General features: G+C 34.3%; 3 protein-coding genes across 9 annotated transcripts; 2 read left to right on the top strand and 1 right to left on the bottom strand.

Moving 5' to 3' along the window:
• Positions 1-11,665: 11,665 nt before the first annotated feature.
• Positions 11,666-27,067, top strand: LOC111986610 (choline/ethanolaminephosphotransferase 1). Its single transcript, XM_065763628.1, has 15 exons — positions 11,666-12,646; positions 14,391-14,468; positions 17,839-17,914; positions 18,018-18,040; positions 18,119-18,219; positions 18,714-18,808; positions 19,081-19,149; positions 21,515-21,606; positions 21,690-21,730; positions 21,821-21,905; positions 23,679-23,741; positions 25,217-25,275; positions 25,383-25,435; positions 25,710-25,782; positions 26,559-27,067. Exons 1-15 carry the CDS (start codon positions 12,551-12,553, stop codon positions 26,578-26,580), a joined length of 1,026 nt encoding a protein of 341 aa, XP_065619700.1. The 5' UTR covers positions 11,666-12,550; the 3' UTR covers positions 26,581-27,067.
• Positions 27,068-29,135: 2,068 nt separating this feature from the next.
• LOC111986619 (uncharacterized) lies at positions 29,136-53,276 on the top strand. 6 transcript variants are annotated; one of them, XM_065763659.1, is made up of 16 exons: positions 29,136-29,214; positions 29,295-29,534; positions 30,545-31,066; positions 31,418-31,516; positions 31,671-31,723; positions 32,891-32,948; positions 33,875-33,957; positions 34,241-34,339; positions 36,499-36,578; positions 37,026-37,222; positions 37,348-37,422; positions 39,027-39,067; positions 39,322-39,427; positions 50,670-50,752; positions 51,857-51,930; positions 52,740-53,276. In XM_065763659.1, the coding sequence occupies exons 2-16, from the start codon at positions 29,364-29,366 to the stop codon at positions 52,850-52,852; spliced, it is 1,854 nt and encodes a 617-aa protein (XP_065619731.1). In that variant the 5' UTR covers positions 29,136-29,214; positions 29,295-29,363; the 3' UTR covers positions 52,853-53,276. The 6 variants fall into 6 exon arrangements, with proteins under 6 accessions (XP_065619731.1, XP_023874063.2, XP_023874061.2 ...); XM_024018297.2 differs by lacking the exons at positions 29,136-29,214; positions 29,295-29,534; positions 30,545-31,066; ... (8 more) ...; positions 39,027-39,067; positions 39,322-39,427 and adding exons at positions 39,869-39,947; positions 40,028-40,267; positions 41,288-41,809; ... (8 more) ...; positions 49,932-49,972; positions 50,220-50,325; XM_024018295.2 differs by lacking the exon at positions 29,136-29,214 and having other exon boundaries at positions 29,221-29,534; positions 34,262-34,339.
• Positions 53,277-57,201: 3,925 nt separating this feature from the next.
• LOC111986645 (YTH domain-containing protein ECT1) lies at positions 57,202-66,677 on the bottom strand. Of its 2 annotated transcripts, XM_024018331.2 has the most exons (8): positions 66,455-66,677; positions 64,567-64,604; positions 64,260-64,437; positions 62,482-62,558; positions 61,977-62,387; positions 60,396-60,932; positions 59,074-59,286; positions 57,202-58,176 (listed from the first exon to the last, which is right to left on the bottom strand). In XM_024018331.2, exons 1-8 carry the CDS (start codon positions 66,495-66,497, stop codon positions 57,760-57,762), a joined length of 1,914 nt encoding a protein of 637 aa, XP_023874099.1. In that variant the 5' UTR covers positions 66,498-66,677; the 3' UTR covers positions 57,202-57,759. The 2 variants fall into 2 exon arrangements, with proteins under 2 accessions (XP_023874099.1, XP_065619701.1); XM_065763629.1 differs by lacking the exons at positions 64,260-64,437; positions 64,567-64,604; positions 66,455-66,677 and adding an exon at positions 63,370-63,474.
• Between the last annotated feature and the right edge of the window lie 5,412 nt (positions 66,678-72,089).

Here is a 72,089-nt window from a genome sequence, read left to right as displayed (position 1 = left end):
TAGTGAGTCTTTCTCGTATGATGAGAACTACCATCATGATCACAAAAACAGAAATTCATCTTCGAGGGGCCTAGGAAATGATGCTATGAGTAAAGCACTCAACCAAATTTTCAGATCACCTTTCACGCGCAAGATTGAGGGAAGAAGACTTTCTCGGCGGTTCACTTAGCCCACGTTCACCATGTACAATGGTTAAATAGACCCTGTGGAGCATGTTAGCCATTTCAATCAAAGAATGGTTGTGCACTCCAAGAATGAAGCCTTGATGTGCAAGGTATTCCCACCCAGCTTAGGGCCTGTGGTGATAAGGTGGTTCGATGGTCTGGGTGCAGGTTCCATTGATTCCTTTAAGAAATTCACTTAGGCATTTGGATCCTGCTTTATCACGTGCAGCAGGGTTCCTCGGCCTTTAGATTCCTTGTTGTCCATATCCATGAGAGAGGGGGAGACCTTGAAAACATACTTGGATAGATACTGTGAGATGTTCAATGAGATAGATGGTGACTTTGATGACGTAGCCATCAGGACTTTTAAGGTCAGCCTACCTACCGAGCATGGCTTAAGGAAGTCTTTGATTGGGAAGCCCGTTACCAGTATATGCCAGCTCATGGATCGGATTGACAAGTATAAAAAGGTTAAGGAGGACCAACAACAAGGTAAGCGAAAGGGTAAGATTATCCTTCAGGAGATGAGGGATTTCAGGTCGGACTGCTACAACAATAGTAGACCCCGGAGGGATTTTGCCTAGCAATTTGGGCCTACAGCTCCTCAAATGGTGAACACTGTGTTCCGAGAACCGGTGCATCAAGTTTTGGAGAAGATCAAGAATGAGTCATACTTCAAATGGCTAAACAAGATGAGTGGAGACCCCTTGAGGCGCAATTAAAGCCTTCATTGCCAATACCACCAGGAGCGAGGGTATACTACTAAGGACTGTAGGACTCTGTGAAACCATCTGGAGCAACTAGTTAGGGAAGGAAGGTTACAACAGTTTTTGTGTCGTCCAAATGGGTAAGGAGACCAATCAAGGTCAATAGCTTAGGGGAATGCTTCTTCAAGGCCCCCGATAGGCACAATCAATGTCATTTTCACTGCACCGGGAAGAATTGGTTCTCAACCTTCCAGGGTGATGTCTATAGCTCAGCTACTAGTCGAGGACTCTAATTCTGAGCTGAGTAGGGCTAAAGTGGAGATCCAACCGGCACTGAGTTTTTCGGATGAAGACAAGATCGGAACCATTCAACCACATGATGATGCTTTGGTGGTAACCCTCAGAATAGGAGAGTATGATGTAAAGAGGGTAATGGTAGACCAGGGAAGTGATGCAAAGATCATGTACCCTGACTTGTACAGAAGGCTGAACTTAAAGCATGAGGATTTGACAGCCCATGATTCACATTTAGTGAGTTTTTATGGGAAAGTTATCATCCCAGAAGACCAGATTAAGGTGCCCTTGTAGATAGGTTTAGAAGTGGTTAAAGTGGACTTTATTGTAGTGGATGCATACTCTCCCGACACGGCCATTGTGGCAAGACCCTAGCTTCATGCCCAAGGTGCCATTTCTTCGACTCTGCATTTGAAAGTAAAGTATCCATCGGGGGACCGGGTTGAGGAGCTGGTAGGAAGTCAGTCCATGGCTAAGTAGTGCCTCATAGCTACAATCATGCATCAACCTGTAGCTGAGTCCTTGGCCTCTGTTGAGAGGATCTTATAGCAATCAAAGTCTCTGGGGTTACTTATAGATGGGTCAGTTGAGAATGCAAAATGTGAGGATTTGGAGAAATTTGCTGTAGGTGATGACCCTGTGAAGTTTTTTCAGGTTGGGGCTTAGCTACCACCTCAGGAGAAGGAAAAGCTAGTGAAGTTTCTCAAGAAGAAGTTCTCAAAAGGAACATTGATGTGTTCGTTTGGAATGCCTACGAAGCTCCGGGGGTGGATCCAAACTTCATCTGCCATAATTTAAACGTCAATCCATTTATCACCCCTAAGAAACAACCACCTTGGCGCTCACCTAAGGATCATTCTGATGCTGTCAAAGACGAGGTGATGAAGTTTAAGCAGGTCGGGGCTATTAAAAAAGTGTTCTACCCTGAATGGTTGGCCAACACTATGGTTGTAAAGAAGAAAACTAGAAAGTGGAGGGTATGTGTGGACTTCACAGATCTGAACAAAGCCTGCCCAAAAGACTCTTTCCCCATGCCTCGGATAGATCAACTAATGATTGTCATTATAGGTCATCCTTGGATGAGCTTTTTGGACGCTTTTCAAGGCTACCACCAGATACCTTTAGCTTTGGATGATCAGGAGATGAGAGCTTTTGTCACTCCCATTGGAAATTACCATTATAAAGTGATGCCCTTTGGTTTAAAGAATGCAGGGGCTATCTACCAGAGGATGATGACTAGGATGTTTGAACCACAGTTAGGGAATAACATTGAGGTTTATTTAGACGACATGATGGTCAAGAGCACGTTAATGACCTCGGGAGTATCTTTGAGATCTTGAGGAGGCACAAGCTGCGTCTTAATGCTTCCAAATGTTCTTTTAGTGTCGGATCATGGAAATTCTTGGGGTATATGGTTACACATCGCGGGATTGAAGTCAATCCTGACCAGATTAAGGCAATTAACAATTTACAGCCACCTCGGAATCCCAAAGAGATCCAGAAGCTAACAAGGATGACTGCTGCTCTAAACCGATTCATCTCTCAGTCAGCAGACAGGTGTAGGCCCTTCTTTCAGTTATTGAACAAGTGGAAGGGATTTGAATAGACCGAGGAGTGATAGGTGTAGGCCCTTCTTTCAGTTATTGAACAAGTGGAAGAGATTTGAATGGATCGAAGAGTGTGTCTTGGCTTTCCAACAGTTGAAAGAATCTGTCTCGACCACCTATTATGTCCATACCCGAGCTATATAAGGTTTTGTTTGCCTACATTGCAGTGGCCCTCCACGTGGTAAGTTTGGTGCTGATACGGGTTGATAGCGGTGTGCAGAAGCCAATTTATTATGTGAGCAAGTCACTACATGAAGTCGAGGTCCGTTACTTACCACTAGAGAAGGTCATTCTAGCAGTGGTGCATGCTACAAGTAAACTCCCCCACTATTTTCAATCACACACAGTTGCTGTCCTAACCCAACTCCCACTCAGATCCTTACTTCGTAGCGCTGACTACACAGGGAGAATTGCAAAGTGGGGTACAATCCTAGGGGCTTTTGATATCAAACACACGCCTCGCACCTCTGTCAAGGGTCAGGTCCTCGCCGACCTAGTATCTGAGTTTGCTGAAACCCCGTTAGAAGAGAAAATAGAGGAGCAAAACATGGATGAAAACTCGGTTGGTGCAATCTCCCTATAAAAACCTTTGTCCTGGAAGGTCTACGTTAATGGTGCAGCGAATCATATAAGATCTGGAGTGAGGCTAGTGATGGTATCCCCGGAGAGGATTATAATTGAGAAATCCTTGAGATTGGGCTTCTCAGCCACAAACAATGAAGCTGAGTATGAAACTCTGCTTGTAGGGATGACCATTGTTCAGAAAATGAGTGGAAAAGTGGTGGAGGTATTCTCTAATTTGAGGTTGGTTGTGGGCCAAGTTCAAGGAGAGTTGGAAGCCAGAAATCCCAGAATGTAAGAATATTTGAGCCAAGTTAGACATTTACAGTCTGGATTTGAGTCTTTTAATTTATCATAAGTTCCTAGAAGTAGAAATGCACATGTGGATTCTCTTGCCACACTGGCAACCTTTTCGGCACAAAGTTTACCTCGGGTGATTCTTGTGGAGGACTTATGTAGACCTATTGAGGTAAGAGAAAATGTGGTTCATGTTCACCAAGTAAGGGTGGGTCCTAGCTGGATGGATTCTATTGTATTATTCCTTAAAGAAAATGTCTTGCCCGAGAATAAGTCCAAGGTCGAATAGGTATGAAGGAAGGCTCCTCGGTTTTGGTTGTTCGAGAACCAAAAGCTGTATAAGAGATCATTTTTTGGCCTATATCTGCCATGCATACACCCTGAAGCAGTTGAGCTACTCCTGAAAGAATTACATGAATGAATTTGTGGGAGCCACATGGGAGGCAGGTCTTTGTCTCACAAGGTCCTCTATCGGTGGTCAAATATACAGAAGGACACACAAGAATATGTGAAGAAGTGTGACCAGTGCCAAAGATTTGCACCAAACATTCATCAATCAGGAGGAGTCCTTAATCTACTACCTAACCCATGGCCTTTTGCTCAATGGAGATTAGACATTATAGGTCTTTTACCTAAAGCGGTAGGGAATAAAAGATATTTGTTGGTCGGCACGAATTACTTCACCAAATGGGTTGAAGGTGAACCATTGGCAAATATCAGAGATGCGAATGCTAAGAAATTTGTTTGGAAGAATATTGTCACTCAGTTTGGAACCCCTCATACACTTATTTCGGACAACGGACTGCAGTTTGATAGCAAGGCTTTTAAGAGGTATTGTTGTGATTTAGGCATAACAAATAGATTTTCCACCCTGGCATATCTACAAGGGAACGGATAGGCTAAAGCTGTTAACAAGGTCATAGTGAGTGGGCTTAAAAAGAGGCTGGATGACGTAAAAGAAAAATGGGTAAAAGAACTGCAACACGTCCTTTGGACATATCGAACTATGCCCCGTAGGTCCACTGGGGAGACGTCATTTTCAATAACTTACGGGGCTGAGGTTGTTATTCCTCTAGAGACTGGATTCCCCACTCTGATAACAAGTTCTTTCATTCCGAGCAGCAATGATGGGCTGTTGGAAAAGAGCTTAGATTTAATTGAAGAACGAAGAGAAAATGTCATGGTCCAATTGGCCCATTATCAACACAAACTCAAGTAAGGGTATGATGCCAATGTAAAGCTCAGGCCACCGGCACTTGGAGACTTGGTCTTAAGAAAGATTTTAAGAACTGCAAAAAGCCCAACATGGGGAAAATTGGGACCCAACTGGAAAGGGCCATATCGTATCACATCAGTAGCTGGAATAGGTGCGTATTATCTTGAAGATCTAGAAGAAAAAGCTGTACCACGCCCCTAGAATGTAAATAACCTAAGAATGTATTACTATTAATGAAAGATTTCTTCACCATATTTGGGTTTGTTATATTGCGTGTCATACGTTCTATCTAAGTATCAAACAGAACCTTGGTCATGCCTGGCTCCTCGGACCACATACCTTGGGTATATTGATATCTTTTAATTATTATTCTAAGTATTAAACAGAACCTTAGTTATGCCTGGCTCCTTAGACCACATGTTTTGGGTAAATTAATACTTCCTGACATCTATCTAAGTATCAAACAGAACTTTGGTCATGCATGGCTCCTCGAACCACATACCTTGAGTAAATTGATATTTTTTAATCATTGTTCTAATAATTAAACAAAACTTTAGCTTTTCTTGGCTCCTCGGACTATATGCTTTGGGTGAATTAGTACTCCTTGACATCTGTCTAAGTATCAAACAAAACTTTGGTCATGCCTAGCTCCTCGGACCATATACCTTGGGTATATTGATATTTTTTAATTATTGTTCTAAATATTAAACAGAACCTTAGCTATGCCTGGCTCCTTAGTCCACATGTTTTGGGTAAATTAATACTTCCTGACATCTATCTAAGTATCAAACAGAACTTTGGTCATGCATGGCTCCTTGGACCACGTGTTTTGGGTAAATTAATACTTTCTAACATCTATCTAAGTATCAAACAAAACCTTAGTCATGTTTGACTCCTCGGACCACGAACCTTAGGTAAATTGATATCTTTTAATTGTTGTTCTAAGTATTAAACAGAACATTGGCTATGCCTGGCTCCTCGAATCACATGTTTTGAGTAAATTAATACTTCCTGACATCTATCTAAGTATCAAACAGAACCTTGGTCATGCATGACTTCTTGGACCACATACCTAAAGTAAATTGATATCTTGTAAGCATTGTTCTAAGTATTAAACAAAACCTTAGCTATGCCTGGCTTCTCAGACCACATGTTTTGAGTAAATTAACTTCCTATTACTTCCAAGTATCCCAACGAACCTTGATCATGCCTGGATCCTCGGACACATACCTTGGGTAATTTGACGTTTCAAGCCATTCACAGAAGTGTCAAACAGAACTTGCATTATATCTAGATCCTATTTGAGTATGTTAACACTTCTATCTGGATCTTCATTAAAGTGAAATGATCAATTGCATGCTTGTAATCATCACTTAAAGCATTTGGAAGTATATTCATGATCTGTTTTAGGTCTGATTATTGTATCCAGGTCTTTTAACTTAGTAATGGTAAGAAATTTAGATGAAGTCTAGCATGAATTGGTGTCTACCATTTGTATAAATAAATGAAGTTGTATCCAATTTCCATATTAGCTAAGTATTAAACAAGATAGAAATTATATCAACACTTATATAAGAATCATAGAAATAAGGAAAACGTTCATAACTTTCATTAACAAAAGCCTTGAAGCAAGGCAAATTGGATACAAAATGGCAACTTGGTTACAAATTATGAAAACCAAAACAGAAGTTGCTAGACAAAACAAAAAAAAAAAAGGGGAAAAAGAGAACTGTATTAAATCCTACTTCTTTTTTATCACAATTTTTTGATGAGGTGGAGGCTTGGGACTATGGAACAGTAGCCTCCAAGGATCCTTGGCTGTGCCTTTAGGGTCACCTTTGGCAGGTAGCGAAGAGTTGCGAGAACAAGCTTCTCCTAAGTGCCTCATTGTCTTTATTTGGATCTTGGGAACAGCTAGGGGCTTGGTGGCATCAAAGGCCACCCTTTTGTCACCTCAGTCACTTTTCCATTTGCCCAGACTGTTCGGCTACTTTTGAAGGGCTGCTAGGAGGGGGGAACCTTACTGGGGCTGCTTTTCTCAAGATCTACCACCTCGAGAGGGGTGTCTGTCTTGGAGTTGCTTGAAGAGGAGGCACGAGTGCTAGGGGGTAGTAGACGTTTTCTGCTTTCCTAAACACAGAAGAAGCCTCAACCCAGCTTGGTTGAGGGCTTCATCCTATACCTGGGTACAGTAAGTCCTACATACCCTTGAGACCTCAGCCCTAAAAGCTTTTTCGGTCTTGGCCACTACAATATCATATCCTTACTGCTTTGCCTCCTCCCGAGCTTTCTCCGCATCCTCCCTAGCCTTCTCGGCTTGATTTTTGGCCTTTTTGACCTCCTTTAATCTTTTCTAGGGCGAGTATCTACTCCTTAGAGGCAGCTAGTTGATCCTCGGCATTGCGGAGAAGTACCCGTTGGACTTCGACCTGCCTCTCAACGTTATCTAAGGCGGCTGCGGCACTTTTTCTTTCCCTTTCTGCTCGATTAGCTTAGCCTTCAGATGCTAGTTGCTCTTCTCAGCCACATGGAAGCATCTACAGCGGCAATTCGCCTCTCATCTTCTTCTTCATCATACGATGAGAACTGTTCACCATCTCCTCGGCCCTAAAAACGGCTTGAATGGCCTGGAAAGGGGAAGAAGCATATTTAAAATAAAATAAAAAAAGGATAATAACAATAACAATAAAAAAAAATTTAAAAAAAAAAAAAAAGGAAGAGGCATGAGAAAACTTACCATGGCCAAGTCCTTCTTGAGGCCAAGGAAGACCTCATGTCTCCTTATGGATCTGAGGTCGGCCATATCCTTGGGTAGTAGTAGGGTTTGCTCCACGGCATTGTCTATGTACCCAATCGTGCCCCCTTGAAAGTCTTAGATGGAGGCATCACTTGGTAGAGGACCTCCATCCAGCTTCAAGGGTGGGGCCCAGGCTGGGGTTGCAATGTGTTGCTCGCCCCTCCTTTCTCCCTCACGGGCTGACCTTGTATGCATGCCCCTAGGTTGCTTGGCTCCCCTTTGGGGCTCAACTTCTTAGGAGGAGTGGGCCCTTCCAGTTTCCATTACTTCCTTGCCCTTGTCTTTCCTTTTCCTTTTATGGTAGGCAGGGTCAGCTCGAGCAAGTTGGGCAGGTGGAGGAGTAGAAAGTCGGGTCTAGGCTGCCTTCCCGGACGCTTTTCCCCCATGCTGGGACTTAAGTAGCTCCTGGAGGGTTGATCTTGGTTTACGCTGGATTCCCATTTCTTCAGGAGCAGTGATGTCTTCTTGAGGTTTGTCTACTTAAACCGAGGAACAGTGGCTAAGATCGCCGACCTGGGGCTTTGGAAATAGTGGCTTGTTAAAAACAACAAACTTGTCTTCAGAGTCAGTCTCCATCACTCCTTTATCTTCTTCCTCTTCCTCCTCCTTAACAATTGGCTGTGATGAAGTGGTCCGGTAACGAGGAAGCCTGGAGCGGCAACGCTACAGCCGAGGATCCTTCGCTTTAATAACGCATTTAGGTGCTTGGAAACTCTTGGATATTGGAGTGTAGCCTAATACTAAGTGGGCTGCCCTAAGTTGGTTGTCTAAGTGGACAAAGACCTCGGCCTTCAAGATCTTGTCCAAACTATCTTAGTTTACGAGGTTGAAGTTGGGCACAGTAGTGTGTGGGTCTACAAAACCATCAAAAAAGACATCATTAGCAAAATGCAAATCAAAGGAAATTTTGAGTACAAACAAAAGTTAAAGAAAAAGAAAAGGGGATAACTTTGAAATTGTAAATCTAAACCTAGAGCCCCACCTGGTTTTCCCTCCCTCGTCGGACAAGGGAGGCCATCGTGCCACCCCCTGATAAAATCAAAAAGTCCTTTTTTCAGGCCTTTATTGGAATCGGGAAGGCATTGGATGAGCCTAACCTTAGGGTACCTAGATTTTAGGTAGTACCCCTGTTTGGTTAGGTGGTGGAGGTTGTAAATCTAGTTTATATTGTGGTGGGTAAGGTTTAAGTCCATTCTCTCATTTAAGGCATCTACACAACCTAATATTTTAAACATATTGGGGGCACACTAGGTGAGTGCTAACCTATGGACTCTAAGATAATCTCTAGTGATTGTGCTCATAGGGATTCTCATCCCCCCTTCTATGAAGGCGATCATTGGGATTACTACCTCTCCCTCTCTCGCCTTTCTTCAAACCACTACCATTCCTTACAATATCTAACGCCTACTTCTGGAAGGATGCTGTATTGAGCTCTGAAGCTCTCTAAACCCTCCTCAGAGTCTACCAAACTTTTGAATCTACCCATTCTTAGGAGGGAGTTGGAGGTATTGAAAAGATAATAAGAAGGAAAAGGAGCTGAGGAGGAAAAAACCCCAAGAAAAGAAAATTATACAAAAAGATAAAGTAAAAATATTTATGAAGACTTACAAAAAGAAGAAGAGTATCATCGAACGGGCTTTTGGTACTTATAAGGGCACGAGTGAGTTGGGGAGGTTTGCAGATTCAATGTATGTGCGCTAGAATGAAATGAATGCTAAGATAAGGTGAGTGATTGATTTGAGGGGTATTTATACCAAGGAGAGAGCTAGGAGCGGGAAAATTCCCGCTTGGTTCCCAGTGAAATTCTCAACCGTTAGATTCACATCACGCCGTAAAACGTGGGGGACAGGGAGCCGTAAGAATTTAATGAAGGCACGTCTCGAATGCCGAAGTACCAGGAGCTTGCCTTGGATAGTTAAAAAGGCATCTTCATATGTAGAGGGGGGATGCGATGGGCTCAGAGCAACTATAGTGATATCAAAATCCTTATTTCTTCCCGAAGAGGTAGGAATAAGAATCTCGAGGGGCTATTGTAGGGGTATTGGGCCCAAGAGCTCATTATCCATGTATATATTGGGCCTAAAACCCAAGCCGAGGACTAGAGGTCATTCGAGGAAGAGTAAACATTATCAAGGGAGTCCATGTTAGTAGATGAAAAGGTTAATTTTGGTCATGATGGCATAAAAGAGTAGGTTGAGGACAAATGTCACCTCGGCTAACCAAAGCCGAGGTTCAAATAGGTGGTTTGCCATCCAGGGAAACGTTCCAGAGAGTTCTATTGGTACGGATTAGCATTGTAGAAACATAGGACAGAGGGGAATCCTAAAATATCTAAGGAGAAGTCTGCTACCACCGCATTAAATATTCTGCAGCTAACTCTTTGGCCGCATTAATGTGGAGGTGATACCTGAACAGTGGTTTTCAGCTTTATAGCTACTACATGAAGACTTTGGGAAAGTGTTGATGTGACAAGTATCAATATCAACCATCTAGCCAGCACGTGGAGGATAGAGATGAAAGGGGAAGAGAGTATAAAAGAAGAATGAGACAATGGGAGAAAGGGATCAAAAGGAAGAGAAAAACATTGTAGCAATAAGAACTGATTTTGTAATCAAACCTGAAAGAAAGATATAAGAACAAATCTCCTCGAACTTTACCGATGACGATTTTCTTCAGCATAAACCTGTCTATTTTCATTCTCTTGTCATTTGAATCTACTTTAGTGTTTGTCTGATTCATTAAGACCTAGTTTCTCCAACCCACTCTCTACAAATTCATTGTTTTGGTCTTTTTGGACTTAAGTCCATTCACCTTTTGGGCTAGAGACTCAAATCTGGTCTTTACAATAATAATAATAATATAAAACATGTATGAAGCATTTTCTTTATACTTATATAAAATTGTTTTAATGGATTAATAGTTTTCTATAATATTTTAACAAAAAAAAATAAAAATTTTTCTATAATATTAATGACATGAGATCTTAATCTCTCTTTCTCACACACAAAGATAGATTTATAAAACAAGCAAAACCAAATTAATTTAAATTACAATAACATGAGAAAGTAAATACTTTTGTTTGTTATTTTGTTTGAAACATAGTCAAAATTTGAAATTAAATTACTAAATATATAAAACTACTTGAATAATGCCTTAAATTATTATTATTATTTTTTTTTTGAGAAGAAGAATCCCTTAAATTAGTTGGTTTTTCGTTTTTGTATACCTTGGAAATGTTTTCATTTATTAAAGAAAAAAAAAAAAACGGAAATAATTTGACTAAATTTTTGACATTATAGATTTTGGCAAAAAATAACCATATCTGGCTCTTTCGTCATAAAGCACTACTTTATTCGATCCAAAAATAAAGCACTCATTCAAGCATTTTTAGGAAAAAAAAAAAGGAAGAAGCCAAATTCTGCAGAGAGAGAGAGAGAAAGTGAGTAAGGCAGAGAGCGAGAGCAAGAGTCCACCACCAGCCACCGCCACTTCCACCGAACCACCGCAGCTGGTAATTTTTTATTTTATTTTATTAAAATTTGAGCATTAAATATGATTTGATATTGATTTAAGGAAGAAACCAATACGTCAGAATCAAACGCATAGTCTGATTCCGTTGCATGCATATATATAACATAAAATTGGTATAAATAAATAAAATTATGATCCAAATAGAAATATTGGCGCTAATTGCATTTACGTGTTTAGGTTTAGCGGAATGGGATACATAGGGGCACACGGTGTTGCAGCGCTTCACAGGTACAAGTACAGCGGCGTGGATCACTCGTACGTCGCCAAATATGTGCTCCAACCCTTTTGGTCTCGCTTCGTTCATTTCTTCCCCCTTTGGATGCCGTATGTCTCTTCTTCTTCTTTTTTTCTACACACTATATATTTTGTTCATTTTTCTACACACTTGCCGTACACACATTGCCACATGGACTGAAATCGATTTTTTGAAAAACGCGATTTCAGTTAAAATTATGAAATCGTGTTTTCAAAACGCCATTTCAAGAGGAGTAATAATAGTTTACATACTCACCACCGTATACACATTGCCTCATGGACTGAAATCGTGTTTTTGAAATGAGTTCCTTATTACACACACACTCATTGTATACACATTGCCACGTGGACTGACTCTTACTGAATACACATTGCCACATGTACTGAGATCCTGTTTTTAAAACGAGTTTCTTTTTATTACACACTCTCACTGTATACACATTGCCACATTAACTGAAATCATGTTTTTAAAACTAATTCCTTGTTACACAAACTCAGTGTACATTGTCACATGGACTGAAATCGTGTTTTTAAAATGAGTTCCTTATTACACACACACTCACTGTATACACATTTCCACGGGGATGGAAATCATGTTTTTAAAACGAGTTCCTTATTACACACACACTCACTGTATACGCATTGCCACGTAGACAGGAATCGTGTTTTTAAAAACGAGTGCTGTTGATTACACACCTCTGTGCGTGCACCACCTTAGCTGAATACACGATTTTAGTTCAATTGTGAAATCGTGTTTTCAAGACATGATTTCACTTTTTCGAAATTATAACTGAAATTGTGTCTTGAACGCACAATTTTCAAGGCTGTGTATACGGATGTGTGCAACAAACATTAACCTTTTTAAACACGATTTTTTAGTTAAAATTGTGTAAGTTAAAATTGAGTTTTTAAAACACGATTTCAAAAGGGAGTGTGTAATAAGATTTTCCAGTATTTTTTATTGAGATTAGATATGCTGACTTCTTTTCTCTTTTTCTTTGATCTTTGGTGTTGCATTGCATTTCGGGATCATTGGCCAGTCCAAACATGGTATTGTAATCTTCTTTTTCTCTTTGTATCGTTGCATTCGTTTGTAACTTTTACTTTGATGTAATACACTCATGCCTGTTCAATTCACTGATGGAAAAATCTTTATGTTTTGTCAGATAACACTTATCGGATTCATGTTCTTAGTCGTTTCTGCACTGCTTGGCTATGTGAGCGGGCGTTTCTCTATTATCATGTTTTTAACTTTCATATTTGTTAGATTCTCCTGTTTATAGTTCTAATTTCTGAGAACAAAAGGCTAATATTGTTTTTCAAGAAGTTAAAAATTTGTGCAAATTAAAATTTACCTCCCTGTGGCTAGGTTTACTGCACTTTACTTGACTTTTAAAAAATTACAGTAAACCTCCATACAATTTGAAATCATTAAATCAATACATTTTGATGAACCCTCAAGTGATATCACATCATGACGTAGGTACAACCAAGTGTTGGTGTGCTTTGTGCCCTAAATGCATGGGTTCTGTATCATATTATGTAATAACTGAATCTCTATGTTACTTGGAATAAATTTTTTGTTGAAATACTGATGCAGGAAGCTCAAAGAGTTACTTGTTTAAATTTATTTTTATTTAACTTTGGAGCTAATTTTATTTAATTAGTAGTTAAGTAGGTTTGTAATTCAATAATTGGGATTTCCCAAGTCATTTATAAAAAAAAATTTAAAAAAAAAAAATTGGGATTTCTCCAGTCAGTTAGGATTAGGTTTTCGTATGTTAGTTAGAATTAGGGTTTGGTAGTCTATATAAGCACAAGAATCTATTCCTATGAAGGGGGGATTATTTTGATGAATAAAATTTCTATTGAATTGTCCCAATGATTTGGTGTCAACTTCAACGAAACCTAGACGATGTAGGATAATATATGGGGTTTTATTTTTATCATTTGTTAATTTTTATGCAATTTTCCTAATTTTAGGCGATAAAGCTTTGTTTCCTTGATTTCATGTGTTTTTAAGAGTTTCCCAGTCAAAGTAGAATCTTATTATGGCACTCTTTCAATTAGGATATGTTTAGGAATATTTTTCTTTTAAAATAAGTTTTTTAGAGCCTTAAATTGGTTTGGAGCCTGTAAAACGAAAATAGCAATCCGCTTCAAGTATAATTGAGTTTTTCTTTATTTCTGGTGGATTCTAGAGTTCTTCCTTGTGGATTCAAGGAGACCCTTATGGATTTAAGAGTTTGCGTCTAGCTAGAATGAGATCTAGTCCTTTCATGTTTTCTGTTCTGCGTCACCACATGTTGACTCCTATAAGTTTTCAAAGCAGGTCTAGGTGTTGACCTATAGGTCCTCAATCTTTATTGGATTTTGTTAACAAATGTCCTAAGGGTAGTGGTTAAGATGCATTTAATGCTTTATTAAAAAAAAAATTATACATTTTTCAAAAAAATAAAGTCAAACTTTACACATATATCCAAAAAAGCACATATAACCACAATGAATTTGTGCATGTAAGCCAATGAATCATTAGCACACTTATTTTTTAAAAAGAGTGCATTACAACTCATAATTGAGCATTTATTAGTCTTTACCCTGTGCCCATAGGACCCTCGTTAACAAGACCCATCTTTATTATTCATGTTCTTTAATTTTCCTGTTGCATTGTTTTGGTTTTTCACGCATCAGAGTTCTTTGTAAAGAATTTTCCAATGCCCAATTGTCTTGAATAGTCATGTGGCAGCCTCCATTTATGTGCTTTGTGCCCTAAATTGGCTCTCCGGTAATTTGACAGAAAATTTGGTATATAATTTGTTAGATGATGAGTTGCATGAAATATATTGTTTACAAACACACTGATTGTTCTTTCAGATGGTTCCAACTTTATAAAGAGAAGCGAGATTGTTTAGTGTTCCTTCTAACTTCTCTGACTCCTTTATATAAATATTTTTGTTTCAGATATACTCGCCTCGCTTAGATTCGGCTCCTCCAAGATGGGTTCATTTTGCCCATGGATTGCTTCTTTTTCTCTATCAGGTCTATATGGATTTTATTCAAGCTGTGTAGTCCAATCATGTCTTTGTGTTTTATTTATATAGGCACGCTTCTTTGTGACACCTTAAAAGATTAATAAAGTTAAATTACTTATCCAATATTTCATTAATCTTATGTCTTTTACTTTCATGTATAATTTTAGTTTTATGGTTGTGCAGTTGTTTTTCTTTCAATTTATTGTAATTGTTATGTTGTTCTTACTCTATCAAGATGCTCTAGAATCTAATGACTTTCAATTAAGTAGGACCAAAACATAGTACATTAAATGTAAGTTTAGTAAAAGTAAATACATAGATGAAGGGGTTGTCAGGATTGATGGTGAAGAGATTTCAAAGAGTTTTTTATATCTTGGATTAATAATTCATAGAGATGAGATATTGAAGAGTATGTGAATCATTGGATAAGAGCAGGGTGGATAAAGTGGAGAAGTGCATTAGGATTATTATGTGATTGTAGAAGACCTATTAAGTTAAAGGAAAATTTTTATAAGACAAGCTATTCTCTATGGTATTGATTGTTGGGCTGATAAGAAGTAACGTATTCATAAAATGCTGAACTGAAAATGTTAATTGGAAATACAAGGAATGATAGGGTTCGAAATTAGGAATTTTGCCTAAAGATAGGGACGACCCTTGTTGATAAAAAGATGAGGGAGAGTTGCTTGAGGTGGTTTAGTAACGTTCAAAGGAGAGTGATTAATGCACTGATGAGAGAGTGAGTTGATTCAAGTTGAGGAAATGAAAAAAGGTAGAGGAAGACCAATAATAAAATTAGTAGAAGTAGTAAAAATGGACTTGTCAATTATAAAGTAATAAAGAGTATGACTTAGGAGAAAATAGAATGGCGGAAAAGAATACATTTGGCCAACCTTGAAGTTGAGAATTGGCTTGTGGATTTTAATCACCTGAACTGAAGTTGTCTAGTTAACACTTAACGGCATTAGAAACTGATGCCGACCAAGACCACTTGAGAAGCCAACTGAAGTGTAGCCGTTTGTTTTGGTCATCATTGTCTAAGAATCAACTAATGATGTCACTCTTTTATTTTATTGCTAAAAAAGATATGAATATTTAAAATTAAGTGCTTGATCTTGAAGCAAATGACATGAACCATTGATTTATTATACAAACATGATTCTTAAGGTGCTGTACTACAAATATGAAAAAGATTAAAAAAAATAACACTAAGCATATACTACCAAAAAAACATCAAATATATATTATATTAGAAAGACACAAACAAGGAATTTATTGTTATTGTGCTTCTTGGTCTTTGCCTTTTGGACATATTTAGATTGAATCATGTACTTCATTTTGATAGTAACTATCAAAGTTATGTACTTTTATAAAGCATAAGAAAGCATAAGAGAAATAATAACTATTATCAATCATGTACTTTTATATAGCATAAGAGGATTCTAAAAAATGTTATGCGTAAACTTTATATGAATATATTATTATCATATTATATATTGTCAATTGTTTTCAAATTTAATATATAAAATTTTAAAATTTTTTACAATATATTTAAAATTTGAACTTAAGAAACTTTGTACAAGTGCATTATCCTTTTGAGCTAATAGGAAAACTATGTTATTATTTTGAGCTTATAATTTTTTTTTTTTGGTATATATTATAAATATTTTTATTAGAGGTTATTATATGTTTTTATCTGAAAATATGCGCTTTACTTCAATCAGTCGCGGGCTTGTATGTTGGGAATTTGAATGCTTTGGCTCGTACTCTTTGTTGCAAGGTGGGTTCTCTACCTATGAGATATCTGGGCATGCCTCTTGGGGCACATTATAAGGATTCATCGATATGGAATCCTAATATAGAAAAGATGGAGAAAAGGCTANCATTGTCTAAGAATCAACTAATGATGTCGTAGGAGGGGTAGGAGGGGCTGTGGCGGTGGCTTTGTCTAGGAGACCAATGTGTGTGTTGGGGGGGGGGGGGTTTTAATAAATACCTTTCCAAATTGATCTCCAGCTTGGACATGCCATCTTTGTTGTCTCCAAATCAAAATTTTCCTTTGTTGAGGCAGAGGCTATGAGAGAGAGATACTGAGAAGACGGATAGACTGGGGGAGAGAGAGAGGAAGGGAGAGAATAGGGGATGCATGTCAATAAAAGGAAGGGAAAATCTATGCAGTCAATCACATAGTGCCATGTGTATTGATAGGGTTTGTATTGGTTGGGTTGGGTTCATTTAGATGAATGAAAACTGACATCTGAACTGATTCGGTTGTGTTTTCATCTCAAAACCCAAATTCAACCAAATGCCCTGTTTAAATCAAGCAGATGCTCTTGAGTTGAGTTAGGTGGGATGGTTTTGATGGTTTGATTGGGTTTTTGAACACCCCTAGTTTTTAAACAAGTTGAATGTTGGGGATTGTGTTGTAAGGCTTTAGTCTCCATTAGGTATTATCGTATATTGAATGGTTTGAAGTATGTAGTAATTGTGGAAATTTTAGTATGCTGCTGTTAACTACAATATGGACACAATTATTGGCAAATTTTGAAACGCTAGTATATGATACAGTGGGGAGATGGAATTAATTAATTAATATAATTTTTTAAGTATATTTGATGATAGTTTCAGGTTTTAAAAAATAACAATCAACTATTAAAAGTGAGTTTCAATCTTTTTTGGGCTTCTAAAATGCAATCATTTTCAAGCTGTTTTGGCTTCTAATTAATAAATTATTTTAAGTTGAGCATATTTTCTAATTATTGTCAAAGGACCAACGCAGTCCTAAGAGCTGGAGTAGGATCAAGCTGTTATGAGAAGCAACATCTGGAAAATTAAAAAAAAACAGAGAGGGAGATGAACCAAAGGAATAAGACAATTCAGAAGTGGAAGATAACTATGAGAGAGAGAGAGAGAGAGAGAGAGAGAGGAGGATTTTCCTAAGTATTCACTAGATAAATATTAAAATCCTTTTTTCCGCCCCAATTTTTTAACCTCCTGTGTTCAGATTGTACCCGTATGTCCATCCTGTATTTTAAATCTTTTTTAAAAATTGCTTGAAATGTCCTGGACATGCATGCAGCTGTGCCCTCGGGTAACTGTGTCCAATAAGTGTCTCATGTGAACATTATGGAGAGTTTGCCATATCCATGCTTCCTTGGTCTCTGCGAATAGATATTTTATTGAACTTAATTTTTTTCCCTCATTCTAAATCTCAATTCCTGATCAGTAGATAGAATTTCTGCCATGCCCTTTGCAATGTCTTTTATACTGATTATTTATCAATATTCTCATATTGGCATGCCCTTCTCTTTCCCCTTCCTTTTTTTAATTATTCTTTTTACCACTTTTCTTTCTAACCTTTCACTGCTTTTATTTAGACCTTTGATGCTGTTGATGGGAAGCAAGCAAGACGGACAAATTCCTCCAGCCCATTAGGGGAGCTTTTTGACCATGGTGATATACCATTGTCATGTATATTGTCTTTCTTTCCATTTTTTCCATAGTTTAAGTGTTAATATTGATAAATAATATTCTTGCCTTTCTCAAAATATTGCAGGATGCGATGCTATTGCTTGTGCGGTATGTATCATATATTTGGTTATCATTTTGTAGCCCTTGGAAATCCATCACCTTTATCATTTTCTTTCTTAAATATAGTTAGAAGCATTGGCTTTTGGGAGCACTGCTATGTGTGGAAGAGATACTTTCTGGTTCTGGGTAATTTCAGCTGTTCCATTTTATGGCGCAACATGGGAAAGGTAAGTTGTCTTATTGATACCCTTTCATTATTTATCATGTTATCCATTATGTTAGTTCCCATCTTTATGGATCTGCTAACTATAATAGTATTTTCTTTTTTACATTTCTATCAATAAGAAGAAAAACATTGTTGTATACATTGAATGCTATAAATTAATAATTTTCTTCCATGCTCCCATGTTCTGGGGGTCATAGCTGTGGGCTTTGGAGGGTTTTTTTTGTTTGTTTTGGGGGGGGGGGGGGGGGGGGGGGCGGGATATATTAAAATCCTTGTTTTTTTTATTTAATCTTTGTCCCTGTTGATGATTACCAATCTGTTTGTGTTATTGACTTCAATGCATCCGTCTTTTCTTTTGAAAATTGAATTATTGAAATTATTATTTAAAACTATGCTTTCCAAGACAGGTTTTGTCATTGTTCAAATATGTACATTCCATTATTCCACTGACTGTTGGATCTTTTATCAGCAGTATTGATATTTGATTTGATACAGCTATTTCACCAATACCCTTATTCTTCCGGCTCTCAATGGACCTACTGAGGGTCTTATGTTGATATATTTCGCTCATTTCTTCACAGCTATTGTAGGTATGCTCCTGCCACCAATGTGCCTTCAACACCCTCACACCCCCTCCCCCTCCCCTCTTTAAGTAATATGCTTTTGTGCACTTTCAATCAATATTCTGAAACTTCATGTAAAATCCAATACAATATAATTTTCTTTAGGGGTTGCCTTTATATATTTTGTTCTTTATTAAGCTTCCAAGTTTCATGAAAGTTTGGAAGATCTCAGACTTCTCTGCTAAGAAATAGAGCCTGTGAATCATTTGATTTATACTTAAGGTTCTTAACTTCTCCAGGTGCTGAGTGGTGGGCTCAACAGTTTGGAAAGTCTATACCCGTCTTAAGTTGGGTACCATTTCTTCATGGTAAGACTATTCTTTTTAAGGCCAACAACCTACAACACATTATTTTGGATCTGGAAAAACCATATGAAAACTATGCTCAATGTTATGCATAACATATTTTAATGGTTTAACAATATTCAGACCCAGCAGAATGTTTTTATTATGAGAGATCTTATTTGGGACTTGTTCACAGAATGCTGTTTCTGTTTGTATTTGATTGTGTCCTTCAGCCGTCTCATTCTTTTTGACTCTGAATTAAATGATCTGCAAGTCTTTTAGATTACAGCAATGTTCTTAAAGTTTTTGGTGAGGTCATGGGGGAATGTGATTCAGGGGTAATATTTGAAGTTTTTATACATAATTACCCTATGCCTGTAAGCAATGTCATTTAGGTGGTTTTATCTTGCTAAGTGCTGTAATTAGTATATGTTGGCCAAAATATTTAATTTTATTTTTCTCATGTGGCCTTACTGGAAACTGTAGTGAAAATGCATTACGTTCCATTCCATTTTTTCCTCTTCTATTGACATTGGTTCTGTGTAGTTGAAGGGTCATCTTTGTTGGTATGGCAATTCTACCTTTTCATTAGGGCATTTATTTCAATGCCTTTAGGATTTGAGCATTTCATCTATGGATCCTAATGTGGTAATATATGCACACGAATTCAACATTATTTTCATTTTATTACTTTTCTTGGTGTCCTTCCCAATTGTGTAGTGTTTCCATCCTGCATTTTTCTTTCATATCATCATTTGTTCCTTCTTTGATATGGCTGCTGTTTGCTGGTAAGTCAAATTTAGTTTTTCTGTTTAAGACACCATAACTTAAGTGGTACTTCTGTAGAAAGAGTTTGTACTAGGCATTTCATAATGTTCGTTGATAATACTTATCTATCTTTAAGGCTCTGGTTGGAAATGACTTTATTTGTTGAAAGGTGGCAGGCTTACTTTGTTAAAAAGTACTCTCTCAAGCCTTCCCACCTAGTTTTTATCTTTGTTTACTATCCCTCAAGCTATGGCAGCTAGAATAGAAAGGATTCAAAGGAATTTCCTTTGGGGGGCCTCAGAGGATGTTTTTAAATATCCTTTAGTTGCTTGGGATAAGGTCTGTTTGCTAGTTGAGTGTGGTGGTTTGGGGATCAGGAGGATTGGGTTGTTTAACAAGGCATTGTTTGGGAAGTGGTTGTGGCGTTTTGGGAAAGAAAGTAATAGATTATGGCGTCAAGTTATAGCAGCCAAATATGGTGAGGCGAGAGGAGGCTGGTGCACTATAGGGGTAAGAGGTTCTCATGGGTGTGGGATGTGGGGGAGTATTAAGGAAGGAATAGATAAGTTCTTTAGTCAGATTCTGTATAATGTGGGGGAGGGTTGCCGTGTTAGTTTTTGGCATGATCCATGGAGTGGGCTTATTCCTTTGAAGGAACTCTTTTCTGCTATGTTTGCTTGCTCTCTATCTATAGAAGCGTGGGTCTCTGACTTGGTAGTATCTACTTCAAAAGGAGGTAGGAGTTGGAATTTACTTTTCTGTCATGGTCCTCAGGATTAGGAGGCAGCCACTATTTATTCCTTTTTTGAGCTTATTTATTCCTCTATGCCGAGGGGTGAGGGGGATGATCACCTAGTCTGGAGATTGACTACGTCTAGGGTATTTGATGTGCGCTCTTTTTATAAGCTGTTATCTAGTCCTAACATTGGTGTTTTTCCTTGGGAGTGCATTCGGCGTGCAAAGGTGCCTAAATGGGTGTCTTTCTTCTCATGGACAACAGTTAATGATGGGATACTCGCCATTGATAATCTTGCTAAGAGAGGTTAGTCTCTAGTTAATAGGTGTTGTTTTTGCTACTATGATGGGGAATCAGTGGATCATCTCTTCTTCATTGTAAGTTTTCTCACGCCTTATGGTGTGAAGCTTTTGCGGTGTTTAGGATCTAGTGGGTAATGCTGAGATCAGTCAGCTCTTTTTTCTTTATCTGGAGAAACTGGTTTGGAAAGCATCTTTCAACCATTTGGAATATGGTCCTGACATGTTTAATGTGGTTAGTTTGTCAGGAACACGATATCCGCATTTTTGAAGACAAGGAGAGAACATTAGATCATCTAAAATCTCTCCTCTTTGGTACTCTGTTTCATTGGGCTCGTATTTTGGGGTGTACGAATTGTATTTCTTTATCTAAATTCTTAATCTCTATTTCCTTTAGTTCTTGATTATATTGTATTTGTTTCTTGTTCAGAGTGTTCACCATCGTGAACATGATGTTCAATTTTTTTCAATAAAAGTCTTATTACCTATAAAAAGTAGAAGAAGTGAATTTGATGCTTTTACCTATAACATTACTGTCAGCTCACATGTTTTACTTAATCGTGTTGTTTGCTAAAGGGCAGCTAAGATCTCCCTTGTTTTGTGTTTATTTGCAGCATACAGAATGTTTATAAGGTAGTTCAAGCAAGAAAAGGAAGCATGCTTCTGGCATTAGCAATGGTAATACTGCTACCTATTGGATGCATATCTTTTTTCGTTGCTCATAGGAGATGTGATATTATTTTCTTCTTGTTTCTCATCAGCTTTACCCTTTTGCTGTACTCTTGGGAGGAGTGCTAGTTTGGTATGATTCAAACCTGTTATATGTTATTTCTACATGTTTTTCTTTAAAACATGCTTATGGGTTTACATACTGGCATTATTTTAAATGCAGGGACTATTTGTCTCCATCTGACATAATGGGGAACTATCCGCATTTAGTTGTGTTGGGAACTGGACTCGCCTTTGGTTTTCTTGTGGTAAGATGTTTGTGTTTTAGTGTGACTCCCCATTCAGTGGAATTTTCTATTTTTCCTTCTCTGAATTGAATTGATTTTATTAAAATTGCTGTTACTATGCATTCTTTAATTTTTTTTTTTTATTTTCAGTTTTGCTGTTCTGTGGTCACTAGCAAACATATTTTACTTATTTGTGACTGGCTAAGATAAATTGGAATTTTCTGTTTAATAATTAAAATATCGATTTATAGAGATGAGAACATTATCTTGCAGGAAGTATACTAGAGCAACACCTAAATAATGCAATAACCTTCCAGATTTCACTCTTATACCCAGATTGCACTTCCTTTGCCAACAAACCAGAAGTTTACAACTGTCTTAGGCTTCACCCATTTAACCCCATAAAAAGAAAATGTGAGTGCTCTTGAACCCAGATTGCACTTCCTTTGTTGTTGCATGATAGACTGCTTAGGAAATTAAATTGATGGTGTAGATTCGGACAGGATCAGGATTTGACTTGAACATGTTTTCTGGTGCTGTATCTTTGGCTTAACAAATAAATCTGCTATAAATAAGTTATATATTTGAGCTTTTTGTAAATTTGGCAATGTTTGTTGATCCCCATTTGAAAGCTGAGAGGAACTAAGAGGATCCTGCTTTGATTTAGGTAGTCTAGGTTTTGTTGATCCCTGTTTGAAAGCTGGTGATCAAGGTTTTGTGGTTATGGTAGTAGCTGCATCATAGTGCAACTTGATTTCAATATTTGCCATTTTATATCTTATTTGTGTAGCTATGGGTGTCACATGATCATATGAAAACAGTGATTTAGGTTCCAAAAAGCTAGGAACTGATGCTGCATCAAGAACGTGTACCAGCAGATGATCATATGAAAGCAGCTATTTAGATTCCAAAACAACTAAGAACTGATGCTACATCAAGAATGCGTAACATCTTGTGCTGTATTTTTCTAGAAATATGATAATTAAAATTTTTAATAGCGCAATAGTAATTTTGGTAGCCTTTGTGTGCCAATATAAGGTTGTAGTTTTGGTGCAACTTTGTAGATGACTTTTTTGCAGGTTGGCTACTGCCTAATTTGCAAATTGATAATTTTTATGTCCATGTAATTGCATGTTTTTCTTTAGTTGCTCTGGTAGTCACTATGACATTCAATAATCAGTTGTATAGATTGCCAAAGAACTGTAGGTTGACTTGCACAGGATACATGGTGTTTTGTTATTGGTTAGAGATAAAGTCCTTAGAGTACTTATCAAAAAGAAATGGAGTCCTTACAGAATTGCTGTGGTTACATGATATGTGATTATTTTAACCTTTTATCTTTCTCATACTAAATTTTTGGTAATAAACTGTAGAAAGAGCTTACTATAGTCAAATGGGTTTTAGAACCCTAATGGTGTATAATTGACTCGGCAAGGTGCTGTAATTAGTTGTGGTTTAAAGATCAAGCTTGTTTTTATGGTTTGTGGCATTCTAACATGGTACAATGTATATCTGGCTTTTATTTTTGGCTGTCCTGTAGATTTTCCTCTGGAAGCCATAGCATGTGATTGACAATATCAAAAAATAGGATAAATAAATAATTCACACATATACATGGTCATTTACTTTCTAGCCTTGTTCTCTGGTGTTGTAATGTCTGCTCAATGTTTGATTTTTCCTTCTTATAGCTACCTTTTGCCGTATAAGTTTTTAATTTTTTCCACTGAGCACTACTGTTTTAGGCAATCAAATTCTTTATCATTGAATTGTGCTGAATTACATCTGTTTTCGCAGGGAAGGATGATCCTTGCTCACTTGTGTGACGAACCAAAGGGCTTGAAAACTAATATGTGCATAGTATGTTGCTTTCTCATACCAAACCACTTTGAAATTAGTTAGTAATCTAGAATTTGGTTATGGTTATGGCTTTTTTTTTTTGGCTGTGTTGATTCTGAATATGTTGCCTATCTGTCTCTCTCCACCGTAACTGGTTTTTGAACTACTCAAATGTTTAAAGTAAGCCTACTTATCCAAAAAAAAAAAAAATTTAATGTAAGCCGAAAATGAAAACTCAAAATAGTATACTTTTTTTGCTAAATATTTTATTCAAAGGTAAGTCGGGTTTTACTTTACTTTTCAGTGGTGCACATAAGGTCCCATTTTCATGAAAAATAAACAATGGGAAATTGGTATTACTCTACTGGTTGTTAGGGTTGACATTTCTTCTAACATCAGTCAGCTTTATTGCATGAGAGCTTGACATGAGATAAGTGTTGCTTCTTTGGCCAGCCTTTCTGCTGGAAACTAGAAATTTGAGAATTAAAAAGGGCATGTCAGTTTCTGTCATGTTATTAACAGCCAAGTAGGAAGAACAGACATAAAAAAAAGGTCTGCATGTCATGTCAGACACAGGCATGCCTGGGACATGGCTGAATGCATGTCTTTAAGGTATCCAGCCCAATATAATAATTTTCTATTATTTATTTTTAATTTCAAACATGGAGGGGACACAAGCGTGACACGGCTGAACAAAAAAATTAAAAAAGATCACTGATTTGCTTTCTTGACACAATGATGATTGTAGATTTATAGACTACACGGCTTAAAATAAAATAAAATAAAACTCTCTTTCTCAATCTGCATTGCACCATTAGCCATCGATATGCTCTTTCACAATCAGATAGGGGACCAAACAGCCCATTTGCACCTTCTTGGCAACCCTCACTGTCAGATTGGTAACCCATCTGGCAGCTTGATCTGATTTCTAGAAGCTTGGTGCAACTTTTAGCTCCTCTTGCCTGCCCCTGTTGTGCTTCCTTTGTGGGATTTTTTTTTACTAGTGTTGTAGAACTCTGAGTGATGGAAACTGGTCTGATGGGGTTTAAACACTTATTTTAATGGTTATAAAATTAGAAAATTTTGGTTATTGTTTATTATTTTTACTGTTTAGTGATGTTTACTGTATATGTTTACTGCTTACTGTTTAGTGGTTATAATCTTATAATTGTAATGTGATTATCATTTATTGTTAAGACCATTGTTTAAGGGTTTGGTAGTCATATCATTTATTTGCATTTCAATGGTTATTTATTTTTAAAACCTAGAGCATACTTAATATATGTCCAATAATATATAAATATATATAATTTTTATTAATTAATTGCTCTTTCCTGCCATGTCTTGTTCTAAATTTTCAAGAACTGTTGCGTTGTGTCTGTGTCTGTGCTTCTTAGGTATGGGATTGTGGGTGATGTCATGTGTCTAGACTCCTTGGGTTGAATTACAACCTCAAAAAAGCAATTGCAATTCACAATCGCTATTATTTTGTGCAGTCACTACTATATCTCCCTTTCGCCCTTGCAAATGTACTCACAGCCAGACTAAATGATGGGTATGTTGTAATTTGATTTTTGTGTGCTGAATAATGGACTTACCATTCTATTCTCAATGCTTGTGGTTCTATTTCACTCATGAACCTCTGTTCATCTTTTGTGGCAGAGTCCCTTTAGTTGATGAGAGGCTGGTCCTTCTTCTTTACTGTGCATTCTCAGGTATGGTGACTTTTAACCTTTTAAAAAAAAATGCATTTGGTGAACTGTCGTAAATTACTTATTTTTTCAGATTTTACAAATTCCTATATCCAATTATTTGCTTGAAATAGGTCTAGGTGGAGCTTAGTATATGGAAAGAAAACATATTTAGATCTTTACTGCTGCAGTGGCTACTTGGGAATATTGTCTAGATTTTACTGTTGATTAGAGATGTAATATTGTGATTTTATGATCTTTCTGTTCTGTGCCTGACATCTTCTTTTACTGAACTCAGTGGTGCTATATTTGCACTTTGCCACATCCGTCATTCATGAAATCACAACTGCGTTGGGAATTTATTGCTTCAGGTGAGACTACCATCAAAAACCTTGTAAAACTTCACATTTCCTTTTTGCCCAACTTGGTTCAAATCAGGTTTAGATTGGATGTGGGTTTTTTGGCTTTAAAATCAGTTGTGACTTTGCCAAATTGAGCATATTTAACTTATTTGTTCAAATTATATCGAAATTTATAATATGTTTGCTACTGTGGTATGAAATGCGGATAAATTTCATTTTCTATATTTTTATTCGGTGGGTATGACACTTGTGTTAGTCCAAAAAAAGGTTTTAGTTAACTCCAGCTGGCTGTTTTATTTAGGATGTAATATACTTACTCGCAAGTCATTACTAACCCAAACACTAACATTTGTTTCCTCCAATATTCCCATGGTTTCTTGTAAGGAAAATACTAAAGGTACTACAAGTTTTACTGTATAAAGCTTACAAACTGATGTGACAATAAATGTAATTAGTGGGCTTCAACCACCTCATAAATGAATATTTGAATTGTCTTTTTATGATTGACGACCCATTAGTTTGTAAGATCAATGCAGTAAAACTTATAGTACTTGTAGATTGTACACTACTCTTCATGTAAATGAACACAAAGTACGTTCGACTACGTTGAATCTTTATTTTTATAAAAACAACCATTTTACATGTTACTTAGTTAGCAATTTAATTGTAATTTATAATAGCACAATATAATGAATACTGCAGTATTAAGGTTTCAGATATTTCCCCGTAATAATAGCTTTACATAGAGTATGACCTTTGTATATGTTTTTCTTTGTCAATTACAGGATAACTAGGAAAGAAGCTTGAACTTTGCCAGTGTTTCCCAGGTTCACCCATCTTTCTTGAGACTTGCCCAACCTTTTTCCCCCATACAGATTTCAATTTTATGATCAATAGCTGGGTCTCTGCTTCCTAGCATTTATACCAAACATTTTGTAGTGCTGATTGTGTTTGGTGCTTTTGTATCTGCATGTTCTCTTCTGCTCATTTTGACCTTCCTTTTGCCTTCCAGCTGTGAGTTGCAGAATGATGCAGCTATGCTGAGGTTTTGGTGGGTTTTTTTAATAGAACATTGATGACATAGTTGTCAATGGGTTTTAGCGTTCGAGCTCCAATTTGATCATCCTTACCTTTGCAATAGAATTTTTTTCTTTCTTTTAATTTATTTATATTTGTAAACTCGTTTCATATTATACAAGCAAATGTATAACACTAGCGTGTGTGTGTGTGTTATTTTTTCTTCTTCTTTCAGAATCAACAATAATAAAACGTTTTTACTTATTATTATTATTAACCTAAACTTGTTAAACAGTTCATCTAATACAAGGTTTAAAAGTGAAAAAAATTCTCCTACTTTTGTAAATAAGCAAGTATAATCTGGTGGAGGGAAGTGGTAATTAGTAATTACTTTGCGGATCCAAATCAACATGACTGCTAAAAGCCACAAAATAAGGAAAAGGCATTAAAAAAAAAAAAAAAAAAAACCCTACTACTACTACTACTATACGGAACTTGGTGATCAATTTGCAAAACCGGGTGCAGACTTGAAACAGCAAAACCAGATGAGGCGTAGCAAAATAGAAAAAGAACTCAATTTTACCCAAATCACTCGCATCAATTAATTTAATGATGCGTAAATTTGTAAAATAGCTACAATAAATGGATAAGTGTAGTATGTATTTTATTTTTTAATCATTTCTCATTTCTCTCTCTTGGTTGATAAAAATAATATTTTAATAAAATGTAGTTAATATGATATTGAATGTTTTAAAAAGTAATCAAATTAAAAATATTCTTATTATAGGGCTATTATACTAAACGAGAAGTATTATGTCTATAATATTTTTACAATAAATTATAGATTATAATTTAGATTCATAACTTAAATTACTTTTTAGTCTACTTATAAAAACAAATAATTACTATATTTAGGATTTGTTTTGAAAAAATTATTATAAAATATTGTGAATATAGCTTTTCTTATTCTAAAATAGATTTCCTGTGATGCATCTGTGGTCGTTTGCGGTCAAAAATCGAGGGTGACCTGAATGAGCATCCTCAGCAGGTGAGGGAATGATTACTAACGAAATGCAGAATCCAAGGAATATATAAATGATTTGGCTTACAAAGGTGAAGGTGCAAACCAAAACTACGTTGTCAATCTCTAATTATACATCGATCCAGCCAAACTTTAACAGGTCATTTTTGTTTTGTTTTCTACCATAAGTTGGATTGAGGATGATTTATTTAACTAAAATTAAAAATATTGTAGATAAAACTAAAAAGTAGTTAAAATAGTATAATGAAACTCATAAATAGTACCAAAAAGTAAATGTGACTTATAAATAATAGTAAAAATAAATTAAATAGTAAAAAAAACTTATTTTTTAAACTAATATCAAACGCACCATTGGTTCTCTCTATAAATGGTTATTTACCATTCCCTAAATAAAAGCAGAACAATGACTCACGAGAACTCTTCAAAAAAAAAAAAAAAAAAAAAAAAACAATGACTCACGAGAAACAATATTTTGGCCTCATATAAAGTTATTGCCTTGCTAGTTGCTGCAAAACTCTCATTTCATTTTCCACTATGTGTAAGAAATTGTTATAGACAAACTACACCGAAATTTTATTCCTTATGTCAAAATTCTAATTTGATGGGGCACACTATGAGTAATAGAAGAAAAAAAATAGTGTGATGGAGATTGGTAAGTTTATGTGAAAATGATAAATATCTGCTTATAGTCTAAATTTTGACGTAAAATTTGTGATTCTAATGGTGTGTTTGGATGACAAGATTTGGACACATAAATTTGAATTTGGGTAATTAAAATCTAATCACCTCATTTGGATTTTTTTACAAAGGATAAATGATCCGGGTTTGATAAATTCACCAATGACTTTAAACTTTAAAATCTTTTTAAAATTCTTGAATTCAAAATAACTTCTAAGCTCATGAAATTTTAAAAATCCAAAAGACATACTTCAATATCTATAGATTTGGAATTAAAATATTTTAAATCCATCACTTTTAAAATTAGATTCAAATCCAAATTCAAATTCAAGGATTCAAAGGCAATCTAAAAAGAATTAGATGCGGATACCATAATTGTAACTATAAAAAGAAAAAAAAAAAAAAAGAAGAGTCTCTGTTCATGCAATTAGAAACTTGTGAGATCCTAGAAAAATAAAATAAAAAATTGGTGACCTACTCCACGGTAAAGTACAATTTAATATGCTTCTCAAAAATAAAAATAAAAAGTACAATTTAATATAAAAGATACACCACTGATTCAAAGTACAACTATTTTAAATAGCTAATTTCCATAAATAAATAAAAAAATAATAATAATACGCACAGAAGTCAACCATCGTCATAATTAATAAGCATTCTATTCAGCACATGATCCAAGCTCAGACGCTGGTATTCACTAAAGGGTATTTAAGTTTTATAATTTTAGCTGAGAGTTTGACACTCATTCCTTCTCTTCAATGAAATTGTGTTGTTCTTATTGCAGCTTTTTACTTGGAGAGTAATCACTGATAGTTAGTAAAGAGTGAAGAGTGAGGAGTGGAGAGTGTGACACATGGAGTGTGCAACTGTGTGCAAGCTTTGTTCTCCAATCTTGTCAAGTCCCAGGAGTGCAGTGGTAGGAAAGAGGAAGCAGCAATTGAGTAACCACACCAAGTTCAAGTTTTGCTATTCCAAATTTAAGATTCAAGCTCTTCATTCTGCTCAGACCCATCTATCATCAGAGGTTTCTCTATGCCTTTGTCACTTCCTTTATGTGAATTATGCAAAAACTAGTCTTGTCTCTTTTTTTATGGAAGGAAAAAATATCCTATCTATTTACATGTTAACTATTGTTGGATTAGTGGGGTCAGAATGATTTGGATGCACCATCACTATGCAATATTTTGAGGTTCAAATTTGGGTTGGTTGATAGAAATTTAGAAGAGAATATCATTAAATATGGTTTGGTTGGTTGATATAGACAGAAGAACATTACAGTCCTGGCTATGCAATAGAAACAAAACCCTGAAATTGCAAAGACTCAATTTAGAATTTTTGTTGAAATTCCAAATTCATTGAAGATTTGGCAGTGGGTTAGTTGTAGGACTTTGCTGGATTCATTGGGAAATTTGAGTATATTGATCGGTAAAGGTAGAGGAAGACCAAAAATAACATTAGTAAAATTAGTAAAAAAATGACTTATCAATTAACAAAGTAATAGAGAGTATGATTTTGGATATAATAAAATGGTGGAAAAGAATACATGTGGCTAATTTATTGATGATCTATAGCCAACCCCAAGAAATTTGAGACTAAGCTTGGCTGTTGTTGTTAGTTGGGAAAGGTTGGCCAGAGCAAGCTTTAAAAGTAGTGCCTCTTTGCGTGGTATGAGGAGAATGAGTAGAACAATAGAGCATTTGAGGACATTAGAACTCTTAGCTTTCTGTTATTGAAGGTGATGCCCTTGGAGCATTACATTATGTACTCAAATATCATTTCAACTCGAGACTTGTTTATTCTTTGTTGGGTTTGTTGATTCACTTAGTCTTATGAAGTGAACAACTGTTGGTGGCTGGGGGCATCTTTATATACATACAACCTATATGTGCTTAAGCCTTTTACCTTAATCAAAATTTCATCTGTATTTTTTTGGGCTATGTTCATTAATTGAATTTAGTATATACAGATCATAGATAGTATTGACTAAAACTTTTCATGGTCTTTCAATTCTATTATTTATCCCCCTTATTACAGGTAGCTGCTGAAAAAAGCCAAAGTTCAACAGATTTTGCTATTGGAGAACTTGTCTGGCCTTCTCCTAGTGATGAAATCCCTTTTTGGAAAAAGGACTTCCCTTCTTGGGGTGTGAACCCAGAAGTTCCTGTTGACATAAAGAAGGATTCTGATCCCATGCACATAATTCATATTACAGCTGAAATGGCACCAATAGCAAAAGTTGGTGGTCTGGGTGATGTTGTAACTGGACTTGCTCGTGCATGTTTATCACGTGGCCATACAGTGGACATAATGCTCCCTTTCTACGAATGTATTCAGAAGCAGCAGATCAAAGACTTGGAATTGGTCACTACATATAACTCTTATCATGACGGAAATTGGATCCAAACTAATGCATATCATGGGGTAGTTTCGGGCATCTCAGTAATACTCATTGAACCATCCAACCAGTTCTTCAAGGGGCAAACTGTATATGGGGGTTCATTCAATGAGCTGGAGGTATATTTGTTCTTTAGTCGTGCTAGCCTTGAATGGATGCAGGTTTGTGCACGAGTACTTGGTGTATCTTCTAATTTGATTCTGCTTTTTAATTTAAAAGCTCAAGTTGGCCTGCTGATGTAGAAACAATAAAGGGATTAGTATCTTAAATTTGAGTGTTTTTAGACATTGAAGAAAATGTGTTAAAGCTAAAAGCTGCTTAAACTGTCATAACTGTGCATGAAATGTAAATGGAATTTTTCTTCTCGATTCTATTTTCCTGACTCTATGCTTGAGATGATAATTACTTGTTTTACCCATCTAGTTTGAAAAATGCATGATAGAGAATTTTTTTAGTTGGCAACATCTCAAACCATGTTCTTCCATTTCTAACAAGATAATGCATCATAGCAGGTGACTGGAGCACAACCTGATATCATTCATGTCCATGAATGGCAGACTGGAGCTTTACCCCTGCTTTACTGGGATATGTACCATAATCTTTCACTCAAGGTTTTTACTTCTGTTATTTCTACTATGTTGCATTTTCTATTTGAAGTTTGTGACAGATAACAATGTTGTTAAATAGTTTCTTTCTTTTTATTTTTTTCCCTACCTTTCTTTCATATAAATATTTGATATTAATATTAATATATTTACTTTATAGAAGCCAAGATTAGTGTTGACAATCCACAACATGGAGCATTATGGGGAGTGTACGTAAGTTTTTGTTTTCTCGTTCTTGGAGTTATCAACTCTCTGCAAGTTCTGCCATCTCTTATTTTATGAACCTGCAATTTGCAATTGCTTGTTTAACCCCATTACACGATCATATGTTACTTATTGAAGTATTGCCTTGGCTACCATAAGGTTTTACAATCACAAATTTTGAAAGAGAGCAGTTGTACAAGAAATTTTTTGGTTGTTATAACTTTCTTCTTTAGAAATTCCATGCGCTACAAACAGGAATATGAGATGTCTGCTATTATATGGGACATAGCTTTTTCAGTCGTGAATGCATGGCTTTATATTCGTGAATGTATGTGGAGAACAGCATTATGTGCGTCAGTACATGATAAATAAATCCTTCAAAGCCTACATGATAATTATGCAAGTCTAACTTGCATGTATCCTTGCCAGAGCTGTCCTAGTGCAGTGATGAAGAGTCAAGAAGGGTGAGATACAGCTGTACTTATGTTATCTATTTTGACTGAAATGTAAAATATGTACTCCTGAGGACCAAATGATCATATGTTGTTAAGCTAAACACTTTTATCTGCACATCTTTTAATAGAGTGAAGGGAAATTGTCTGTAGATATCCAGTCATTTATAAGTAAATTTTTTTTTAACATGTTGTAGGGAAGATCTTTAAATTTCCTTCTCTTTTATAGGTTATGGATATGTTTAACTCAAATTCTTCTTTAATTTGAAATGCCATGAGGTTATATTAGAATTTAAATGTGGACAAGCAAACATTTAAAGTCAATATTTCTCTCTACAAAACTTTTGATTAATGGGGCCAGGTTCTGGGTTATATTTTAGAACTTCAATTATTGTGTACAAATATGATTCTAATTCATAACTGCGTATCTTTACTCTCTAGTCATCAAACTTGAATATTTGATATCACCGCTCAAAAATTCTTATATAACAATACCACATGATTACCTCCACATATTGACATCCATAATTTCATTTAAAAATAAATTAAAAAAATTTTGACCTTTGCAACTGTATATGCTTAAAAATGTATGAGATTGATGCTAATTCCCCTTAGCAGATACAACATTATGAATTATAAACGAAACTAATCTTGAAACAATCTTTTGAGTTCTTTTTAAGTCTCTCACAACTTCTTATTGGCATGAATTTGTTTACCTTTGCAGCAAAGAGCAACTCAGCAAGAGTGGTCTGGATGGACTTATATATGCAACCATAGAAAAGGTGTCTTCATTATATCCCGGAACCTTCATGACTCATTCTTTTATATTTTCATGATATGTGTAATAGGTTTATGTGCTAGTTACATCTAGTATAACAGTATAACTTTTGTTAAAATAATGTTACTCAATGACTTTCATTTTGGATGAGTATTTTAACAAACCCATCATTGAATAACATTGTCCTTTCATACCCTTTATGCATGCAAAATATTAAGATAATCAGAGGTAAGAATTGTCTCATCCATAAAATGTTCAAATTTTAGTTTTCTTATGTCTTAAAAATATTTGTATGAAAAATGGGTGTATGGGTTGGATAGTATATGTTATCTCAAAAAGTGTGTTAAGGGTATTCAAAGTTAATTACCCTAAATACAATTGAGTGGTGTAAAATTAAAGGGGTTGTAATAAGTGTAACTTGAATCTGACCCAAATATTATATTATATTATGTATGTGTAAATGTAGTTGTATAGAGTAGTGAATGAAATCCTCCTAAAATATTTTGCTTGCTTACCAAAAATAATAAGTGTTGGGATATTCATGTGTGATGGTATCCATAGGTTTAAGCATTTTAGTCAAAGTTGTGTCCCTATATATTATATTAATTCCTCAATTTGAGTGTCCGAAGATATCATCTTCCTAACAATAAGTTATGCTATTTGATTTCATTGGACAATAAGTGTGTCAGGAAGTCTCATGAATTGATCTAGTTTTCAATGCGAATGAGTTTTCTTAACTGATAAGAGAGTTCTTTTAGTCATACACCTCCATTCCTGCTAGAAAAGTTGCTTTCATTGCTAAAACCTTTGTGAACTCAGATCAGTGGTCAGTACTACTCATTATTCTTTTGTCAAGTGTCGCCATATTTCCAAGTCAGTTCCTCTTTTGTGACTAAAACTTCTAGCTTTGTGTTCCCTCTGTACATGCAGGCAGTTGACGATCGAACTATTGGCCACAATCCAGAGAGATTAAGCTTATTGAAAGGCGGAATTGTGTACAGCAATGCAGTGGTGTAAGTACCCTTTATATATCTAGTGATTCTTCCTTTATATCTGGTGCTTTCTCTTTTACATATCCCAAGGGCTCATTGTGCTCTCGATGACTTGTGAGATTTTTTATGAGAAATTCTCACAAGTAGTTATATCCTTAATAAATTAACAAGTGGAAATACACACAGATGCATGCATGATGAATATTCAGTAAACAATTAGTAAATTTTGTTGAGAAAACATGATGTGTGTGAGTAAATGTATGTATTAAAGCTCATTCTGACATCTATATTATTGTCTATCAAGTGATTTTCCTTCATTTTTCAGCACAGTCTCTCCAACATATCTCAAGGAAACACTATGCACTGGATGGCTTGCTAGCACCTTAATAAGGAATCGGGATAAGTAAGTTCCACTCCACATGTTTTAGTTATAATCAATACATGTTACTTTGGGTTATGGGATTAAAAGTTTATATAAATCACCTGTTAAGTATGGAATATCCTTAAATGGCCACCTTCAATGCTATTGAGAGCCACATTATAGGTAATCACTTGATGATTTTACCTATAATTTTTTCACATTAATAATTCTAATATCTTCAAGTAGACAGTTTCCATTTCAGGAACTAACTCATTTGCCAGAAAATTGTTTCAAATGGCTACAAATCTTTATGTATGTTAAAGAACTAACCTTTGAAGTTCCAAGAAGCAAAAGATGTCACAAATGCCCTTGAAATTGAAGGACCAAAAAATATTACAGAAAACGGGCAATTTCTAGATGCCCTTGAAATCGGATTTTATTTTATTCCTTTGCATTCCCCTCAACCCAGCTGATGACTTTGTTTTATTCATTGATGCCAAATTCAGGTTTATTGTTAAGGGAGAAATATGGAGAAATACTGACACATAGAAATCTTACTTAAGTACAATATATTTTCTGTAAACCTTGTGAGTTGATGAGATGAAATATTGAAGATTAAATGGCTTTTGGAGATACACTTTCTCTGTCATTTCTTTGCCAATGTATAATCCTCACCCCAGAAACCCTGCACTCATTAGGCGTAGAATCCTAGGGCTCCACTTTTGGACAGTGGAGAAGGAACATTAAGCATTGAGGTAAAAATCACTAGAAGGAGAATTGCAAAGGAGTTCATGTGGCAATGAGGTTCTGGTGAACTGAGTAGGGTGCTTGTACAGGCCCCATTTCCATTAACAGGCCATTAATAATGTATTAAAATATTCTTTTGTTATATTTTTCCTCTTTTAGTATTAACATTGAGTACTATCAAGATTTGAATGATTACCTAAAAATAAATAATGATCAATTTAAGTGTAAAGCTTGTGTAAAAGTAATGGTAAATCTGTAGATCAATTGCTTCCATTGCTCTAGCATAAAAGAGCTGTCATCCTTTGATTATTGAAAAAGTGGGAAAGAATAGATGCTAAGCTTGAGCACTCTATAATGATTTTTATGCTATGATATGTATGCCATATTTTCTATTACTGAGGTTATCTGTAGGAATATGCTTACATGTCTCAACACCAGGTTGTAGGCACAAAACATAAAGCTTCCCCTGCCCCTCTCCTCTCTTTGGGCTTATGAAGGCTGAGAAAATATGTATTTTGTGCAATTTAGTTGTATACCTAATTTAAGGTAGATCTGGCACCTCCTTCCTTTGTAGTAGAGGGTGGAGGATCAGGCTATAGGTTCAAGACCTATAAGGTGCTCCTGTGACTTAGTAATTAAAAGAAAAAGACAGAGTTGGAAATATTTAACCAGTATATGGTCCCTTTTCAGGTGTATTAACTTAATTTTCAGTCGGGTTCTCAACTGCAGATAGGTTGTGCTTGAAATAGGCGCTGATACTTACTATCTTGTTAGGGCATGCCTGCGTGAAGTGTATTTTACAATTTAGATCAAGGTATTCTTGAATAAACTAATAATGCAATATTACTGATATCTTGTAGTTATTTGAAATACAACTTGGAACATTTTTCTGGCTGTACTATGGGACCACTTATTGGGCTTTTCAAGGCTTGCATAGAAGATTCCGCGCATCTTTATGCAAGCATTGTTTTATATATGATATTTTTAGTAGTATTTATAAACTATATAAGAACACTACCCTGTGAACCCTCTTTCCCATGTCAAGATGTATCTAAATAGAAAAATATCCCAATTTATATGAAAATTGGAATACCATGTCAAACACCAAAATAGTATTTGACATGAATTTTTTAAAACTGGAGCTGTTAGTTTCTTATTTACCACGTGCATGTTGAGTTGCCTTGTAGCAGTCTTGCTTGGTTCAAATTTCTCCCTGATTGTTCTTTGCTTAGTTTGTGTTTGGGTTACCAATATGCTTGTGAATCATGTAGGGAATATTTTAATTGGGACTTCTTCTTTATGAATAGCAATGATGTGTTTAGCTGCTTCTTCCTTTGTTTGTACATGACTTTTCAATTTAACAGAAATTATTACTGTTCTTACCTACCAAAAAATAGAAAAAAGTACAGACTTTTCTTTCCATTGTAACAATCTTGCTTTCTGTAATTATGTAGATACTTTGGTATTTTGAATGGGATAGACACTGCAATGTGGAACCCTGCTACTGACATCTTCTTGCCTGCTAAGTTCAATGGTAACTTTTAGTTTCTATGTGAATTGAATAAACTTTTTTTTTTTTTTTAATTTTTGTTTTATTTCACATTAGCAAGAAGAGAATAATGTCTAAAATGGAAACCCCCCCCCCCCCCTTTCCTTTTGTCATATGGTTGCATACTTGTGGGATTGATACTGATTCGACAAAGTGCAGTGCAGAGAATCATTGGCTCCCTGCTACTATTATCATAACATGCTGGTCCATAATAATTAAAGACAGGAAAAAAATTTGTACACTCAGCTGTCTGCCAATCTCAGGATGGAAAGTGTTTAGTTGCAAATATGATTTCATCAAAGTACCAGTACTTGTTTTTCCTGATGTGTGAACAGTTTTTCTTTCAATCTCCCTGTAGTTATCTGTATTTAACAATGAATTCCCAAGCTGCTGTAGATTTCCTTTAAATTCTCTCTATTTGACTTTTGACAGCTCAAAACCCTGAGGGCAAGAAGTTATGCAAATACTATGTTCAAAGGGGGCTTGGTTTGGCTTCAGAAGGCATTCCAGATGGTAAACATGTACTAGATATGACACACAAGGTGCCTTTAGTTGTCTGTATTACTCGTCTAGTCCCACAAAAGGGTCTTCATTTGATTTCTCATGCAATCAAGCGTGCTGAAGAACTTGTAAGTGTCTCATGTTCTGTCTCATGTTGTACTTTCTGAATATGACTGCCTGACCATATCATTTAAATCAAGTTCACAATTTGATTTCAACTGGTTTCCTTCTTTTTCAATGGAGTTTCTTTTAGGGTGCTCAGATGGTCATACTTGGGAAAACTTCAGATGGTCGGGTTGAAAGAGAATTTGAAGGGCTTGCAAAATTGGTATTGGATTTGAGATTTTTGTCTTACATATTGTGCTAGAATTCATAAATTGTATAGACATGACACGTCATACTGTGAAACAGGGTGTGTGTGTAGTTACACTTGGTGTGTCATTCTTGTTATGTTACACCATTTTATAGCTTTGTATTGAGAGTGAGGTTTTTTGATAAATTCGTTGTTAGATTAGATTGCCGCCTTACCCTTTGAGCTTGCAAAATATCAAGACGGTCCGAGATGAATAACTCTCATCTATAAAATGCTTAAATTTCAAGGTTTGTTTTTGGGTAATTTAAAATTACATGTAGAATATGATTGACATTCATATTAAATAGGGTTCATTTTTTATTTTTTAATAAATTTTGATTATTATTATTAATTTTCTGAAATTTCTAGAACATGGTTGTATTTCCTTGTTTTAGTGATTTTTTAAAGAATATTTTAGTCAATATTGAGTCCTTAGGGTATTAATTAATATATTTTTAAGAATATATTTGCTTGGAAAATAAGTTTTATGAAGCCTTTAAATTGACCTCCAAATTGTAAAACAAAAATCAGAAGTCTATTATCAACAAAATTTTAGTCAACTTATTTTCTTTTGTCTATTGGATTTCAAAGTTCTTCCTTATAGATTCAAGGATTCCCTTATGGTTTTGAATCTTGCTAAAATGATATCTATTCTATTGCATTTTCTGTTCTGCATCACCTATTTGTAGAGTTGTTGGCCTCAACTGAGGCTCGAGCTCTTTGTGTCCCATTCTCTGCCTCACCATCTGTGTCTGTTCATTATTTATGATTCTATGGTCAATTACTCACTGCACTACATAATAAAATGAAATTATAATATTCAGTAAATCAGTATCCATAAAAGGCATGTCTATCAGGTTGGAAGGAGAGGCTGATAATTGGCAACTTAGTTGATGAAGATATCCTCTTAGCTTGTGTCTAAATCCAAGAAATTCTCCAATGCATGTGGACACCTTTCCCCAAACAACCGGCTCTGTCATTCATTCTTTTTAGTTTTAATTATTTACCTTCATTTTTTTCAGCCAATTTTTTTTCTGCATGTAACTCATTCCAATTCATCGTATTTTTGGTATTTATATTCATGGTATTCTTTTTTCTCATTTAGTCGTTTTATCTAAAATTAGTTTTGCAATTATTTGTTAATTTTTCCTGTCATCCTGAAGGTATTTTTTTATAGAAACCTACTGCTCAAGAAACCTATGCCTTAAGATGCCTATAAATTATTAATACTTTATTTTTTTTTTATTAATAAATGTATAATTTTTAATAATCCTAGTGGAATTACTTATTGGAACTTGTTTGGAGTTTCTTTGTGTTGTCAACTTCAGATACTTAAGAATTTTGAGTTAGGAGTTTCCCTGAAATTTTTGTAAATTGAACCATTGAAGTCACTAATATATCATAGCTAATTTTGCAATTAATTGAGGCAAGTTTATTTGACACTTACAGGTTCAATAATTAAAAAAATGTTGAGCTTGTGGTATATATATTCTCAATTTCTTTGCTTCTCTTTTCCTTTTTGAGTACAAACAAACAGATGAGTTGACGGACATTCATTTATTGTTCTCTTTTTTTTGTAGCACAACCAAGGTCCTAGCATCCGGATCCTATTGATGTTTAGGTAAATCTTCTTTGAATATATAATACAATTGTATCGCTAGAGCTGTCTGAACTCTGTTATTGTTATTGTTCTTGTATTGTAAATGTTTACTTATTTGTAGGTTGAATAGAAATTTGTTCCTTAGTTATCACTGGAGTGCTTTCACTAACAATATAATTTATACAAACTACTGTTTCTTTACTGAAATGGCATGTACAAGACTGCTGCTATTTACTGTCTGAAATTATGTTTCTTTTGTGATACTTTCTATGCAGTGAAGAATTATCCCACTTGCTATATGCTGCAGCAGACATAGTGTTAGTTCCTTCCATGTATGAGCCCTGTGGACTTGCCCAAATGATTGGAATGCGTTATGGAGCTGTATGTACCATAAAATGATTATATTCTGCTATCAAATTTGTGGTGATCATTCAAAGTAACAATATTTAAAGTTCAATCTTAAATACTCTTTTGGTGCTCATATGTAACTGGCAAACTTCGGAGAAACTATCTGAAATTAAGATGGTGATGATTCTCTGATTAGTAGAACTTCAAAAAAAAAAAAAAAAAAGTTTACATCTCCGGTTTAAAAAAAAAAAAAAAGAAGAGTCTCTGTTCATGCAATTAGAAACTTGTGAGATCCTAGAAAAATAAAATAAAAAATTGGTGACCTACTCCACGGTAAAGTACAATTTAATATGCTTCTCAAAAATAAAAATAAAAAGTACAATTTAATATAAAAGATACACCACTGATTCAAAGTACAACTATTTTAAATAGCTAATTTCCATAAATAAATAAAAAAATAATAATAATACGCACAGAAGTCAACCATCGTCATAATTAATAAGCATTCTATTCAGCACATGATCCAAGCTCAGACGCTGGTATTCACTAAAGGGTATTTAAGTTTTATAATTTTAGCTGAGAGTTTGACACTCATTCCTTCTCTTCAATGAAATTGTGTTGTTCTTATTGCAGCTTTTTACTTGGAGAGTAATCACTGATAGTTAGTAAAGAGTGAAGAGTGAGGAGTGGAGAGTGTGACACATGGAGTGTGCAACTGTGTGCAAGCTTTGTTCTCCAATCTTGTCAAGTCCCAGGAGTGCAGTGGTAGGAAAGAGGAAGCAGCAATTGAGTAACCACACCAAGTTCAAGTTTTGCTATTCCAAATTTAAGATTCAAGCTCTTCATTCTGCTCAGACCCATCTATCATCAGAGGTTTCTCTATGCCTTAGTCACTTCCTTTATGTGAATTATGCAAAAACTAGTCTTGTCTCTTTTTTTATGGAAGGAAAAAATATCCTATCTATTTACATGTTAACTATTGTTGGATTAGTGGGGTCAGAATGATTTGGATGCGCCATCACTATGCAATATTTTGAGGTTCAAATTTGGGTTGGTTGATAGAAATTTAGAAGAGAATATCATTAAATATGGTTTGGTTGGTTGATATAGACAGAAGAACATTACAGTCCTGGCTATGCAATAGAAACAAAACCCTGAAATTGCAAAGACTCAATTTAGAATTTTTGTTGAAATTCCAAATTCATTGAAGATTTGGCAGTGGGTTAGTTGTAGGACTTTGCTGGATTCATTGGGAAGTTTGAGTTCATTGATCGGTAAAGGTAGAGGAAGACCAAAAATAACATTAGTAAAATTAGTAAAAAAATTACTTATCAATTAAGAAAGTAATAGAGAGTATGATTTTTGATATAATAAAATGGTGGAAAAGAATACATGTGGCTAACCCTGACTAATTTATTGATGATCCATAGCCAACCCCAAGAAATTTGAGACTAAGCTTGGCTGTTGTTGTTAGTTGGGAAAGGTAGGCCAGAGTAAGCTTTAAAAGTGGTGCCTCTTTGCGTGGTATGAGGAGAATGAGTAGAACAATAGAGCATTTGAGGACATTAGAACTCTAAACTTTCTGTTATTGAAGGTGATGCCCTTGGAGCATTACGTTATGTACTCAAATATTATTTCAACTCGAGACTTGTTTATTCTTTGTTGGGTTTGTTGATTCTCTTAGTCTTATGAAGTGAACAACTGTTGGTGGCTGGGGGCATCTTTATATACAAACAACCTATATGTGCTTAAGCCTTTTACCTTAATCAAAATTTTGTCTGTATTTTTTTGGGCTATGTTCATTAATTGAATTTAGTATATACAGATCATAGATAGTATTGACTTAAACTTTTCATGGTCTTTCAATTCTATTATTTCTCCTCCTAATTGCAGGTAGCTGCTGAAAAAAGCCAAAGTTCAACAGATTTTGCTATTGGAGAACTTGTCTGGCCTTCTCCTAGTGATGAAATCCCTTTTTGGAAAAAGGACTTCTCTTCTTGGGGTGTGAACCCAGAAGTTCCTGTTGACATAAAGAAGGATTCTGATCCCATGCACATAATTCATATTACAGCTGAAATGGCACCAATAGCAAAAGTTGGTGGTTTGGGTGATGTTGTAACTGGACTTGCTCGTGCATGTTTATCGCGTGGCCATACAGTGGACATAATGCTCCCTTTCTACGAATGTATTCAGAAGCAGCAGATCAAAGACTTGGAATTGGTCACTACATATAACTCTTATCATGACGGAAATTGGATCCAAACTAATGCATATCATGGGGTAGTTTCGGGCATCTCAGTAATATTCATTGAACCAGCCAACCAGTTCTTCAAGGGGCAAAATGTATATGGGGGTTCATTCAATGAGCTGGAGGCATATTTGTTCTTTAGTCGTGCTAGCCTTGAATGGATGCAGGTTTGTGCATGAGTACTTGGTGTATCTTCTAATTTGATTCTGCTTTTTAATTTAAAAGCTCAAGTTGGCCTGCTGATGTAGAAACAATAAAGGGATTAGTATCTTACATTTGAGTGTTTTTAGACATTGAAGAAAATGTGTTAAAGCTAAAAGCTGCTTAAACTGTCATAACTGTGAACGAAATGTAAATGGAATTTTCCTTCTTGATTCTATTTTCCTAACTGACTCTATGCTTGAGATGATAATTACTTGTTTTACCCATCTAGTTTGAAAAATGTGCGATAGAGAATTTTTTTAAGTTGGTGACATCTCAAACCATGTTCTTCCATTTCTAACAAGATAATGCATCATAGCAGGTGACTGGAGCACAACCTGATATCATTCATGTCCATGAATGGCAGACTGGAGCTTTACCCCTGCTTTACTGGGATATGTACCATAATCTTTCACTCAAGGTTTTTACTTCTGTTATTTCTACTATGTTGCATTTTCTATTTGAAGTTTGTGACAGATAACAATGTCGTTAAATAGTTTCTTTATTTTTATTTTTTTCCCTACCTTTCTTTCATATAAATATTTGATATTAATATTAATATATTTACTTTATAGAAGCCAAGATTAGTATTGACAATCCACAACATGGAGCATTATGGGGAGTGTACGTAAGTTTTTGTTTTCTTGTTCTTGGAGTTATCAACTCTCTGCAAGTTCTGCCATCTCTTATTTTATGAACTTGCAATTTGCAATTGCTTGTTTAACCCCATTACGCAATCATATGTCACTTATTGAAGTATTGCCTTTGCTACCATAAGGTTTTACAATCACAAATTTTGAAAGAGAGAAGTTGTACAAGAAATTTTGTGGTTGTTATACCTTTCTTCTTTAGAAATTCCATGCGCTACAAACAGGAATATGAGATGTCTGCTATTATATGGGACATAGCTTTTTCAGTCGTGAATGCATGGCTTTATATTTGTGAATGTATATGGAGAGCAGCATTATGTGCGTCAGTACATGACAAATAAATCCTTCAAAGCCTACATGATAATTATGCAAGTCTAACTTGCATGTATCCTTGCCAGAGCTGTCCTAGTGCAGTGGTGAAGAGTCAAGAAGGGTGAGATAAAGCTGTACTTATGTTATCTATTTTGACTGAAATGTAAAATATGTACTCCTGAGGACCAAATGATTATTTTTTATTAAGCTAAACACTTTTATCTGCACATCTTTTAATAGAGTGAAGGGAAATTGTCTGTAGATATCCAGTCACTTATAAGTAAATTTTTTTTTTTTACATATAGTAGGGAAGATCTTTAAATTTCCTTCTCTTTTATAAGGTTATGGATATGTTTAACTCAAATTCTTCTTTAATTTGAAATGCCATGAGGTTCTATTAGAATTTAAAAGTGGACAAGCAAACATTTAAAGTCAATACTTCTCTCTACAAAACTTTTGATTATTGGGGCCAGGTTCTGGGTTATATTTTAGAACTTCAATTATTGTGTACAAATATGATTCTAATTCACAACTGCGTATCTTTACTCTCTAGTCATCAAACTTGAATATTTGATATCACTGTTCAAAAATTCTTATGTAACAATACCACATGATTAGCTCCACATATTGACATCCATAATTTCATTTAAAAATAAATTAAAAAAATTTTGACTTTTGCAACTGTATATGCTTAAAAATGTTATGAGATTGATGCTAATTCCCCTTAGCAGATTCAACATTATGAATTATAAACGAAACTAGTCTTGAAACAATCTTTTGAGTTCTTTTTAAGTCTGTCACAACTTCTTATTGGCATGACTTTGTTTACCTTTGCAGCAAAGAGCAACTCAGCAAGAGTGGTCTGGATGGATTTATATATGCAACCATAGAAAAGGTGTCTTCATTATATCCTGGAACTTTCATGACTCATTCTTTTATATTTTCATGATATGTGTAATAGGTTTATGTGCTAGTTACATCTTGTATAACAGTATAACTTTTGTTAAAATAATGTTACTCAATGACTTTCATTTTGGATGAGTATTTTGACAAACCCGTCATTGAATAACATTGTCCTTTCATACCCTTTATGCATGCAAAATATTAAGATAATCAAAGGTAAGAATTGTCTCATCCATAAAATGTTCAAATTTTAGTTTTCTTAGGTCTTAAAAATATATGTATGAAAAATGGGTGTATGGGTTGGATAGTATATGTTATCTCAAAAAGTGTGTTAAGGGTATTCAAAGTTAATTTCCCTAACACAACATAAATATTACTTATATATGGGGATGATTACAATGATATTACTATTTTTTTCCTAACTCAATACAAACTGATAATAGTATATGTTGACAAAAATATTGGTGTGCATGGCATGAAGAAAATGTGTAATCCAATAGTAGGATTATCGATATTTTAATCGAATTCAATTGAGTGGTGTAAAATTAAAAGGGTTGCAATAAGTGTAATTTGAATCTGACCCAAATATTATATTATATTATGTATTTGTAAATGTAGTTGTATAGAGTAGTGAATGAAATCCTTCTAAAATATTTTGCTTGCTTACCAAAAATAATGAGTGTTGGGATATTCATGTGTGATGGTGTCCATAGGTTTAAGCATTTTGGTGAAAGTGGTGTCCCTATATATTATATTAATTCCTCAATTTGAGTGTCCCCAAGATATCATCTTCCTAACAATAAGTTATGCTATTTGATTTCATTGGACAATAAGTGTGTCAGGAAGTCTCATGAATTGATCTAGTTTTCAATGCGAATGAGTTTCTTAACTGATAAGAGAGTTCTTTTAGTCATACACCTCCATTCCTGCTAGAAAAGTTGCTTTCATTGCTAAAACCTTTGTGAACTCAGATCAGTGGTCAGTACTACTCATTATTCTTTTGTTAAGTGTCGCCATATTTCCAAGTCAGTTCCCCTTTTGTGACTAACACTTCTAGCTGTGTGTTCTCTCTGTACATGCAGGCAGTTGACGATCGAACTATTGGCCACAATCCAGAGAGATTAAGCTTATTGAAAGGTGGAATTGTGTACAGCAATGCAGTGGTGTAAGTAACCTTTATATATCTAGTGATTCTTCCTTTATAGCTGGTACTTTCTCTTTTACATATCCCAAGGGCTCACTGTGCTCTGGATGACTTGTGAGATTTTTTATGAGAAATTTTCACGAGTAGTTATATCCTTAATAAATTGACAAGTGGAAATACACACAGATACATGCATGATGAATATTCAGTAAACAATTAGTAAATTTTGTTGAGAAAACATGATGTGTGTGAGTAAATGTGTATATTAAAGCTCATTCCGACATCCATATTATTGTCTATCAAGTGATTTTCCTTCATTTTTCAGCACAGTCTCTCCAACATATCTCAAGGAAACACTATGCACTGGATGGCTTGCTAGCACCTTAATAAGGAATCGGGATAAGTAAGTTCCACTCCACATGTTTTAGTTATAATCAATACATGTTACTTTGGGTTATGGGATTAAAATTTTATATATATATCTCCTGTTAAGTATGGAATATCCTTAAATGGCCACCTTCAATGCTATCAAGAGTCACATTATAGGTAATCACTTGATGATTTTATCTATAATTTTTCACATTAATAATTCTGATATCTTCAGGTAGACAGTTTGCATTTCAGGAACTAACTCATTTGCCAGAAAATTGTTTCAAATGACTACAAATCTTTATGTATGTTAAAGAAGTAATGTTTGAAGTTCCACGAAGCAAAAGATGTCACAAATGCCCTTGAAATTGAAGGACCAAAAAATATTACAGAAAACGGGCAATTTCTAGATGCCCTTGAAATCGGATTTTATTTTATTCCTTTGCATTCCCCTCAACCCAGCTGATGACTTTGTTTTATTCATTGATGCCAAATTCAGGTTTATTGTTAAGGGAGAAATATGAAGAAATACTGACACATAGAAATCTTACTTAAGTACAATATATTTTCTGTAAACCTTGGGAGTTGATGAGATGAAATATTGAAGATTAAATGGCTTTTGTAGATACACTCTCTTTCATTTCTTTGCCAATGTATAACCCTCACTCCAGAAACCCTGCACTCATTAGGGGTAGAATCCTAGGGCTCCACTTTTGGACAGAGGAGAAGGAACATCAAGCATTGAGGTAAAAATCACTAGAAGGAGAAATGCAAAGGAGTTCATGTGGCGATGAGGTTCTGGTGAACTGAGTAGGGTGCTTGTACAGGGCCCCATTTCCATTAACAGGCCATTAATAATGTATTAAAATATTCTTTTGTTATATTTTTCCTCTTTTAGTATTAACATTGAGTACTATCAAGATTTGAATGATTACCTAAAAATAAATAATGATCAATTTAAGTGTAAAGCTTGTGTAAAAGTAACGGTAAATCTGTAGATCAATTGCTTCCATTGCTCTAGCATAAGAGAGTTGTCATCCTTTGATTATTGAAAAAGTGGGAAAGAATAGATGCTAAGCTTGAGCACTCTATAATGATTTTTATGCTATGATATGTATGCCATATTTTCTATTACTGAGGTTATCTGTAGGAATATGCTTACATGTCTCGACACCAGGTTGTAGGCACAAAACATAAAGCTTCCCCTGCCCCCCTCCTCTCTTTGGGCTTATGAAGGCTGAGAAAATGTGTATTTTGTGCAATTTAGTTGTATACCTAATTTAAGGTAGATCTGGCATCTCCTTCCTTTGTAAGTAGAGGGTGGAGGATCAGGCTATAGGTTCAAGACCTATAAGGTGCTCATGTGACATAGTAATTAAAAGAAAAAGACAGAGTTGGAAATATTTAACCAGTATATGGTCCCTTTTCAGGTGTATTTAGTTAATTTTCAGTCGGGTTCTCAACTACAGATAGGTTGTGCTTGAAATAGGCACTGATACTTACCATCTTGTTAGGGCATGTCTGCTTGAAGTGTATTTTACAATTTAGATCAAGGTATTCTTGAATAAACTGATGATGCAATATTACTGATATCTTGTAGTTATTTGAAATACAACTTGGAACATTTTTCTGGCTATACCATGGGACCACTCATTGGGCTTTTCAAGGCTTGCATAGAAGATTCCGCACATCTTTATGCAAGCATTATTTTATATATGATATTTTTAGTAATATTTATAAACTATATAAGAATACTACCCCGTGAACCCTCTTTCCCATGTCAAGATGTATCTAAATAGAAAAATATCCCAATTTATATGAAAATTGGAATACCATGTCAAACACCAAAATAGTATTTGACATGAATTTTTTAAAACTGGAGCTGTTAGTTTCTTATTTACCACGTGCATGTTGAGTTGCCTTGTAGCATTCTTGCTTGGTTCAAATTTCTCCCCGATTGTTCTTTGCTTAGTTTGTGTTTGGGTTACCAATATGCTTGTGAATCTTGTAGGGAATATTTTAATTGGGACTTCTTCTTTATGAATAGCAATGATGTGTTTAGCTGCTTCTTCCTTAGTTTGTACATGACTTTTCAATTTAACAGAAATTATTACTGTTCTTACGTACTAAAAAATAGAAAAAAGTACAGACTTTTCTTTCCATTGTAACAATCTTGCTTTCTGTAATTTTGTAGATACTTTGGTATTTTGAATGGGATAGACACTGCAATGTGGAACCCTGCTACTGACATCTTCTTGCCTGCTAAGTTCAATGGTAACTTTTAGTTTCTATGTGAATTGAATAAACTTTTTTTTTTTTTTTAATTTTTGTTTTATTTAAACTCCCCACCCCCCCCCCCTCCCTTTTGTCATATAGTTGCATACTTGTGGGATTGATACTGATTCGACAAAGTGCAGTGCAGAGAATCATTGGCTCCCTGCTACTATTATCATAACATGCTGGTCCATAATAATTAAAGACAGGAAAAAATTTGTACACTCAGCTGTCTGTCAATCTCAGGATGGAAAGTGTTTAGTTGCAAATATGATTTCATTAAAGTACCAGTACTTGTTTTTCCTGATGTGTGAACAGTTTTTCTTTCAATCTCCCTGTAGTTATCTGTATTTAACAATGAATTCCCAAGGTGCTGTAGATTTCCTTTAAATTCTCTCTATTTGACTTTTGACAGCTCAAAACCCTGAGGGCAAGAAGTTATGCAAATACTATGTTCAAAGGGGGCTTGGTTTGGCTTCAGAAGGCATTCTAGATGGTAACCATGTACTAGATATGACACACAAGGTGCCTTTAGTTGTCTGTATTACTCGACTAGTCCCACAAAAGGGTCTTCATTTGATTTCTCATGCAATCAAGCGTGTTGAAGAACTTGTAAGTGTCTCATATTCTATGTCTCATGTTGTACTTTCTGAATATGACTGCCTGACCATATCATTTAAATAAAGTTCAAAATTTGATTTCAACTGGTTTCCTTCTTTTTCAATGGAGTTTCTTTTAGGGTGCTCAGATGGTCATACTTGGGAAAACTTCAGATGGTCGGGTTGAAAGAGAATTTGAAGGGCTTGCAAAATTGGTATTGGATTTGAGATTTTTGTCTTACATATTGTGCTAGAATTCGTAAATTGTATAGACATGACACGTCATACCATGAAACAAGGTGTGTGTGTGTGTGTGTGTGTGTGTGTGTAGTTACACTTGGTGTGTCATTCTTGTTTATGTTACACCATTTTATAGCTTTGTATTGAGAGTGAGGTTTTTTGATAAATTCGTTGTTAGATTAGATTGCCGCCTTACCCTTTGAGCTTGCAAAATATCAAGATGGTCCAAGATGAATAACTCTCAACTATAAAATGCTTAAATTTCAAGGTTTGTTTTTGGGTATTTTAAAATTACATGTAGAATATGATTGACATTCGTATTAAATAGGGTTCATTTTTTATTTTTTAATAAATTTTGATTATAATTATTAATTTTCTGAAATTTCTAGAACATGGTTGTATTTCCTTGTTTTAGTGATTTTTTTTAGAATATTTTAGTCAATATTGAGTCCTTAGGGTATAAATTAATATATTTTTAAGAATATTTGCTTGGAAAATAAGTTTTATGAAGCCTTTGAATTGACCTCCAAATTGTAAAACAAAAATCAGAAGTCTATTATCAACAAAATTTTAGTCAACTTATTTTCTTTTGTCTATTGGATTTCAAAGTTCTTCCTTATAGATTCAAGGATTCCCTTATGGTTTTGAATCTAGCTAAAATGATATCTATTATATTGCATTTTCTGTTCTGCATCACCTATTTGTAGAGTTGTAGGCCTCAACTGAGGCTTGAGCTCTTTGTGTCCCATTCTCTGCCTCACCATCTGTGTCTGTTCATTATTTATGATTCTATAGTCAATTACTCACTGCACTACATAATAAAATGAAATTATAATATTCAGTAAATCAGTATCCATAAAAGGCATGTCTATCAGGTTGGAAGGAGAGGCTGATAATTGGCAACTTAGTTGATGAAGATATCCTCTTAGCTTGTGTCTAAATCCAAGAAATTCTCCAATGCATGTGGACACCTTTTCCCAAACAACCGGCTCTGTCATTCATTCTTTTTAGTTTTCATTATTTACCTTCATTTTTTTCAGCCAATTTTTTTCCTGCATGTAACTCATTCCAATTCATTGTATTTTTGGTATTTATATTCATGGTATTCTTTTTTCTCATTTAGTCTTTTTATCTAAAATTAGTTTTGCAATTATTTTTTAATTTTTCCAGTCATCCTGAAGGTATTTTTTTTATAGAAACCTACTGCTCAAGAAACCTATGCCTTAAGATGCCTATAAATTATTAATACTTTATTTTTTTAATTAATAAATGTATAATTTTTAATAATCCTAGCGGAATTACTTATTGGAACTTGTTTGGAGTTTCTTTGTGTTGTCAACTTCAGATACTTTAGAGTTTTGAGTTAGGAGTTTCCCTGAAATTTTTGTAAATTGAACCATTGAAGTCACTAATATATCATAGCTAATTTTGCAATTAATTGAGGCAAGCTTATTTGACACTTACAGGTTCAATAATTAAAAAAAATGTTGAGCTTGTGGTATATATATTCTCAATCTCTTTGCTCCTCTTTTCCTTTTTGAGTACAAACAAACAGATGAGTTGACGGACATTCATTTATTGTACTCTTTTTTTGTAGCATAACCAAGGTCCTAGCATCCGGATCCTATTGATGTTTAGGTAAATGTTCTTTGAATATACAATACAATTGTATCGCTAGAGCTGTCTGAACTCTGTTATTGTTATTGTATTGCAAATGTTTACTTATTTGTAGGTTGAATAGAAATTTGTTCCTTAGTTATCACTGGAGTGCCTTCACTAACAATATAATTTATATAAACTACTGTTCTTTACTGAAATAGCATGTACAAGACTGCTGCTATTTACTGTCTGAAATTATGTTTCTTTTGTGATACTTTCTATGCAGTGAAGAACTGTCCCATTTGCTATATGCTGCAGCAGACATAGTGTTAGTTCCTTCCATGTATGAGCCTTGTGGACTTGCCCAAATGATTGGAATGCGTTATGGAGCTGTATGTACCATAAAATGATTATATTGCTATCAAATTTGTGGTGATCATTCAAAGTAACAATATTTAAAGTTCAATCTTAAATACTCTTTTGGTGCTCATATGTAACTGGCAAACTTCAGAGAAACTATCTGAAATTAAGATGGTGACGATTCTCTGATTAGTAGAACTTCCAAAACAAAAAGTTTACATCTCCGGTTAAACACAATAATTCTATTATTTTGCTTGTGTTTGCTACAATAAATTTTGTGGTATAATCTTCCTGTGTTCTATGTGTGCATAACATAGGTTCTCAAGGAAGACTGCCATAAGGTGAAGATCTCATTTGAATTAAATGATTATTGCAGGTTCCAGTAGTAAGAAAGACTGGTGGTCTTGCAGATACAGTTTTTGACATGGATGATCAATCAAACCATGAAATGGCTAATGGGTATTGTATTTTTATATGTTCATTTATTAATTATTTTATTTATTGATAAGTAAATACAACTCATGCACCTATATATGGGATAGAACTCATGACCTGGCTCTCCACTTGTCTTATGGAATTAGGAGATGCTATTTGGGCCAAAGACCGTCGGCCTATTTTACTTTTATTCTTCAGATTTAAAGAAACTTAGATTAAAAAAAAAAAAAAAAAAATCCATGTAATCTTGCCCACTGTTTTGTGATCTATTAAGTCAACATTAGTTTGTAAGCCATGATGTCAGTTTCATTCACTTGATGCATTGAACCTTCCTTGTTTTCACTTTATAAATGTCTTCTATTCTGTGATATGCATGATCTAGTAAGTTGTTATTAGTTATTACCCATTTTTGTTCTTATTTAAGTGGGATCCTCGGAGTGGTGGCTTGGATATGCATTTTTGCATGAGGTAACTGCTCTGAAGACTTTACAGATTTAACAAAATGTGGCCCTCTAGCTAGATTGGATTTTCCATGTAACAAGCTGGGATTATATAATATATATATATATATGTATGTATGTATATATGCCCTAGCTTGAGGGAGAGTGTTGTGATGTGAGTAGTTACATGTTAGGGGTAAATTTGTAATAATGTACTGAAGTTATTTGTATAAATATTAATAATTTGTGTTAGGGTAGAATATTAAACACTAAGCATACTTCCTGAAGTTAATAAAAATATCATAGGCAAGTTTCTTTATTTTCTTCTATTTCATTCAATGTGGACTCTAAGCAATTTTACTGTCATTTTAAGTGTCCTTAGAGGGGTTGTGATCTTTTCTAGCAAAAGGTTTAACCTCTTAAGATTTTATGCTCTTACAATTTGGGAACAAATGGCTAGGAAGGATTACTCTTGAATAGTTGGAATGAATTAGTTGAATTGAATTATTTCTCTCTTTTTTAACTATGTTAATGAATCAACAATTATGTGTCCGAGTGCTAGTTTATGTCAAGAGAATGAAAATTATTAGCCTTATATGCTTGGTTATACAAGTCCCAAATTCTGCTGGTGCAAGTGCTTCACTGATTTTGTATTTATTTACCACGCATTTATTTATTCAAATTTCAGGTTTGTTTTTGAAGGAATTGATGAAGGATCCTTGGACTCGGCTCTAGACCGTGCACTGGCTCACTACAGACAGAGTATGTTCAATCTAAGTTAGGCTGTATGTCATCTTGTGGCTAATGACTTTCTTACAACTGACTAATTCTTAGGCTGAAGAGCTGCATAGACTACTTCAGTCTCCTATAATGAGGTGCAATGCTAATATTGCCAGGTTTTGAGGGCCAGCAGTGTGATCAATTGGCCATGGCCAGACTAACTAATATTAGTCTTTTAAACCTTCAAGGGTCTTTTCTTTTGAATGCTTACGATATGACTATAATTTGGCACCGGGTTATTTTCAACCCTGATTTGTCACCTACCTCCCTGGAGTTCAATTTAGTATCAATTACATTCCTTCACAAAATTCAACCACCACTGATAGTTGGAAAATATTTGTTAGTATGTATAAAAATATTTTGGGTGTCAAATCAGGGGTGAAATAGTTTTCAGAACTATTCAAAATGAAGAAAAAAGTTAACTGAAGGGTGGGAAATGGCTTGTACAAAACCTTGGTGTTGGAATTATTTTTATTTGAGATTGTTAAATTATCACTTATCCCAAAAACTTAAACTATTAGGAAAATTTTCTAATAATTTAACCATTATTTTAACACTCTCCCTCATTTACTGCCCAAACTTCTCTTAAATAAGTGTGGCCCAACACGTGAGACTTTTAACCTTTGAAATGGGAGGTATGATGCTAGACAAAAAATAGAAAAAATCAAATAAGAAAAAAGAACATGAAAAATCTGAGGCTTTACCACCAAGAATATGTCTGCCTGAACTTTTAGATTTCAAAGATAACTTTTTTTTCTTCTCAAAATTTTTGTTTACGTTGATGAATGCAGAACCAGATGAATGGAATGGCATTGTACAGAAGGTTATGGAGTTGGACAATAGTTGGAACAACACGGCTGGGAAATACATTGAGGTATACAACTCAGTAAGAGTGAGATTGTGATGGTACTCAACAAGAGGAATGCTACATCAAAGATACAGAAATCAACTTTCCTCCTGTTTGCGTTTTAGTGCCAGAGGTTCCACATGGAGCAATGCTCTTGTTATGGAATGAAGCACAAGACAAAAAAGGAGGAGAGACTAGGAAGCACACAATAAAACAATTACATTGACTTGTAATGGACACCCGAGTGTCAACTACTCGCATCATTCCCCGTGGTGGTGTATGTACATATGCATACTCATGAATGATTTTTGAATTCGACTCTTGTATATTGATGTTTCCATTTTTTCCCTACAATAAGGTGCAAATATTTCCACAACTACTGTAGCATGGAACTACTTTTAGCTGGATAGGATCCTCCAATTTTTATTTAGATGCAAGACGTGGTATTTAATAATAATAATAATATAAATGTCACATGTCACACATCTGGCTAAAAATAGAAGGGAATTGGAGGGAATCCGGGAACTTTGGTGGCACTAGATAAATTTTTTTGTTTCCATATAAATCATGCCTGCCATGTTATGATCTATCAAGTCAATTAAACATTGATTTGAGTCAATTCAACATTAGGTGATATGGTAAGCCAAGATGTCAGTTTCATCCACTTGCTGCATTGTATCTTCCTTATTTTTACTCAATAAAAGGCCTTCTTTAAAGTCATTTGTATTGAACCTTCCTTATTTTTACTCTATAAATGTCTTCTTTAATGTGATATGCATGATGGTCTTTTGTTATTACCCATTGTTATCATTTAGGAGAGGAGTGGGGAAGGGAGAAATTATAAGATTCACATGATGGATAAGTGTTGTGGTTCACCATTCTACCATTCTACCATTCCATTAAAAAACTATCACTTGTTTAAAATTGTTAGTTAGAAAATTTGTTAAACAGAAATTAATTATTAACTTAGTAATTTTAAACGAGTAGAAGTTTTTTAGTAGAATGGTAGACAAGTGACGTGGTCCACTAGAGGACTCTATAATTTCTCCTGGGAAGGGTGGCTTGAATATGATTTCTATTCCGCATTTTACCATGAATTGCTCTCGAGATATGAGCTGCTACAGCTTGCAGTTGCTCATTCTCATTTTAGTCTTGCAGTTGCTCATTCTCATTTTAGTCTTGGGACTTTTACCATTGTAACAAAAGATTGACCCTTAAGATTAGCAATGTTGTAAAATGAGATTTCCCATAAGTTGGCACCATAAGTAATGATATTACGAGGTAAATATATGAAAGCTGGGTGCTAAATAGGAGTGTGCAGCCAACCTACCAAGTCCTAAAAACCGACTCAACTCGGAGGGGTGTGCAGCCAATCCACGATTTTTAGGGCTTGGTGGGTTAGGCTAGGTTACCAAAAAAAAAAAAAAAAAAAATGATAGCGGGTCATAAATCCGCCAAACCCGACCCAACCCACCCCACCCATATATTTAAAATTATTATATAATTAATATTTTTTTAAATAACCAGCTCTTTCTCCTATCCTATATAAAAGCCAATATTAATGCATATTAATTCATATATTAATGTATAACTGAGTTGAAATATTAATTCATATATTAATGTATATTTTATTTATCAACTCAGGTGACAGGTGTGATATATTTTTTTCTACTCAATTTAATAATAATAGTAATAAAAAATTGTCCAACCCATGGGTTTAACCCGACCTAACCTAACCCATGTGGGTTGGGTTGGACTTATGTGATGGGGTGGGTTGGGTTGAATTTTTTTCAACCCACCATGGTCGGTTGGGTCAAAAAATCCCTTAACCTGACCCATGCACACCCCTAGTGCTAAACAAGGGTCCTACCCTTTAGGATTTCTATCAGGGTCTTGTTGTCTTTCTTGTGAACTGAGGGTTTAGATTTGAAATTTTAAGAAATTTACTAAGCCCGTTTGGATGGAAAGAGGAAGGGAGGGAAGTGGAGAGGAGTAGAGTAGAGTTGGGTAAAAATATTTTAATTATAGGCTAAATTTATTCTACTCTACTCTCCCTCCATTTAAACAGACCATAAAATTTTCCTCTCTTGTCAAGAATTAGTAGACTCCTAATATGTAGAAAATTTTAAACCTATATAGACTTATAGAGTAGGGAATCACAAGTCACAACAATAAGTTATTGAGCTCTAATAACTAAAATGACATTTCCTTTTTCTAAAACAATGAGTGGAGGTTGAGTTGTGAATTCAAATCTTATTAGTGTAATTTACCAATCAATAGAGATCATAGCAAAACATCCTATAAAAAAATCCAAATCCTATAACTTCTTGTTGCAACTAGCATCATCTTCACATAGACAATTCACCCTTTCATTCCATAATTGACACTTGCAACCATACTACTTGGCATTGATCTCGTTGAGCCAAACTGACCCGCAATAATGGTTTCCATGACTCAGGAGTTAGGGGCATTTGTAGGGATTGAATCTAAATGGCCCAGAAAGGGGTTGGCATTGGCCCACAAAGAGACCATTAACTCGAGCAGGTAGTAAATCCACTTAAAAAAGACGTCTAAATAGTTACGATGGCTGAATAGCAAAGATTGAACGAGCATACAACTTTCTAGGAAGCATATGAAAGAAGTGGATTTGGATTGGTGTAATAGGCTAGCTATTTCACAATGCAACTATCATTTCTATGTGGGATATAAAAGCTAGTAAGGTTAAAAAAACAATTTTAAAATAAACTACCTTTATCAATTTTTACATCTCACATGAGATGGTAACTATTGTACCGAATCTTAATCCAAAAGAAGTTTCCCAATCTATTACATCAACATTAATTGCTCTCACTAGCCCTACTTCCCAGCATTAAGTGCTAAGAGACCAACCACACTTCTATGGCATTGGAGTGAGTACCCTAAGAACATGTCCACTCAACCAACTTTTTGGATAGTAGGTGTGGTCCTTTTATACTTAGGATCTGGTTAACGAGTATCAAAATGCATTAGTTAATATTGAGTTTTTTTTATTGTAATCGATCAGTTATTTTGGGAATTCACAACATTTAGTTAAGAGTATTCTTTTATTAACTTTTGCTACTTCTCAATGTAATAGGATCTGCTCGATTCCTCCTTAACGAGTGCAATCCAATACCCGTTAACATATTCCATAAACTTATATCATTTAAAGAGTAGCATACGTTTTTGTCAAGTCACTTGTTTGCTATCAACCCCTTCTTACAATTTCTTCTATTTGGTTATTAATTTTACTGCATAGTAGTTATTGAAACTTAATCAGTTAATTGATCGCAGCAACATGAATGGACACAGCAAATCCGCTTGAAGTTCTGCGGAGCGCTGACAGTGAGTGTAGGTGAGTTGAAGCCCTAGTTCTATAATTTAGTGCATGCTGGCATCCGCAAGGCACAGAACACTTCCAAGTACTATTCTAGCTAGTTCAACAAAAGTGGTTTTCAGTATAGCAAAAATGTTGTTTCAGAGCTCATGAGTCAACATTCTTACATGACAACCTGTCCCTTCCTGCATATGAATCAAGCCCACTTTTGTATCAAGCTCTGCAGCCTTGCTTTTCAAGAACAAACTCTCAATAATTCAAGAGTAACTGAGTAAGATGAATGCCAAGAGGCATTATCTTATTTAACACTTTATGGTATTTTCAACGTAAACATCCAAGATTCAAATCCTCTCTCTCCCATTGTAACTAAAACAAACATGAGTAAGATGTAAAAACTAGAAAAGCATCAAAGCATGAGGGCAAACGACATGTAGATGACACCAGCTGCAGCAGTTAAATCCTTTGAAGAGCGGTCATTACAATTGCCAAAGTTACTCGTATGCAAGGTTGAAATCCATACAAAGAATCATGAAAGCAAGCACCAAACTGGTAAGGGACAAATATATTGAACCACAACATTTATTAGACGATTTTAAGTCAATCGTCAATCAGCAATCAGGTCTAAAGATATATAGAGACGAGCAAGTGTCTAAAACCAAAAGAATTTTCAACATTATAGTTTTTTCAGCCGTTGTGGCTCAATGCAGTTCAATTTAAAAACACTTCCCTCTCCAAAAAACACAGAACTAAATATAAAACTATCTGCAGAAGAAATACTAAACAGAAAACATTAAATAGACAACAACAAAAGACGCACAATTAACCATGCCACAAGAATTACAAATGCGAAGCTCAACAATGTTCCTCAAAATGGATCCCAACTCACGCGTTATTGCTAAGATTAAACCCATTTTCTTTCTGCAAAGTTGTAGACGTTGCTGCAACGAGTAACTTATCTACATGAGTCTTAGCTGGTCATTGCCAAAATATAACAAATGGTATAGTAGCATAATTTAGAAGAAACAGAGCACCTATCATACAGATAATCGCGTTCACAAAAGAACAATCACGGCAATTCCTTATCGTATTTCTATAAAATTTCATTTTGCTGAAATCCTTTATTAAATTGCCTCCCTAAAAGGGGGTTCACTGTCCTTCCAGTACCCACAGCAGCCCACAATTAACTAGTAAGAGAATGTAAAGTTACAGCCACAAGGCATCAGCCGTAGTATACAGAAGCTACTCCAACAACATCAACCATTCAACTAATTCCACAACACCAATACCCATCTACCTTAAGAGGAAACAATTGTGAGAAAACTCAAAGGAAAGTAAGGCATCAGATATCAAACAGACTTCCTTCCAACTGAGGATGCCTGGATTACCTCCTAACTTCTCTGAACAATTGACTCAAAAAAAAAAAACCAAAAAAAAAAAAAGGTCAGTTTGCAGCTTCACTGTTTGAGATACCTGAAATTTGATCTCAAATATTGTCAGTGCGCCAAAATTTCATAAAATCCCAAAGGTACGAGTGTAGGACAAAGATTCTGGCCACACCAACTAAATGCTGCTAGCAGTCAAACCAACTGTTATCATCTTTTTGACTGACTCAATTTTTTTGTCCACCACCTTTCTCAGATGCTAATACTTCATTGTTACTCTCTTCCAACCGCACAACTCGATTAAAGCTATCAGACAAGCTATCAGATGTTTGATTCACGGAATCATGGGAAAGTGAAAGTGGAGCATCTGATCTTGAGCTACCACCTTGTTCAGTTGCAGGAACTTCTTTGTTGTTCCTCTCATCCAATTTGAGGGCTTGAGCAAAACTATCAGACATTTGATTAACAGACTCATCAGCAGGTGAATCAGAAACATCTGCTGTTGAAGAAGCTATCTGTCTGGCCTTCCTTTCCCTCAAGACTCTCTCCCGCTCATCATAAAATTCAAAATCATCTAGGATGGATGTTCGTGTATCATAATCCTTGAAAATTTTCAACATCTCAATGCCCTCTTTCAGTGCCACCTGCAAAAATTTCAGTGTCAATAGAGAAAATATTAGGCAGATGTGACTTTATTATTTAATAACAACTGAGCCAAAGGTTTACTCCAGATGGAAAAATTCAATATTGAATTTGTTGGGAATATAGAGATTAAAGTTTGACACCAGTTGAATTACTATAAAAGAATAGTGAAAGTATTGGAAAGGAAAAGGGCCACTTGAAAAAAAATAATGTCATATAAAATAAGCATCAAAAGTAGTTAAGACCCATAATTAGGCCAAGTGAACTCAAATATATATTCACTCTTTAGAAAAGAGTGACTTGCAAGTGAGGAATTAACAGTTAAATATGAGACCAACATTAACTTTGTAATTTGTGAGGACACATGTAAGTGGACAGCTAGGGATACTATAGAAATGAATGAATATATATACATATATATATCTATATCCATAATAAGAAAAAAAAAAGTATGCTTTTAGAATCTAGCACGATAACCAATTCAACTATCCTCCATCCCACAATATACTATAATTCCCTTTTTATTTTTGATAGGTAACAATATGCTATAATGCCCTTCAATCTTAGATTTCTACATTTCCACCAGGTAAATGTGAGAGCACTTAGGATCATGATTGGAAATTGTGATTTGGCCTTTCCTCAGACCAGGGCCTGAGGTAACAAATCCATCAAAAGATGAAAAACTTGATATTTTATTCAAGAAACAGAACTGCACTATAGTAAGCAACATCAACCAAGGCATGGTGTTCCTCAGGAGATGTGGCAATTGGCATTCAGTTAAACAATGTTTAGGCATATCTGAACATATACATACATACATACACACATACATACATACATACATATATATATACATACATACATACATATATATATATATAAATAAAATTAACTGCTACCTCCTGAGAATCTCGGCTGTGAGTAACAGGCTTGTTATCATTGCTTTCAAGTAGAATGTGACGGAAACGAATATTGGGAACATCTTTGATGATGTGCCACCGAACTGAAAACTGTCCACTCCATCTATCTTGCTGCCAGTAATCTGCATCCTTTTCAAAATCTACAGGTCCAACCATTTCAGCTACCCCACAAAATTGTCCACTAGCATTAACCTGAAAAAATTTTAACCAAAAGAATCTAAGATGACTGATTAAATAAAGGCAAAAGGACAAGTTCAGACATAGTGGCAGAAAATCTGCAGTGACTGAAATAATGGCTTAAATTAACTTGATAATATTTATCAGTTCCAAACAAACAAAAGTGAAATAAGTTATTTCCTTGATATGTTGCCATGAATTACTAATACTGCTTAAGCCAGGCATTATAGTAGAAAGAAATGGTAAAGCACAACAAATTTCCAAAAAGAATTGCAAGTTTGAAATTAATTCAACACAGAGAGTATGAACCCATAGATAGTAAATTTGAAGAAGAAACAAAGAAAGATAAATGCTCAACAAACACACCCTCAAAGCTTAATATAAGCCATTGGAATTTTATTAAATTCAATCTCACTATCTATATTATAGACTACATAAAAGCCTTTAAATAGGGTCTTGCAATTGCGAAACCCTTTCCTAGAAAGACGAGGACTCCTAAATAATCTTTTTTTAAGAAAGAGTAGGACTCTTGATAGCCAAGAAGAGAGAGAGACAGAGAGAGAGAGAGACAGAGAGAAAGTACATAAAATAAGACTTATGAGCCATATCATCATATTTGTAGATAATGACAAAATCATATTTGGTATTTCTTCTTGCATTACCAAAATTATTTAGAACACGAATTGTGATGAAGTTCTCTTTCACAGCAATTTACTTTTGTTTCACATTTCAATATCCAACTTTCTAACCTATGAAGGTGCCAAGAAGATATTACAGCAAAACTAGACCACAATTCTTGACTTTGTATTTAATATTGCTTTTCCTCAAACTCTCTCCTGGCTCGTCATAGCAAAGTCATGTTATAGACCAAATGAAGACTCATTCAATGAGTTCATAAATGCAAAATGTCAAATAAACATAGCTCTAAAAAGTTTTTATATACTTGAATTTTTAATTTTATTTTTTATTTTCTTCCTTCCCGGCGGGGGTGGTGGGGGAGCAGAAATGAACAATAGTTCTAACCTGGACATATCTATGCCAACAGATAAGAAGGTAGAAAAAGAGTTTTAGTTTATTAAAGCAACATTTTTTTTTGGATAGGTAAGGTTGTAAAAGTAACATACTGAAAACAATAGGAATACTGGACAGTAGCCTTTAATCTCCTTTGCTTCATGATAAGCAGCATCTAGTTTCTTGTTTCCATGTGGTGTGCTGGCCCAAACATTGTATTTAATACTTTTATGAACATTGTCCTCACTGAACGATTTGATGATGAAGAATTTTGCATTCTCATAATCTGTGACAAAATCCAGCCGGTTGTATGAATCAAGACGAATTCCAAGAGTAGATATAACATATTTGCTAAATGATGAAGAGCCCTGTTCAGTGCCACTCTTGCTCCTCAGCTTTGAAGCCCTTGGACCACGATTACGGTCATTGAAGATATCCTGTGAATCATTAAAAACGGAAATTGAATCCCGGTCCCTTTCCCTTCTTCTGCCCTTGTCAAGAGTGAGACGATTCCGGTCATTAACAACAGGATAAGAAATTGAAGCACCACCAAAGGTAGAGCTCTGATTAGAACTACCGTGTGGGTAGCGTCCACCAAAGGAACTTGACATCAACCCATATCCATGCATTGGTCTCTGTTGTTGGGAAATCTGGAAATATATAATAAATTAATGTCAGAGACATGAGATTTAACATGTCTACATTGATCCTCATAATCAGAGGAGCAAATACATGGCAAGGACAGTGTTTTGTGTTACCGAGCTAGAAGTCTAAGTAGCAGTACATGCCTACACAATTCCAGTAAGCCCAGGGAATATTACTTAAGAGATGTAAACAGACTAGTAGTAGCCAAATGTTTAATTTCAAAAGCTCAAATTGCAGTCAAATTTAGCCCCTTAGTATATTTGGTATCCAAAAATGTTCTGCATGTATAGTTGGGAGTTTGATGTCCATGAAGAAGCATGTGAATAGGTGCAGTCCATTTCTTCATCCCACAAGGGGCACAATATTTTAAAGTGGATTCCCTGCTATTTTGGATTCCAGTGGGTATTCTCATATGACCCTGAAGAGATAATACCCTCAGGAAGCTCTCACTTAAAAAGATAGAACAGTCATTTAATTTTTGAATGAAGACACCATTTTGGGATTTTTTTTTTTTTTAATAAGTCAAATAGTTCTCTTCAAAAAGATGTAGCTTATTGAATAATCAACACGAGAAGCAAACTACTCCTTAATAATTATCATTTTGGGATTATTTTCAATTATCTTAGATTCATCAATGATACGACAATATTAGTAAAAAGAATGACAAACCTAAGTTGCTCGCTTAGGCTTCTGAAATAAGAGATACGGTTGCACCATTGCAATATAAAATTTTAATAACCAAAGAAGGGGGATATCAAAGTCACAGGTTCAAACCTCTCATGGAGTGTGTGAGTTGAATTAAATTTTTCAAAAAAAAAAAAAAGAACAACATAAGCCTTCTTAAAAAAAAAAAAAAAATCTACAAGTAGTTATAAAGAATTCAATTAAATAACACCATTCATTGGTGCTATCTTCCCCGTCTTGGAATGAGTCAGACCTCATTTTGGAAGCATAATGGCTGGGATATAAACCAGTGCAGCATGCCCTTTAGTGCCAAAGTTTTCATACTATCGAGGAATGACAATCTTCAAAATCAACTTAAAACAAACCTGTCCAGCATTGTGCTCATATGATCCAAGTATGCCCATTGGTTGATAAGTTACTGGAGACGTTAGAGAACTAGAACCAAGATTTCCAGAAAGGTTTCCTCCACCAAATGACCCAAAACCTACATAACCTGATCCTGGCCCATAAAGCATAGTGTCAATGCTACTATTTTCTGGCAACATCAGGTCAGCTGGTGAAATTGGCATAGCTGAAGATATATGAGGCAAATTTGGAGCAGGTGCCTGTGCATAATAAGATGGAGAAAATGGGACTTGCTGTGGAGAGTACAGTTGGCCATCCATCATTAAAGGATGCAGTTGTGTAGCAACTGGAGAATATTGTCCATATGCCATTTCAGGATTGAAGCCATAACCAGAATGAAATACAACAGATGGGTTATCATTGTAGATGACCTAAAACAGGTTAAAATAAGAAGAAAAAAAATGGTGAGCTTAGTTTGAAACATTAAAATCTGATAAAATGCATGAGTGTGGGTTTTATCCTCACCGGTGATACAACATGCATGGCCTCATTATTAACATACTGAGAATAGCCATCCCAAATACCAGTGTTATTAGCATAACCTGAATCAAGAGATAAAAATTTAGAAACACTAATTAATATTAAAAATGATATATAATATTAATAATAAATTGAGCGTAGCCAAAATGCAAATGTAAAGATGGATAAGTGGCAATACAAGAAAACATAGGAGACAAAATGAAGAACTTTTTTTAAAGACAGAGTGACTCCTATTAAAGAAAAGATAAAGGTGAGTCGCTTGAGATAGTTTAATCATGTGCAATGTAGAGCAATTAATGCACCAGTGAGGAAGAGTGATTTGATTCAAGTCGAAAGAACAAAAAGAGGTGAGCACTAAAATAACACTAGCAGAAGTAACAAAAAAAGACATGTTAATTAAGAAAATAACAAAGAGTATTTTGGTTAGAATAGAAAGGTGAAGAAGACATATAGTCAACCCCAATTAGTCTGTTAGGTATCCATAACTACCCCCAAAGTTTCAAGATTAAGGGTTTCTCATTGTTTGTTCTTGTTGTAAGAAATATTATCAATGATTTATGTTAAGACATAGCACAACCTAGACTAATCACTGTATGACCACCACTATGGATGAAAAGGTTCTCAAATTCAATTTTAAAATGAACCCTCCTATAGGTATTAATACAATAACATGTTTATACTCTCCAAATACTGTTTATGAACTCCTTGAAACTTAGAAATTTTGTGTTAAAATGATCACAATTTCAAAATGGCTCAAAGTGCAAAAAAAATGCCACAGTACTCAATTTTACAAGAGCAGGTCACAAAGTCCACCACCACAAGTTAAAGCTTCATTCTAAATTGGTCAGAGCAGCATAAGAACTAGAAACTAACCACCATATGATACATTTTGCTCATGAGAAACATAGGCATTGAGTGGATGGACAGTGTTCAAATCTCCAACTGCTTCTGTAGATTCTTGTTGTTCGGTGACATCCCTTGATGGTCCTATGATGACTGCATTCGGAGAAGGATTCGCTGAAACAATCCTTTCATCTTTGGGCGAAAGTGGCTGATAATAAATTACAAAATGAAGTGCTAAAGGAACGTATTTACCTAACCTCACCAAAATATATAGAAACAAACATAAAAAAAAAATAAATAAATAAATAAATTTAGGGGGTAAAAACTGTAAGCAAGTACCTGCTCTGTCAGCTTATCTGGCTTAACAGGTCTCTCTCCTGCATCCAAAATTGACGTGCCAAGTATCTCAGTACAATGCAATAAACACAGGCATTATTGAGAAGTAGTCAATGAAGCAACATATAACAAAGAGAAAATTGTATATACACAAAGGCAATTCATGTACACATACAGCATCAACACCTAGTGACGACACATAGACAAGCTTCAAGATTAAGGGTTTCTCATTGTTTGTTCTTGTTGTAAGAAATATTATCAATGATTTATGTTAAGACATAGCACAACCTAGACTAATCACTGTATGACCACCACTATGGATGAAAAGGTTCTCAAATTCAATTTTAAAATGAACCCTCCTATAGGTATTAATACAATAACATGTTTATACTCTTCAAATACTGTTTATGAACTCCTTGAAACTTAGAAATTTTGTGTTAAAATGATTACAATTTCAAAATGGCTCAAAGTGCAAAAAAAATGCCACAGTACTCAATTTTACAAGAGCAGGTCACAAAGTCCACCACCACAAGTTAAAGCTTCATTCTAAATTGGTCAGAGCAGCATAAGAACTAGAAACTAACCACCATATGATACATTTTGCTCATGAGAAACATAGGCATTGAGTGGATGGACAGTGTTCAAATCTCCAACTGCTTCTGTAGATTCTTGTTGTTCGGTGACATCCCTTGATGGTCCTATGATGACTGCATTCGGAGAAGGATTCGCTGAAACAATCCTTTCATCTTTGGGCGAAAGTGGCTGATAATAAATTACAAAATGAAGTGCTAAAGGAACATATTTACCTAACCTCACCAAAATATATAGAAACAAACATAAAAAAAATAAATAAATAAATAAATTTAGGGGGTAAAAACTGTAAGCAAGTACCTGCTCTGTCAGCTTATCTGGCTTAACAGGTCTCTCTCCTGCATCCAAAATTGACGTGCCAAGTATCTCAGTACAATGCAATAAACACAGGCATTATCGAGAAGTAGTCAATGAAGCAACATATAACAAAGAGAAAATTGTATATACACAAAGGCAATTCATGTACACATACAGCATCAACACCTAGTGACGACACATAGACAAGCATGAAAACTATAATAGTAAAAGGAAAGTTGATAACACACCAACAAAAAAAAAATCTCCAAAATATTGATACAGGGAGAAAAATACATGCCAAGAGCAAAATAGAAACTTGTCTCATAAAACCCAACATATCCATGCAACTAAACCACTTACCTCTCAAAATTAGAGTAGGGCTTTATAAATAAAGAAAGTATGAAATTTTCAAGAGGATCCACCAAAGAAAGGGAAATTTTGAAAACCTAGGGCCAACCTCTTAATCAACTTGTGTAGTTGTATTTAATTACTTTATTTTGAACTTCAAACAAACTTTATCATACATAAGAGACAGAAACCTTCAACTTCTTTAGAAACTCAATGATACAAACTCATCCGAAGCAAGGTTGATATGAACACCAAAACGCCACCCACAGACCCACCAAAACACCACCACTTTCACATTAAATTTATACATATTTATGATTCCATTCCATCAAAGAAAATTATATTTATTTTATTGCATATAAACTGAAGCATCACAAAAGAGGTACTTCCTAGAAAACCTCAATTCTTGATAGTCCTTTACCCATTAGCCTTTTCAATCTAAATCTGTAATCCATACAATAGAGGAGTATGAACCAAGAACTACCAAATCTAAGAGTTCTGATCCTCCCCAAATCTTTTCAAGTTTCATGGCAAGCTGTACCTACTGTCAGATAGACTAGTCAATCAACCCAAACTATATATATATATATATATATTTAAAAAAAAAAAAAAGGATAGAAAATTCAAATCAAAATGTTCTAGGTTTACAACAGTCTCTAGCAGCTCCCGTCTATTCTCTGCTCATTTAAATATATCATCTATTGCTGGCAAAGAGGTTTTGATACCATATATGTAGAACTACAAACTTCAAGAAAGCTGTTTCATTACTTAAAATGGCTACCACCCAGTGATTGCCCCACCAATGGGTCCTAGGAGAGTAGATCCGGACATTCCCAGAACCATCACCAATCTAGCACAAATTAGCCACCCACAAGAAACTAAACCCGCACCCGCCTCGTAGCACAATGAAAGGGTCATCACTTCTATAACTAAAATGAGAATTGAATGACTCCAATTCCCAAATCCACGCTAATTTAACAAAATCCCCAATTCCAAACAAATATTATTATAATAAGCAAATCCTATAAAAACCCATTTGCCATACAAACAATGAAAATAGAAAACCTAGCTCATTATATGCTTAAACACTAATTTTGGCATATACTTGTGGCATAAGAAATTAAAGTAAAAACCAATAACAATGACAAATAACCAAAAAAATCCAATTCTAAATACATTTATTAATAATAATAAAAACCCTAGAAAGACCCATTAACAATACAAACAAACAAATAGGAATATCAAAACCTTGCTTCTTGATTCTTCACCTTCACTATCACTGAGATACCAAAACGTACATTCCAAGTCACCAAAACACAAAAAAACCATATCCAAAACGCAAATTTCACATCAGAGATTCGAATTGCTCCACTAATCTCGAATTTTAACGTTACAAACATCAACAACAAAAAAAACTTATAAAACAAAAACATAAACAAATAAATATAAACAAAAAATTCACATTCAAATTAGCAAAACCAAACTATAAATACACGCAAATTTTACGTAAGAAAATATATATATAACGTAGAAAAAAAAATACCGGTGGAGACGATTCGATCCCGTTCTTGTAGAGAGTTGTCCATGATTCAAAGATCTGAGAAAGAGAGAGAGAAAAGAGAAAGAATGGAAAAGCAAATCACAAGGAATTCAATTTCCTCGAGAAAATAATTGAATTCTCTGAAAGAGAAAGAGAGAGAGAGAGAAAAAAGGGGTTTTGGATTTGGTTTTTCAAAACTCTGGAAAAATTAAAACAAAAACAAGGGTTTTAGGTTTTGTGTATTTATATATTTATATATATAATTTATTTTATTTTTTCTACTTTATAATATAGGATTTTTTTTTTTTTTGTGTATTTAATTAAAGAAAGAAGTTTTTACAGTAATTTTTTTATGAGAATTTTTACAGTAATAAAAGGCGGTTTCCTTTTTAAATTCACCAAAGCATGGTTTAGAGAGTGCTCTCTCTCCCTTATCCTTAATTTATGTATTAACATAAAAAGCAAGATTAGGCTCTTAATTATTAAAAAAAATTACTTGTTTTGCTAATTTTTTTTATTTATATAAATTTAGGGGTCCCACATGTTTGAGGTCAATGCAGGTGGAATTCACTCGTGTAGACCAAGAAATTGAGCATGAAACTTCTACGTACTTTCACAATATTCCAATGTAAATACCTTCAACGTGAACATTTATATGACATTTATAGGATTTTGATATTATTAATTTATTGATTATTATAATAATCAATTATGATATTATCAATGGCATTGCGATGATATATATATATATATATTATTATATTATTATTATTATTACTTTGACTTTATGTTATGGGAAAGCACAAATACTTTGCTACAAATTTTGTTTTATAGCAACCATATTAATAGTCTTTTTTAAGAACATCTCAATTGATACACATTTATTTAGTATTGCTTACTTTCTAAAATTTGCATATTTTTGCTAAGATGTCAAACATTTATTCCTTTCTTAGATCCCTGTTATTAAGGTGGTAAATGAGTTGAGTTGAATCAAGCATTTAAAGTTTAATATTAGTTTATTTAATTTTATTTCAAATATAAATCATTTGGAAGTCATTAGTTATTACCAAGTTGGTTACATGTTCTTTCTAAAAAAAAAGTTAGTTAAATGTTTAAACATGGTGCATTTCGTGTTGAAAAAGATCGAGCTTGTTTATAATTAACTTGATTGATTTAATCTTTTCTTATATACAGTAAACATCACAGCTAAAATTTTTATTACATTCACAAATATATGCTAAAAATTAATAACTAAATTATAATTGAAATTATATTATTTGAGCTATTTAGATAAATTGATTTCCATTTGTGAACTTACATATATATTAGATTCACACACATGTATTGTTAGTTATGTTAAATTAGAAATTAGTTTTAAAAAATTAACTTGTGTTCAATTTCATTCCTAAAGTTTTGTTTTGTTTTTTGTTTTCTTTTTTCTTTTTTCATTTCAATCTTTTAACCTTAAATTTTTTTTAATCTAATCTTTCAGTCCAGTTCCAGTGTTTCACCATTCAAGAACCCAAAAGTGATGTGGTCTAGCTATTTTTTTGATTTCAAATATAGCAACACTATTAATAAACATTATGGAAGAAATTGAAAATAGATCAAACTTAGATGGTGTAATATATAATTTAGCCTAATTTTTATTTATTAAATTGATTATTCATATTGTCAATAATTTACAAATAATAATTTTATATCATATAAACTTATTTATAAACGTTCTCAATCTAAATTATCTAATTTAAAGGCTATACTATTTTTTTTTTTTTTTGCATGTATACATACATAAACAAATAAAATATTATACATACGCAAATTGATTTTTTATACTCAAAAGCTTCTCCTCAAGCACTACATTTAAGATTAGCACAACTAATACTTGAGTATAAGTCCGCACTTGAACTTTGTTGGCTTGTTAAACAAATGAACATATTAATTTTTTTTAAGTTCAAATTATTCATAAAAAACTCAATTCACTTACGGTTCTAATGGTGATTAATATTAATCGATATATATATATATATATATTTTTTTTTTTATCTATAAACATCAGTTAACCCTTTACAAGAGGAAATAAATGAATTTTTTAGTAATACATACATTTTATTGTCCCAAATTATACAAACACTCAATGGAGCTTACAATCCCATCACACATATGTTTTAATGAATTTTTGAAAGGAGGGTGTGAATTTGAAGTTTGAACTATAAAAGCAAAAAGGTTTGGTGTGAGCTTGAGCATGGTCAAAAAATAAATGCCTTTTACTAGTAGTATGTTCATGCGATACACAAATTAATAAATAAAAATTATGTAGTGTGTAAATTTTATTATATTAAATTAAAAAATTATAATAAGTGATTAAAATAATTAGATTTTAGTTTAAAAGTTTGAAATTTGGTAATAAAATTTTAGTTGAAGTAGAATTTTAAATTTGTGATTGAACATAGATAATAGAATTTTAGTTGGAGTATATTTTTCAATTTCTTAAAATTTAGGTAATAGATTTTTAACTAAAACTTAGGTAATTGAGATTTAGCCACTTGTTGTAGAGGGAACATAGCCACTTAGTGCAACCACCATTTCTAAAACCCAAATTTTATTATATAGTATATAATATTATTGAGTCAACTAGTATGTTTAATACAAGTTAACATTTATTTATTCATCTACTTGTATGATAATCAAAGTATCGTATAGTTTTCCATTAAAAAAAATATATATATATATATATATATATGTGAAGGTGTTTAACTAGCAGCTTAGCTAGTTAAAACAGCCACGTCAGCTCAAAACATTAAAACAAATATACTAAATAAAGTTTCTTTTTTTATTATTATTATTATTATTATTATTATTTTCTTGACAACCATGATCTAAAACTAGAAATATATTTTACAGAATCCTTACATCATATCTTGCACCACAAGTTGTGGCACAAATAAGATAATAGTTTAAGGGATTTTTTTTCTCTCCCTTTTATTATTATTTTTTCCTCTTCAAGTTTGTCCAAATTGTGTTTGGACTATTTATTGTGAGCAACTATTTTTGATAACAGTTTTTTATTTTTTTATTTTTACATGATAGAATTTCTATTCTAGCTAATCTAAGTATATATGTGTGTAAAATTCCTTCATGGAGACTTGAACTGGGGCCTACGGCCCTTGTCCCCCCCCCCCCCAATCCCCCCACAATCTTACATTTATTACAATAAACACAACCTTACATTTATTATGCCCCATAAACAACAATTCCTATGTCAAGCCCAAGCCAAGACCCATCACAACCTTCACTCAATCATGACCAAGTGCAAGTTGGAATGGAATAGAAGGGAATGACCAAAAGTTATAGGGTGTGTTTGATAACGCTTATTTTGTTGAAACTAAAAATTATTACTAAAAGTACTATAATAAAGATAAAAGTTAGTTGAAATAGTACAGTAGAGCCCATGAATAGTGCCAAAGAGTGCAATGTGGCTCATGAATAGTAGCAAAAATAACCGAATGGTAAAATAATTTTAATTTTTAATCATAGCCCAAACACACACATAATATGGATTTTTTTTTCATGTTATCCCAGTCTCTTAGACTTTTTCTTTCTTTCTATTTTTTAAGCACAAATTTTCATAAATCTCATTTATGGGTTGAACCTAATAATTCATTTTTTTGTTATTAAGTAATCGCGGAAAATAGAGGAGTGCCTTTTTTTTTCTTTTTTTTTTTAAAGTATAGAGGTAGCTTGTGTGTCCTAATAATTCAATGTTTTTTTTTTTTTTTGATAAGCTAAAAATTCAATGTTATATCATAGATGAATGCTTTACAAGTACAAGTCAAGAGTCCACCCCAATTACGAGAACTCAATCGAAGAGAAGAAAAGTGCAGCTTTGTTACAATATTACTGACCAATAATCTGTGTGTGCTTAATAGTCCTTATATTACTTTCTTCCCTTGTTTTCCCCCTTATGGCCTCAGTTTCTTTGAGCAAGTGAATATTGCAAGCTAATAAAAACCAAATAAAATTTAATTTTGCACCAAAAATGTTTTTCTTTGATTAATTTTTCCTAGATCCAATATAGAAATTTTTCCTAGGTTATACTAGTATATTACATAACAGTATGAACTATGAAGACTGCTGGTGCGCACGAAACTAATGTGTGGTTACAACAAAAAACAATTAAGAGAGAGAGAGAATATTGCAACAAATAAGGAACTCAAGTTTACATAGGGGATAATTGAAATGATTGCGTTGTAGACTTTATGTTACATCATTGGACAGCCACACACATGACCCTTGACAACCATGTGGAATTGAAAAGTTTCCATCTTGTTTTTCTAGATGAAAACTTTGATTGATTACGACCCTTTTGCAAATGATTGCGAATACTTTGAAGAAGAAATTACTGATCTATACATGATAGAAAGTACTTCTCTTTAAAACAATTTATTTATCATTATAATTGTACCACATATCATATCATATATATTGTATAATAAAAGTTAGGCTTAAAAACGTGGTTGCACCAAGTAACTTCACTAAATTGTAAAAAAAAATTTTAGATTTAAAAAAAAATAAATATAATTTTTTTAGTCTTATCTTCTTCTCCTATAATTTCTAAGATGATAAAAATATTAATTTGATTATAATACAAATTCTAATCCTTTTATTATTAATTCATTTTTTACTATTTTTTTTCCTTTTCACACACAGTTAATTTTTCTTTTCGTTGGATTTCCTCTTCACGTGCCACTTATTTTTAAGATTTAGATTTCAACTTCACAATTCCACAAATTTATAGATAAAAAAAAAAAAAAAATTCTTATTTGTTCTTATCAACTTATTGCTTTATCACTAATATTTAGATAAAAATAACAAAATTTTTAATATACGTACTAATGCTATCTCACCAAATTTTAAAGTTAAAAATTAAAAAAAAAAAAAAAAAACAAAAAAAACAAAAACAAAAACAAAAACCAACGTGCATAGTTAGGAAGAGTTAGACATGTGCATGAGTTGGAAAGTTATAACCTATATATATATCTGTGAGTGCATTTTTTGCTTCAAGGCCAAAGACTAGACTGGTTGGAGTCTTAGGCATTTTTGCTTGTCCCACATTAAAAAGATCTCTTCCCTCTTTCTACCTTATAAGGGATGAGCCAATGGTATTAGAGTACCACTAGTTTGGTTAAAAAATGCACCCACAATATCTATTTGATTATGGAGATAAAACCAATCTTCATTGTGATTTTTTACTCTTCACACACAGTTACTTTTTTTTCTTTTCCTTTTTATGTGAATAGAAGGAGTTACATACGCATTGGAATATACATACACATCCAAGTCTACTGGGTAACCTCATAAAGTCATTTATTTATTTATAATAATAAAAAAAAATTTATTACTTGATTTTTTGTTTTTCTAATAAAAGTCTTTTTCCTATAGAAACAGACCAATTAGAGAGAAACATTCACGGCTAGGCCCCTTTGAAATTATCAAGTTAGGATTATGGGTGTCATTTACGTGAATTGAAATTTTTTTATGATTATTATTATTTGAGATTATCTATTAGATAAAATTATTATGATTATTATTATTATTTTTTAGATTATCTATTAGATGAAGACTTTTGAATCCTAAT

Source organism: Quercus suber, unplaced genomic scaffold (genome assembly GCF_002906115.3).
Source record: "Quercus suber isolate HL8 unplaced genomic scaffold, Cork oak 2.0 scaffold_517, whole genome shotgun sequence".
Taxonomy (NCBI): domain Eukaryota; kingdom Viridiplantae; phylum Streptophyta; class Magnoliopsida; order Fagales; family Fagaceae; genus Quercus; species Quercus suber.
The sequence above is the reverse complement of the archived record's forward strand: the minus strand, read 5'-3'. Positions and strand labels throughout refer to the sequence as shown.

What these genes read in the sequence shown, in the direction of transcription:
- LOC111986610 (XM_065763628.1), top strand. Translation starts at nt 12,551, where the DNA reads ATGCCTGTTCAATTCACTGATGGAAAAATCTTTATGTTTTGTCAGATA. An exon ending in TTGGGAGGAGTGCTAGTTTG is followed by an intron (nt 21,731 to 21,820) that starts GTATGATTCAAA and finishes TTTTAAATGCAG; the next exon opens with GGACTATTTGTCTCCATCTG. An exon ending in TCTTTACTGTGCATTCTCAG is followed by an intron (nt 25,436 to 25,709) that starts GTATGGTGACTT and finishes TACTGAACTCAG; the next exon opens with TGGTGCTATATTTGCACTTT.
- LOC111986619 (XM_065763659.1), top strand. Translation starts at nt 29,364, where the DNA reads ATGGAGTGTGCAACTGTGTGCAAGCTTTGTTCTCCAATCTTGTCAAGT. An exon ending in GAGCATTATGGGGAGTGTAC is followed by an intron (nt 31,724 to 32,890) that starts GTAAGTTTTTGT and finishes TTACCTTTGCAG; the next exon opens with CAAAGAGCAACTCAGCAAGA. An exon ending in TTGAAGGGCTTGCAAAATTG is followed by an intron (nt 37,423 to 39,026) that starts GTATTGGATTTG and finishes TTTTTTTTGTAG; the next exon opens with CACAACCAAGGTCCTAGCAT.
- LOC111986645 (XM_024018331.2), bottom strand. Translation starts at nt 66,497, where the DNA reads ATGGACAACTCTCTACAAGAACGGGATCGAATCGTCTCCACCG. An exon ending in CCATGCATGTTGTATCACCG is followed by an intron (nt 62,388 to 62,481) that starts GTGAGGATAAAA and finishes AACCTGTTTTAG; the next exon opens with GTCATCTACAATGATAACCC. An exon ending in ACAGCCGAGATTCTCAGGAG is followed by an intron (nt 58,177 to 59,073) that starts GTAGCAGTTAAT and finishes AAATTTTTGCAG; the next exon opens with GTGGCACTGAAAGAGGGCAT.